Genomic DNA, 72,089 nt, shown 5'->3' on the forward strand with positions numbered 1-72,089 from the left:
GGTTGCTTTCAGATCTCAGTTGGTTTAATAATTACCAATAGCCGGACGGAGCCACTCCGCTGCTTAATTCATGAAGCGGTAAAGAAGGTTGCTACCTTTAAAGTTCACACAGAAACGGACTGCATCACGTCTCTCTGTGAAAACAGAAAACAACATGTCAGCGTGTGTCTTATTCTGTAAAAAGATTTTGCGCGCCCGTGTTGTGAAAGTTTGCATAGTCTTACTTATAATCCACTGTGCCAGTCATCTAATGGTGTCTCCTTCCCAGTTTCTCACTCAAAAATGCTTCAGGGTCACAGGAAGTTTAAAGAGTTACCTGGTCCCATTGCATTATGGCTAAGTGAGTTTGTGAAGTTATGAAATGTAAACTGTGCAACAAGCGAATCTTATCCAAACAAAGGATGGATCAGATATATCTTTTTCAAGGGTTGTGTGTACATTGGTATTAAAATGTATATCCATGTTTCCAAAGATTGTTTGAATTATGGTGCAAACAAGAAATTCAAAACCAGGACTGGAACTGTTTTAACATCTACCCATTTATGACAATTCATTCAGTCCTTTGGTGGTGCTGTTGAAATGAGCTATCATGTAGGCGTCTTTTCTTAACAGTGAAGCCTCAGTGTCACCCCCTCTTGGTGATGGTTTGATGACAGATAGCACAGTCCATTTAAACTCAAGTTCATGGTGATTGGAGTCAATGAAGTGGTTCACCATAGGTGCTGTTACAACTTTATTTTTTATCATTGATCGGTGCTGCGCTACGCGTTGACGAATCTCTTGTGTAGTTTTACCAATGTAAATTCTTGAACAGGGACAAATAATTGTGTTAATGACGTGTTTTGTCTCACAGTTGGAGAACTGTTTCCTTGTCCACTTAATATTGTTGTGTATAAAGTAGGTACCCACTATCGTGTTACTACAATGGTACCACAATTATGGTGGCCCGTCAACGGCTTCAAATTGAATTGTGTTCTAAGGTCTTTTTTTCTGTTGGACGGGGGTAAGTCTGTTCTTACAATTTTTTGTCCAATGCTCATATTCTTCTTCATAGCGAAGAGAGGGACATCAATCCCAAGGTCAGAATTCTGTATAAGGTGCCAATTCTTTCGTATAATTGACCGGAATGCATTTGTGTGTGGTCCATATGTCGAAACACACACCAGCTTCTCCATCTTGGGTTTTACTTTTTTAATGAGCAAAGACTCTCTTGGTGTACACCATGCCCGTTTGAATGCATGTTTCAACAGTTTTTTTGGAAACCCCTGTTCCTTCATCTGCTCGCAGAACGCCTCATCATGTATTTGGAAGTCATCATTGCGGGAACAGTTCCTTCAGATCCTGAGTAATTGCCCATAAGGAAGATTGACTGTGATATTCCTGGAGTGACAACTGCAATAGCACAGAATGGCATTTGTGTCTGTCACCTTTTTGTTCAGTGTAGTAGCCAGTTTGTTCTGATGGGGAAAGACCTCCACATCTAAAAAAGTTAGTATTGTTCAGCTCTTAGTTAAGGTGAATTGGATATCTGGATGTTTATGGTTGAGGCACTCATGGAAGTTGTTTAATTCTGACTCTGTACCACTCCAGAGGCACCAAACATCATCAATGTATCGATACCATTGGGCAAGGTCCTTCTTGAATAGGTTGTTGTTATAGATAAATGTGTCCTCGTACCTAGCCATATAAAGTACGGCCATATCTGGAGCAAAGTGACAACCCATGGCTGTCCCATTGATTTGGCAGTAGAGTGTCTACTCAAACCTGAAGACATTTTTCTTGAGTGCCACTTCAGCTAGTTGTAAGATGAAACTCGGGGGAACTCTGTATGGTCATGTTCTGGCTTCTAAAAAGAATTCCATTGCTTCTAGGGCTTCATCTTGCGGAATCTGGGTGCACAGTGAAACTACATCAAAGGAGACAAGTCATTGCTGCGATTGGTCATAAAGGGTATCTTTGACTTTGTTAATAAAGTCTGCGGTGTCCTGTAGATACAAAAGGACCTAGGTAAAAACTCTCTGAGGAATATGTCCATGTATTTAGAGATGGATTCCAGTATCGAGTCACACCCTGATACTATTGGTCTCCCTGGGAGTTCAGGTAATTGCTTATGGATTTTTGAGAGGAAGTAAATGACTGGAGTCCTTGAATGTTTCTTAATCAAAAATTCATACTCCTTTGTCCTGGCAATTCCATGCTCAAAGCCCACCTTTATTATTTGGCTTATTTGTTCCATAAGTTCACGTGAAGGACCCTCTTGGGTCGGTCTGTTGCAGGAAAGGTTTTTGACCTGCTTAAGGCCTCTGTTTAAATACATAGCTTTTGGCCACACAACCAGTGTTCCCCCTTTATCTGCCTGTTTAATGACTATAGAGTCATCTTCCTTCAAGGCTTGTATCGCTCTGTGTTGCGCACTGGTCAGGTTGTTTTTACTGCCAGATTTTTTCTTCTCAAGTTGTTGAATAGAAGAGAGGAGAACATGCTCAAATGTTAAAATTTCTTTTGGGAAGGAATGAGCTGGTGGCAAAAGCTGGACTTATTTGCCAAACCTGATGGTTCCGGAATAGGTGAAGTCTCCAAAGAGGAAAAGAATGCTTTAAGTCGAATTTTGTGGAAAAATTCCATTGCTTCCATCTTCAGCCTGGTGAAGTCTGAATGAGATGTTGGTACAAATTTCAACCCTAATTGGAGGACTTCTTCTTCTTTCGAAAGTTTTTTGTCCGACAGATTCACAATGATTGTATTGGTTATATTTTGTAAAATTGGCACGTGTGCGTATTTCCCAAGGCTGAGGTTTGCAGCAAACTTTCTTTTGAGGTTGGCCCTTCTCTAAAAAAGAATTTTGTGTGCAGGCACTGGGCGAATATAGTGCACTGTACTAGGGACTATATTACATATGCCAATTTTGGATAAGTCCAAGCTACCATGTTTGGAGTACAGAGAAAAGAGTATGTGCACTTTAGCACTGGTTAGCAGTAGTAAAGTGCCCAGAATTCTAAAGCCAACAAAAATGGAGTCATCAAAACAGAAGTAATTGAATGGAAAGTATGTCAGAAAGCATGTTTTGGGGCCCCCAGTAGTGCTCCTTGGCGTGTGGCCTCTGGTTGGGGGCTGAGGGGGCACTCCCGTTGATCCCTGCACCGTGTGGCAGGCACCTTGAGGTGCCTACCCCTGGGGTGCAGGTATGAACAATACCTACCATTTCTCAATGGGAGCTTGTGTTATGGCCAATATATGGCTGTAACATGAGCTCCCATTGTGAAATGGGAGTATGCGACTGAACAGTGTTCTGGGCCCATGTTACATTTGATTGCACTGGGCCTAGTGCTTGATTTCATTCAGTATTATTTTCAGCTGAGTAGCCTTTCGCAACAGAATATATAAAACAAAATCCAATTACCCCTCACCTCAATCTGTTGTAACAAACTTTCCTATCTTCTCAGCTTTGTTTTACAAGCTTCATCTGGAGAGACATCTCTTCACAGTTAGCAGCTCCGAGCATTGGAGTGGCCCTGTAGCACAGGGGATTGTCTCTCCTTTCCAATGGTACTCCTCCCCAAAAAAATGACTGCTTGGGGTTGCATTCACTGAGCAGAAATCATCCACTGGACACCCAGGAATATGTTTTGGGGGAAGGACAGTCCTCCTGGCATAGTGGCTTAAGGATTAGGTGCCAAACAGGCCACGGGCCCCTATCCACTCCTTCAAGGAAAGGAAAAGGTCCCATAGACACCAGAGAAAATGACAGCACCATATTTGTTTAATATGATCTACTGCAGGGCATAACGCCACCCCCATCGCAAAATGATCATAAAAAGAGGCAGCATTAGAAAGGGGATAGTCTCCCCTATCCAACGGTGTCCCTTTCCAAGGGATTTCTAATTAGGGATCGTGCTCACCCACCGATCCTCTTAAAGAAATCCTTCCACCAGGCTACTCAGAATTGTTTTTATTAGGGGGTGCCCTCATGGTTAATGTGAAACCCCTAGTGGTGATTAATGTTAGTCCTTTCCCTTTCCCTTGAGGGCCGATGAAGTTCCACCGTGCTTGATTTCCCTTATTCCTGCTGCCAAGCAGGAACGGCAGACTCAAAACTCTGCTCTATGGATAAAATTATCATATAGAGAAACACCCATTTTCTTCTCATGCCTCCCAGCCCAACAATGATGTGAGTGGCTATAATATGGTATTACTATGGAGTTCCTTGTGTCCCTGTTCTTGAATACATTGCTTTGACATGTGGCTGGACTGAAGGGTGTACCTTCATGGGCCTGTCCCTTAGCCCTGTGGAGGGAACATGTGAGATAGCAAATCATCAGGACCACTTGAATTATGCAGCAGGAGCTGACACGATTATGTGACAGAGTTGACTGAACTAAGCGGCCACAGAAGGCAACTTATGCAGCGTAATACAGCACATTTTGTTACAGTATTAATTCATTTTTTTGTCATCTTAACCCATGTTAGCACTGTCTTCCCAAAGGTTTGCTAAGGGCATCTGACTGCTGTTTGTGGGCACTTAAATACTCAAATAGAGAAATAAACTACAGAAAGATGACCAGTCAACCTTTGGGAAGGGCATTATACTGCATGGCAACACATGTTGCTGCATTTGTAGTAACTTTTGATCCGTTGGAGCTAGCTTCAATTTTTTTTGTCAAAATCTGCAAAGTAGGCATCAGTTGATGGATTATGTGGAAATGTGGCCAATCCATAATCATGGTGCCGCAGAATTGCATAATTCCAGTGGCCCTGAAAATCATCTTCCACTGCAATGGGCTAAACAGACCTATATTCCATGTGTGTAGAACAGCAGTTTACCCAAAATACCTGTCTAAATAAGTGTGCAGCACTGATTCTTTCCATCCTCTGTAAAGTTACTTTGCTACAGACTCTACTGTCAGTGCTCCCTAAATACCTTCTCCAAAGGCATCAGCTGTCATGCGAGAGACAGGGCTGGACTGAGGGTTGCGGGTATCTGGCATTTTCCCGGGATTATGTAAGGGTGGTGCCGGTGTGCAGCAGTGGGGGTTGGTTGTTCGTTACAGGGGGATGGTTTTGCGGCAGTGGTGCAATATAGGCCTCCAGTAACAAAAGCAGCAGTTACACCTGCGCCCCTCCCCACCCCACCACTCCCACTACCTCCTCCCCAGGGGGGCTGGTCCTACAAAATTACCAGGGCTGCTTTGGGTTCCCAATCCGGCTCTGGCGAGAGACCGTCCGGATTACATATCTTTCTGAAAAAATCTTGGTTATGTTTAAAAGATGCCTTATTTTAACATATCTTGTGGAATGGAATTCTATTAGACTTTATGTGTTTTGTAAATGCGGTTTACTTTTATTTTTTGCATTTCCTATCAAAGTTTTGTACCCCATCATGTAAAATTGAATGCATGAAACTGATTAGCAGGCCTGTTCAGTCCTGGATCTGTGTGACGTTAACACTGTTGTACAGCTAAGGAATTTGCAGGACAATGAAGGTGATCAGAAGCATTTGACAATCTTTTCGTGAAATATTGTGCTAATTATGGAAATTATGCAAGAGCAGCAACCCGGTTTTCAGAGCGTGATTGTGTATGTGAATTAGCCAAGGCTGAATCTCTGGTAGTGCCTTGAGTTCCTTCTAGCAGGGCAGTTGGTCAGCTGCATACGGGGATTAACTGTTCCCGCGCGACTGTCGCTGTGTAATTGGAGCCCAGAGAGATGCTTCCGCAGGGAGCGGGCCTGTGATTAGGCGCGGAGGAGGCCCCTTGATTGATGGTGTAATCTTTGTTTGTCTACCACCCTCCTGGACGCGATGACAATTCTGATTATCCCTTGCAAGTGAACGGAGATGGAGTTTGTCAGCCGCCCTGGTGTTGGAAAGTTCAGCAAGGTTAATGGAATAAGGGATTTGTGATTAACCTTGCAGCGTCTTCCGGCGCGTGCTTGAGGAAACAAGTAGAAACATGGTCATGAAATCATCAGGATGCACAGTTTCTGCCCTGGGATGAGCCAGGCTAAACATTTACTTGAAAAGAATGCGAAATGTATTATTTTGTGCCTTGTCTTTGTATCTGTCCATGTTGTAACCCTCATCAACAATCTGCTGATCACAATTTTCTAACGTTGTTTTGACTAAAGCACAGAAATCGCCTTTTGCCACGTCACTTGATTCTCTTCAAGCTAATTATTGCTGTTACATTTTCTAACCAGCATATTGAATAGATTCATAATGGGTCATGTGGCCAACAGCGGTTTTCAGTGAGAGGCTCAATATGATTGGGCCTGGAAATGGCCTCATAATCTCTCCAGGATCCCAGTGCTACCGTTTACATAGGCATTGGGTATTGGTAACAACAGCAAGAGAATTGCTCCCCAGTTAATGTTTTTGGGGACCACACCGCTTCCTTCTAAGTTTTGCCCATTGCTTCACCCTGACAGGTCAGCTGCTTGTGTCAGGTGAAGCTTTCGGATCAAAATCACTGGGTGCACAGTGTTCATGCTGGACTTGAAGGGGTTCTAAAGTCCAGTTGGGTTGGACTGGGTCAGAAAATAGGTCTAGGCAACACAATTTAAGTCGCCCACATTTGCTAACCGGGCAGTTTGAACACGCAAAGAAAAGCTCTGTAGCTTTACAAGGTATGGAAGACTGCTTGCATCTGTGTTTGTTGCAGGCAATGTTTGTGGTAATATCAGGGAAAATCAACAGTAAAAACCAGCACACCTGGCCCAGAAACATCCAAAAAAACTGGCACACACTGACCTGAATGACCAGCCCTTCTGGCAGTGGCTGAATATAGGGCCTTATTTATCAAACAGTAATGCACAATAGCTGTGCTGCACTGGGTTACAGGGAAAAGTAAGGATTGCACTATATTTATCACAATACGGTTCATTGTTGCCTTTTCCCCACGCTGGTGCATGGGTGCACGGGCGACTGCGTTGCAAGCAGGATAGTTTTTATGCAGGAAAGGGCACCTTCCTGCAAAAAAACAATCCCCTGAGGCTAGAAGATATTTCTCCTTGTTACTCCTCCCAGGAAAGGAGTAGCATTTCGGTGCATTCCCAGGTCTACCAGTAATGGTAAATCTTGGAATTTGTCAAAATCCATGGGTGTTGTGTGGGAACACCCATAATAACACCTAAGGAACATATCCATTGGGCAGAAAAACGCAACTATCATGCCTCTCAGGGCCACACAAGGGGACCATGCATGGCATGATAAATTGCATCATACGGTTTGCGTCACTTTTGCATCAAAGGTTGAGCAAAAGCGATGCAGCCCCTTTGTAATATGGCCCATAATGTATAAGTATAACGGGAAATAGCTATTATATACTTAGCAGTTTACCATCATACAGAACATCTACTTACTCGTGTGCACACATAATAGGAGAAGAATGATAAGGTGAGAATGTAAAGAAAGATTTCAGATACTATTTTAGGGAAGATAATTATTAAATCTAACGCATAGAAGTGTAGACCTGCTACATCACGTGGAAATATAAGCACTTTAAGCTTGAACATATTATGTAAATGTCTTCAATGAAAGAGATGGAAGGCAACAATGCATTGTTGTTAGACCTGGCACCTTGGCGTGGGTCTCCCTTGCATTCTTTGCTGTTGCCTCATGTGTTTTTGATGGTTATAGATGCTTTGGGCACTGTGCCACTGCTGTCCAGTGCCACAGTGCAAGTGCTCCCTATGGTAAATTGATGTATGGATTAGTGATTCCATGATTGGTTGGTTTGGTTTACTTGTCAGACCCTAGTACAGTGCACTGAGTGTGCCCATGACTTGTAAACCAAATGCTGCTGGTGGGCTTACAGCACTGGTTGCACCACCCACAGAAGCAGCCCGTAAAAGTGTGTCTCAGATCTGCCATTGCAGAGCCTGAGTGCAGTCTGGTACTGCCATGTTGACTGGGCAAGTGCACCCACTTGCCAGTCCCTAAAACTTCCCTTTTCTGCATATTAGTCACCCCTGTGGTAGGCCCAAGGGCAGGGTGCATTGTAGGTACAAGGTAGGACAAGCACTGAGGTGTGTGGCATGCCCTAATTGGGAATTCCAGCCATTTTCGTTTTTCACTATTGCAAGGCTACCTGTTCCCCATAGACCAGAATGGGCAGTTTGATTATTATATTTTATAATCTTAACTGACTCACGGAACTAGGTAGGAATTCAAGTTTAGTATTCCTGAACTCAGAATGATAAAATGCATCTTTTAGTGAAGTTGGTTTTAACATTCTGTGTTTGAAAATACCACTTTTAGAAAATAGGTATTTTCTTGTCTAACCATCCAAGCCTGCCTTTGCTAGATTGAGTATTCCTTGTCTGGAGTTTGAGTGACAGGGGCTGGGGGATTCCAGCAGACATGGTGAGTCAGCACAGGGCTGAATAGAGAGATCTGCATGCAGATGGGAGGGAGGAGTTTATAGTTTATAGTTTATTTGTAAAGCGCGAACTGTCGCTCCGGAAGGAGAATCCTGGCGCTAGGGAGAGTGAGCAGAAGAAAAGATGACGTATTAGATTGCTGCTAGGACTGATGCATCTGTTGCATTAAAAATCCACGTTTTCAGTGATTTTCTGAAATGGATTTCTGAGGATTGAAATTGAAGTACTTTGGGGAGGGCGTTCCAAGCCTTGGATGCTAGGACGCTGAGTGATTTTCCACCCTTGGTCTTATAGTTGAATTTTGGTATTTTAATTAGGTTTGATCCAGCCAATCTTAACGCTCTATTAGGAATGTAAGGTGTGAATTTTTTCGAAAGGTATTTAGGGCCAATACTATTTAGGACTCTAAAAGTGATTAAAATAATTCTAAAAAGAATCTTTTTGTGAAGAGGGAGCCAATGCAGTGTTCTGAGGGCAGCTGAGGCAGAAGATTTACGGGGAAGTTTTAAGACAAGTCGTGCTGCGGCATGTTGAACACTCTGAAGTTTTTTTAGCGTTTGTTTCTTTATTCCAGCCATCAAACTATTACAGTAATTGAGCCTTGAAAGTATAAGGGCAACTGTCCCCGACTTTCTAGAATTTACTGGGAGGAAGTCAAAAAATGTCTTTAAAGATTTTATGATGCTGAAGCAGCTTCCTGCTAAGCTCCTTGCGTGGTGATCAAAGGTGAGTGATGAGCCAAAGTGAACTCCGAGATTTCTTGCAACCTCTACTGTTTCCGGGGGAGGGGTAGTTCCCTCTGGCCACCAATCACTAGGAATGAATTTTGTGTTTTTGCCTATTGGCAGTATTTCGGTTTTACTCGAATTGCATTTTAAGTGGTTATCTTTCATCCACTGAAAGACATTAGACAGGCAGTTACGGAAATTCTGTTCTGCTTCTGAGGAGTTTTTTTCCAGACTTACAATCAATTGGGTATCATCGGCATAAGATGCAACCTCGATGCCGTATGACTCAATGAGTGAAATAAGAGGGGCCATATAAATATTAAAAAGCAGAGGGCTCAAGGTTGAGCCCTGGGGTACTCCAGAGGTGATTTTTTTGTCCGTGGAGATATAAGAACCAAGTGATATAGTTTGTGTGCATTCAGAGAGCAAGGACTTAATCCAGTTGAGAGCAGTGTCCGTTATCCCGCTATCTCTCAACCTTTCTATGGGGATGTTATGAGACATAGTCTCAAACGCCGCCGAGAGATCGAGTAAAATCAGGACGGCGTTTTTTCCCTTATCTTGTATAGTTTTAATAGAATCTGTGAGTTTTATAAATGCTGTTTCTGTGGAATGCTTTGGTCGAAAACCTGATTGTTGGTGGTGAAGGACATTATGTGTTTCCTCATATTTTGCTAGATCTAGATGCACCATTTGTTCTGTTATTTTTCCTAAAACTGGTAAAAAGGATATAGGCGAAGATTAGAAAGTTCAGTGGGGTCTCTATTTTGTTATTTCATTAAACGTTTCACTGAGGCTTTTTTTTTAGTTGCACCTGGGACCTGAATAGGGCTGTGCCGTCCATCCACAATGCTGGCTCCACCTCCTGTGGTGTGTCTGCTGTCCCTGGCCTGCACAGTGAAAGGAAAGAAGGAGTCTTGTCAATAAAGTGCTCAAGGACTGACCAAAACTGGTTTGGACTAGGCAAAGGCCTCTCTGCCTTCAGAGAACAAAGGGAAAATGAGTAAAAGAGAGGGGACCCGGACCCCAGAACTTTAGATCACTTTTGGGAAACAAGAAGAAACCTTTGCTGAGGAGAGGAACCAAAGGAACTGAGGAAGAGACTATCCCTAAGCGGAGTGCTGTCTGGAGGATTAGCCTGCAGTGGTTGCCTGACTGCCAATGAAAGGAGAAAGGACTTTGTGCTACTTTCATTCAACTTGTGAAGGATCTCCAAGGGCTTGAGATAGAGCTTGCCTCCTGCTGAAGTCTCAAGGACAACAAACTTCACCAACCTACTCCCCAAAAGTCGTTTGAAGTGCCTGCTGTTGTGTTGGGCTTTCTGAGGGACTGCGTGTCGCAAGAAGCTAGAATCATGACTCACGAAGAGAAGCATGTCGTCGCCGCAGCGGCTGTCGTCGCATCTCTGAAGAAGGGTGTCACCGCTCCCGCTGCCGCTGTTGCTTCACAACGCAGAAGCACCTCACATCGCCGGAGAAGAGGATCGACGTCGCATCAGACGCCGCTGCATCATCATAGAAGCGTGTCGCTGCCGCAGCCGCTATCGTTGCTTTGCTGGAGAAGGGTGTCATCACTGCAGCTGTCGCATCACTTCGTTGAAGCACCTCACATCACCGGAGAAGAGGACCAACGTCGCATCAGACGTCGCGGCATCACCGGAAAGCGTGTCGCAGGGCTTGTCACGGCTCAGAAGAATCATTGAATCGCCGCACGGCCGTTGGTCCGTGCACGCATCAGGTTGCATCAAGAAGAAGACGCCATTTTGTTCATTGCACTGGATCTTCATTGCATCACGGCTCTGCTGGTTGCATCGCCACAGAAGCACAGAAACCGACACATCACCTCCCCACGCCGAGAAGAACCGATGCATCCCCTACGCATCAGTAGGGACCCGACGCATCACCATTCTTGCATGTAAGGAACCGATGCATCACCTTCCCTGCAACACTTTCATTTTATAGTGTTACGCATCCAAAGGTACATTAAATTCAAAGTGTCACAATCTACATCTCAAGAGAACTGAGCTATTTCTACTCTTTTTGAAGTACAGTATTGTGAGTTTTTGTTGTTTGTGGTCTTGTGTTAAGTCTATATAAAAATATTTATTAATATACTACAACTTGTGTGGTGTCCATCTGTAGTGTTGTCACTGGGTTACTGTATGTGTTCACAAATGCTTTACCCACTGCCTCTGAGATAAGCCTGTCTGCTCATGCCAAGCTACCAAGGGGGTGAGCAGGGGTTATTTTAGGAGTGTACCCCCTTACCCTGACTAGACGCAAGGGTCCCTATTTGGTCAAAGGTAAACTACCTTTGCCAACTAAAGACCCCCAAATCTAACAATTGTGATTTCAGGATGGACAATCTCCTCTCCAAGTGTAGAGTTTAAGAACAAGTATGTAGGCATAAAATCACATCAGAATTGCAAGGGCACAGAAAATAGAGGGATAAACTTGGACACATTTAAAGAAAAAAAATTCAGTAGCTGGACTCCTGAAAGTGATATTTTAATTACAATACAGCGAAAGGCTGTCTTTCACTTTTTAAGAGGTTAATGAATGCTATATGTATAATCAATTAGAGGGGGGAGAGAGAGGTCGGATCCTTTCAGTCTCCATTCAGTTATTTTTAATCAATTTGGGGAAAGGATCACTAGTCCTGCGTGAACCAAGGTCTGCAGGTAGGTAACTGGGTGTCTCCCAATAAAAAGACCCTCATGCACGTGTTTTTTGATTTCTTGTAGCGGTATATGATGTGTCCCCGCTTCTTTTAACACGTGAGTGCGTAATCCTTGGGTCAGTTCTTTTGTGTGCACCCTCCGCCAGGAGGCTTTACCTTTGGTTAAGGCAGTAGTGATCGTGGAAAAGTGGAAAAGTGAGTGGGAAGGTGGTGATATATTAAAAATTGCCCGGACAGCCAGTAAATGGACTTTAATGAGTCTGGATTCGGACAATTATAAAAATTAATTCGTGCAGCTGTGGAATCGGTTATGGATTCTAGCGCACTTCAATAGTTTGATAAAAAGCGGTCGACATGTTTCAGCCTCAGTTGACAATTGGTCAGTAGGCTTTCTTCAGAACCAGTAAGTGGTAAAGTGACAATAGTGAAAGAATAGGTAAATTTATAACCTGATTCTTCGGGTGGTAGAAGGTCGCATTGTACCTGTAAGGAAAAAGAAATGTGCACACAACAACAGATTAGGGAGGGGGGGGGGGGGGGAAGGAAGACACACGATTATGTACAATTTGTACAATCTCAAAATCACTCGATTTTGAAAAGAAACTAAAAAATGGCGATACTTTGCGCATAATCACGTTCATTTCAGGCATCAACTCTCCCATTCTCATGCCGCAGCGACGGGAAGTGATTTTGCTATACTGTAGTGCAGTGCCCTTAGTTTTAGTATCATGGTGGTCTCCACAGTACTCATACATTGTGTAGTGACATGCTTGGTATCAATTAATTTTTATAATTGTCCGAATTCAGACTCAGTAAAGTCCATTTACTGGCTGTCCGGGCAATTTTTAATATATCACCACCTTCCCACTCACTTTTCCACTTTTCCACGATCATTACTGCCTTAACCAAAGGTAAAGCCTCCTGGCGGAGGGTGCACACAAAAGAACTGACCCAAGCATTACGCACTCAAGTGTTAAAAGAAGCGGGGACACATCATATACCGCTACGAGAAATCAAAAAACATGTGTATGAGGGTCTTTTTATTGGGAGACACCCAGTTACCTACCTGCAGACCTTGGTTCACGCAGGATTAGTGATCCTTTCCCCGAATTGATTAAAAATAATGGATGCTATAGCCATAACATTTTATACTGTACTAGCAGCCCGTCCCGACGTTGTCTGGGTATGAATTGCTGCCCGCCAGTGGTATATTGTTTTGTAGGATTTCGTTTTCATAGCATTTGTTATCTGTGACAGGCCTGTGAAACGCTCCGATTCACAGTGCACTGCTGATGCACTTAAGAGTGCGCGTTCAGTAGTGTGTGAACTCGAGTTTCCCTACTTTATTTTTCCTTGCAATATTAGATAGCGCAAACTCGACAACATGGCATGAGCACAATTTACATTACAGAAGAACACATTCATTTGTGGTAGGCACGGGGAGACAAAGCGATTTGCCTGGAATCACAGGATGTTGAGCTGATGCCGAGATTCAAACGTAGCTCCCCAGATCTAAAGTTCGCAATTCTAGAACTTGTGGTGGGAGGTGTGTCTAAAAGTGTATGTCGGTGCTGGTCATCAATGAGAGAGACCTGTGCATTTTTCAAATGGGTGGTGAAAAAATATGAGTATGTTGCTGGAGATGTGGGCCGCCGTGCCACCAATGTACTTACCGGGGTAGGGTAAACACCCATTATTCCGCAACTTTCTTTCCGCATACCATCACTCCGCATACTTTCATTACAAAAGTACCATGACTCCGCAATGCCATTATAACGCATGGCATTACATTTTATATGCTTTTACCACGCATACATTTACAACGAAATTCGTTGAAAATGCATGAATGGTAAAAGTATGTTTTTAAAAAAAATCTTTGGATAAGGTAAGTATGGGTATAGGGGTATATGTTTTGGGGTACTGAGGTATATGTTTTGGGGTGTTAGGGTATTTTAAGGGTTCAGATATAGTTTTGGGTAATGGGGTACAGGGGTAGTTTTAAGGTTTAGGGATAGGTATGGGTTTTGGGGTACAGGGGTATTTTTAGGGTTCAGGGCTAGGTTTGGGTTTTGGGGTATAGGGGTATTTTTAGGGTTCAGGGGTAGGTTTGGGTTTTGGGGTACAGGGGTATTTTAAGGGTTCAGGGCTAGGTTTGGGTTTTGGGGTACAGGGGTATTTTTAGGGTTCAGGGCTAGGTTTGGGTTTTGGGGTACAGGGGTATTTTAGGGTTCAGGGGTAGGTTTGGGTTTTGGGGTACAGGGTTATTTTTAGGGTTCAGGGCTAGGTTTGGGTTTTGGGGTACAGGGGTATTTTTAGGGTTCAGGGGTAGGTTTGGGTTTTGGGGTACAGGGGTATTTTAATGGTTCAGAGCTAGGTTTGGGTTTTGGGGTACAGGGGTAATTTTAGTGTTCAGGGGTAGGTTTGGGTTTTGAGGTGCAGGGGTATTTATAGGGTTCAAGGCTAGGTTTGGGTTTTGGGGTACATGGGTATTTTTAGGGTTTAGGGATAGGTTGGGTTTTGGGGTACAAAGTATATTTATAGTGTTAAGATGGGTTAGTGTTTAAGGGTGTTGGGGTATTTTAAGGAGTAAGGGTGGGTTATGATTATGGGGTGCAGGGGTATTTAAAGGGAGCAGGGAGGGATTAGCACACGTTATGAGACATGGCATGAAGGGCGGAATGTACCACATGCCCCCAGCGTTTGTCACGCCCCCAGCACAACGCAGACACGCCCTCAGGGACTACTTTGCTGGCACTGTTCTTTTGCCTTTTAAATGTATATGGTGGGCGCCTGCATAGCCTATGTCCTTCTGCTGCAACTGCCCTTTCCAACGCTGTATTGGGTGTTGTGATTGGTGCTGTGGTTCCTGAGATTACCCGCCTCAAAGGTTTGGGCTCTCTCTTTATTATATTAGTAAGTATAAGTATGAACTTGTAAATGGATATTTGGGCTGCAAAGAGATTTATGAGTGTGGCTCTTCTAATGCTTTTTGTAATGAATATGCTGTTTTAAAGCTTATTAGAACATGGTAATGTTAAGAACTCCATTGAAAACAATGGAGTAGCTCTGGGCTTCTAATGGCCAGTATAAGCCCTAAGCTCCAATATTCAAATGTTGTCTTCATGTTTGTCCATTTTTAATTTAGAACATTCTACCCTTGATGGGTGGAATGTTGTAATAGCTTTATAGCCCTTCTGCCTAGGCTATACCCGTTGTTAAAGGCCTGTGGCTCGGGCCTATAACCTGGGTTCAGGGCCTTCAACAATTGGTATAGCCCTCAGTAGCAGAATATAAGGCTATAATATTGTATGAATATTGACTTTTTGGAGGGCCTTCAACAACTGGTATAGCCCTCAGCAGCAGGCTATAAGGCTATAGATGTATGAATATTGACTTATTGAGCCCCTCTCGTAGTTAGTTCCAAATATCTACCTTCACTCCAACAATTAAAGGATGATGAAAGCCAGGTGTTTTATTTAAATGAATGTATGATTTAAAGTAGTCCAGTGTAGTATGCACTACATTTCATGTTCTAAATCTGTGGGTAGCAGTGAGTCTATTGTTTCTCTTTTTGTACCATGGATTTAGTGCCACTACAATGACTAGGTCCATACATTTAGCTCTGGTGTTAGCCAAACCTTTTCTTGTTTCCAAACAATGAAAAAAAACATGCATATACAAACATACATAAATGGGCTTTCAGTTAGCCCTCTTTATCTATTAATGTGTTTTAATGCCATTCACATTTTGGACACAGCATACAGCTTAGTAAGCGGGTCAACCCATTTCAGCCATTTTCTCTTCCTCCTGTGAGTGATAGCATTTTGCCTATGTCCAATATGCACCCCTGCCAGAAAAACAGTCCTGTTCAGGGTAGGGACTCGTTGGCCAATATGTCCTTAAAAAACATTGGGGCAGATTTATGTTAACTGGCGCATCCCCAGGGATGCGCCGGTTAACATGCGCCACAGTGCGCCACAGCTCCGCCAGCCATGGTGCGCCGCATTTATAATGCGGCGCACCATGGTGCAAAAACGGCACAGATGCGTGACAGCAAACTAATAATACATTACAGCAAACGAAACAAGCATTGGCAAGGCCAATATCTGTGCTGTCAAAACCATGCCTATTAATTTTACCAATACTTGGTACGTTCTGAAGGTAGCTTTATATGGCCTATGTGGGTAAAAACTGGATTTGATGAAGTTGTTGTTATGGAATGTAATTCGGACAATTTGGGGATTCATTTTTTGCATGGTCTCTTTTGGTGGCTATTGATGGCATTTAGGTCACAGTCACTTTATTGGCGTAGTGTGATTTCAGTGATGAAGTTCAAGTTTAGTATGCAGCTGCACCCTCCTCACTTGTGTTCCCTGCTTTTCCTTTTGCTGAGTCATGAGGCATCACAGAGAGTGAGTAAGCAGGATATGATTATGCCAGAGGAGTTTTCATCTGAGGTGGATGTCCAAAAAGGTAATTAGTGGATTTGAAGAGGGTAGTAGAGCAAGCAGGAGGTCTAGGACATCATTTTAATCCATGAGCATGCTTGAGGAATGTGTGTATCATAATAACTGTGATGGAGGTATTGTGTAAGGTGCAGGATTTGGAGACATTTAAGAAAGTCTATGGATCTATGGGTTGGTGTATATGGTTGCTACATGCACTTTTGGCTTGGTATGCGCCTACCCGGTCCCTGAGATCTTTGGGTCAAGCTCTTACGGTGATTCCCCGATACAGGTTGTGTCGGGTTGACGGCCGCTCTTTCCGGGTCAGAGCGGCCGACCTTTGGAATTCTCTTCCTGTTGAGATGCGGCTGCTCGCTGATCTTTTAGCTTTCCGTAAAGCTTTAAAAACTTTTCTGTTTGAATAAATTGCCTTTGTTTCCTTTTCTGTTATGTTCCCTGTAGGTGTTGCTTTTTACTTGCCATGCGCCAGGACGCCCCTTAGCTGGGGCAGCTGTGCGCAATACAAAAGCCCGTAACATAACATAACATAACACTCGTATAGTCTTTATGAGCCAGGCACTGCATGAAATTATGTTTAGCTTCTCTTGAGGGCGTAATGATTGTTCTTTGCATGGGTGAGTGCAGCCCTCAACTTGGTAAAGCACAAGTGATGGGTAGTAGGGCAATTATTTGCTATGTGTGGGCAGATGTTCTCTTTAGTGGTGTTGCCTGGAAAGTATTTGTGAGATGTGCATTAATATTATGTGTTGACCAGAGAGCTATGGCCTGTGCTTTTGTAAGAGGGCATATTGTGCGATCTGTAATTGTCCGCCTGTTGTGGAAGTGGGCTGGTTAACTTCTGTTCTGTGTTAGTAGTGGTGGTCATTGGAAAATATGCAGTAGGAGAAAACAAAATCATGCAGCAAACTGGCTAAATTATCCGACAAGGAAGGGAAAATTGTAATGGATGTTATGCGATGAAAGGCAATTTAAGTAACACATTATTGTCTAGTTATTTTCACGTTTATTACAAAGGAATTACAGTGCTAAAATTACAGAGGTTTGTTTATACATTAAACTATAAACATACTGCCAATCGTATTCAAAATTCTATTTACCAACAAGTATTACTTTTGTCTTACATGGAAGAAGTGGTACCCAGTTTTAGTTGCTAAAACTCCCAGAATAAACTAAAATAAACATATACAGAATGGCACTCAGCAGAAAAGCCTATATGTGCACCTTTTTTGTCATTAAAGCAGTCTCATTTTTTCAGTGAAACCCGGTTATATTCTAAAATGTGTCAAGTATACTCCGTGTTCCGATTGTAGGCCTTCTTAAAACACTTCTTTTAATAAGGATACAGCTGTAAGGAATAAGAGAGTTATGTGAACTCAGCGATTTTCTCTCTTTTCCATAGAAGTGGTTGCAAAAGCCGCTAAGGTTATGGAGAAACAGTCTATCGTGAATTGGGTGTCAGGATCCTCACTGGTGGAGGTCAAGGGGAGGACTTCCAGGTCATTAGTGGTGGCAGGGCTTTCTAAACTGTCCACTCCCCTTGGGAAGGGGCCTTACAACTTTTCCATGTTGTCTTGGCTCTTCCACTCTCTCTCACTTCGTTCACCATTATTGCCTCTCTCACTTATTTTTTGTTTCGTTCCCTTCCCCGACGTTCATTATTGGATTACAATTTGGTGTTGCAGTAACCTGAACTCCGACTTGCCTCTCGGATTACAGTTTGGTGTGCTTGCTGAACCTCAGTGCTGTCTTGCCTCTGAATTATATATTGGTATGGGTTGCTGTGCATGTTTATCCTCTTGCTCCCTGAATTCCAATTTCAATATCGATCCAGGTTTCCTATTTTGCTGTAATCAGCTGCCTTCGTTTGTGGCCCAGGTTCCCCCTGCATTATGAAGCCAGAAAGCATATTCTCCGATGCCTCTCAGGGTATTTCAATGTTTCGGCAACACAGTAAACCACCTTTGAAAACCCTATTGTGAATCCCCTGTAGTATAAGAGACTTGATGTTAACAAGACTGCATTATTCCAGCTGAAACATCTTTCTCTCACTCTCCTTCCACCTCCAGGATTTAGTTCTGCTGTTTGTACTTGCTCATGCATGGGTGGAGCTCTGTTCTGGGGAGAGGAGCAGATTGTTTCCCCCTCTGTTGAGCAAGTCTGACAAATCCTGACAATAACCATGAGGAAGAGTGTGATCATTTTCATCCATATTATGTGTGTGGCTCAGTGGGAGATAATTTAGGGTTTATGACAACTGCCTTAACTCCTTCCGTGCTCATGACGTGCCCCCGCCCCCCCACCCCCTAGCACAGCAAGGGAATTACCCTCGCTGCGAAGGGGTTAAAATTAATGCAGTTTGTTTGTCATTCTTTGAGAATATGAATGCCCTCTTGAAATAATTGCCTGTGTTGTGAAAATCTAATTCTCTGAACAGTGAAACAAATCATTTTCGTTACAAAAACAGTTATTATTTTCACACTGCTGCATTGCATTAAGTATATGCATCAACACATTTTCCCATAGACACAGAATTGGCAAAACCCTTTGATGCATCTGGCTCTTAATGTTTTTGTTTCCTGCTTACAAACTATATCTCCCCTGTCTGCTGGCTGAGAATGATACACCACCTGGCAAACTTGTCACCTCTTTGAATGTCTCATTAAGTAATCAACATCTAGAATGGGACCAGTTCTATTTTGCAACCTGTCTTTTGGGTGCCGTGACTTTACTAACTTTTGAAGTGTTTGTGCTAAAAAGTTATTTTGTAAAAATCTTCCAATGATGTAACAGATGGTGGATTTTGTGGTATTCAAGCAAATTCATGTTTCCGTGGAAAACGCTGCAGCCACAGACACAAAGTTTTTCCAGAGTCTCTGACTCTACGGAGGCAAGTGGTGCAGCTGATCGCAGAAAACCTGTTTGTTCTATTTAATGTTTTGTGTCACTGTGGGTCTGATTGTGTGTGCGTAGACTTTTTCCTCAGGGGTGTGTGCAATTGGTCAGTTCCTATTGTAATTTAATGGTAGTCTTGCTTTGCTGATCTGTGTAATATTTGAGTCTTTGTTTGAAGGTGAAAAGAAATCAGAGGTACACACGGGAGAAATCTGTGAGTCCTCTGCTTTTTCGAAAGAATGTGTTTGGTGATTGCTTAATGCTTGATTGCTGATGGGGTCAAGAAATTAGATTGCATTGTTAATAGTAGAATCTGCGTAGACTGTGTGGATTGATGTCTAATGTACACTATGCTTTTACACTTTACATATGACTTTATACAAAATGAAGTAGATTTCCTAATACTCCAATACTCCTAAGGCTCCATATGTTAATGCAGACGTTCAATGTATAGCAGTAGAAGAAAAATCTGCCCACACTTAAAAGTTGTTTCCTGACATTCTGGAAACATTTCTAATGGGGCTCCTCATGTCTTGAATTGTCTTATAATTCTTTTCTAGATTTATGTTAAAATGTTTATATTAATCACAAAAAAGGAAATGGGAGGGATGTTTGCAAACAGTTGAACCATTGGCAATTGCTTGGGGTAGAATTCCAAACCAGTTTTTCGACCACTGTACCATTCTAGACAAATCAGTACTGACCCTGCTCCTCATGGGCAGTGGCGTAGCTAGGCCTTAGGCCACCTGAGGCGGCCCCTGCGTTTGCCGCCCATGATAGATCGTAAAGCGGGGGGCAATGGCCGCAGGTAAGAGTGGAAGGGGTGGGGGGAGTCACTGCCAATTCTTGTGGCTGCTACGGCCGCAGGTAAGAGCGAGGAGAGGCGGGGTCTGCTGGTGCCGCCAAACCACATGCCGCCCAGGGTGGTCTGCCCCCCTAGCTATGCCACTGCTCATAGGAACAGTCCAAGCTGACCTCCCAGATAACACCCCCTTCAAAAAGGAACGCAAACAACCCCAGAGGAGTTTCAGCCTTGTTAGGCCTCATCAGTGAGGAGAAACTTAAATTCTAAGGAGCAGGGTTTTCGTGAAATGAAACCTGTTCGATTTAAACTCCCATAGTATGAAATCATTAATTGTGTGGTGTTCAAACTAAATGCGAAAAGGGCTATCATAAGGGAAAATGCTCAAGCGCAAACTAAAATGTTGGATTAGGCTGAAAATGCTTATGACTAATGGAAAATAAAAGGATTAATACTTCTTGATTATTCTATATTAATAAGTGTTGGAAATAACATTAATCTGGGATGCGCAAGGGTAAATGCAACACACAGGGTGGGTGCACTATGGTATAGCATTATAAGTGATTAATAATGAATGTGTTTGTTTTCCGTAGAAGTATGGTTATCTGCTCTGCAGAAAAGACCAGAGAGTCATTTTAGTAAATAAATGCAGGTTAATCTGAGAGAGAAAGGGAAGGTGGAAAACTGCTCGTCCTTCACGGGTCCTGTGTGTCTGCCAAAGTTTGCATGGAGAAACAAAATAATCTTCGGAAGTGGAACACTTCAATAGAGAGCGGCGCAATTGAACAATCAAGGTACAAAAGTTGCTTCATGACCGAGATGGAGGAAATGTTTATTATGACAGCAGCTCGAATTTGTATTTCCTGGGATGGAAGTCGATAAAATGAGTAAAGAGGACAGTGGACAGTCTTACAGAAGTGTCATGACAAGAGTGGTGTGACAGTACATCCCCTTCCTTAACCAATAGAATGAAGAGAAATTGTGTATTATGATACAATGTAGGTTGGTCTTTTGGGGTTTTGGACTATGATATTAGGTACCTGTGGGAGGGGTTTAGAGGTTGGGTGATTTTCTTCTTTGCTAGAGGAGAGGGCTGCGTTGCTGTCTCCTATTCCAATTTGCGCTGACTGTTTCTGTTTGCTAAATCATGACTTATTCTTTGCTCTTCAACTCTTCTTGAGGGGCCTTGCTGCTCTCATGGCCAGAGAGTGTTTTTACTAATTTCCTTTGTGAGTTAGTATAATATCTGAATTTGCATAATAATTTTGCAAATATCTTTTGTCTTTACGCCTATCCACTCACTCATTGTATTGATGTTGAGATGTTCTTCTGTCATTTTCATTTATTGTTTCTTGTGTGGTAAGCAATGATTCGAGCTGTTTTGTATTTGACGAGCAATCAGATTATTTAGATAAAGCATTATAAATACACAAATTAGTTTGTCTTTATTAGAGATATTGAATTTTGTTTAAAATGAGTATTTCTAGATTCAGGTATTAGTTTGCCAAACCCTGATTACATAGATCGCAACGCCATAAAATATATATGAGGATAATATACTAATTGGAAATTGGTAACTTTGGTATTCACACACCCAGCGTGAAGGGACTTGTAGGGTAATGAATTGGGCCCAGGTAATGGAAATTTGTTAGTCCAAGATCACTGGATCACGAGCAAGGGACCCAGGCCTGTGCATAACAATAGCTATTAAGGGTGTAATATCAATCACACAAAAGGAGATGGAAGGAATGCTTACGAAAAGCCTAACCTTTGGCATTAGTTTGGGGTAGCAGCACAACCCCTGGTTTTTCACCCAATGTGCCACTCAAGACAGAGGCCCACCATATGCAAATCAGTACCGATCCTGCTCCTCTTGGCAACAGTCCGTCCTAAACTGCCAGGTGAGGTACCCTCCATATGGAAACACAAGCAAATACAAACTAGTTTTGACCTTGTTAGGCCTCACCAGTGAGGTAGAGCTTGGATCCTATTGCAGATTGAGCAACGGTCCAATGTCTGAGCATACACTTTGTCCTAGGATGTAACATCAAGCTGCCCAACTAGGTCGAAACTGGACTTGAATTGCTTGTGATCCAGTTCATAGAGGACCTGGTTTGACATTTCAATCTAGACTGATTGGAGAATGACCAATAAGGCTTTGTTAGGTCTAATCTGAAGTAGCATAGTGGTATTTACCACTTTTCGTAAATGCCTCAAATCCAGAGGTCTTCAAACTTTTTGATGCCGAGACCCCCTTGTAAAACCTTTTTAGGCGTAAGGACCCCCTTCCGACAAAAGTTTCTAGAAACTGGTTCTCCTCATCATCAACAACTATCGACAACCATAAATGCGCCTGTTAGACCTCATCACATCCATCCATCCATCATTCATCCACCCACACTTTCACACATCCATCCATCCATCCTTCATCCATCCACCCTTTCATCCTTCTATCCATACATCCATCCTTCATCCAGCCACTCTTTCTTCCTTCCATCCATCTATCCTTCACCCGTTCATCCTTCCATACATACATCAATCCTTCATCCATCCACCCTTTCATCCTTCCATCCATACAGCCATCCTTCATCCACCCACCCTTTCATCTATCCATCCATCCACCCATCATTCATCCACCCACCTTTTCACACATCCATCCATCCATCATTCATCCATTCAACCTTTTATCCATCCATCCATCCATCCTTCATCCATCTACCCTTTCATCAATTCATCCATCCATCCATCCATCCTTCATTCATCCACCCTTTCATCCATCCTTCATCCATCCACCCTTTCATCCATCCATCCACTCATCATTCATCCACCCACCTTTTCACACATCCATCCATCCATCCTTCATACATGCAACCTTTTATCCAGCCATGCATCCATCTACCCTTTCATCCTTCCATCATACATACATCCTTCATTCATCCATCCATCCATCCACCCTTCATCCATCCACCCACCTTTTCACACACACACCCATCCATCCATCCTTCATCCATCCACCCTTTCATCCTTACATCCATCCATCCTTCATCCATCCACCCTTTCATCCTTCCATCCGCACATCCATACAGCCATCCACCCTACATTCATCCTTCAATCATCCACCCTTTCATCCATCCATCATTCATTCACCCACCTTTTCTGTGCATCTCTCATGGGGGGGGCGGGCAGTATCTCTCTGTGTCTTCTTCCTTCTTCTTCCTCTCTCATGGGAGGGCTTCTCTGTGCCTCCCTGCTGGGGGCGGGTGGTGGCGGGGTGGCAGACAGGCTGTAACAACATCTCGTCATGAAGAATAGACTTTCAGGCACATTTCTCCCGCACAGGCACCAGGTATGAGGGCTCGTGGGACTTGAACCAATGAGGACCTTTTACGTGCTTTACTGGCGGGACCCACAACTCCAGGGACGCAATGCCCATTGAACTCAAAGGGCTACAGCCTCCTCCCCCAGCCACCCCACCCCTCCCCTCCCCTCATGTATGTGAGCCCGGCTGAAACAGCTTCACTGGACACACACAAAACCACACCCAAGTACTTCACAGGTCTTTAACTTTTTAATGAGGCTTTGATGTTTTTCACCCCTCAATGTGAATTAGGCCTCAGCCATGAGCACTCTCAATCAGCCCGACGCCACTAAGGCAAACTGACAGAATCTGTTCTGTGACTCCTTTCCCAGGACTCCACGACCCCCCTGGGGGTCGCGCCCCACAGATTGAAGACCTCTGTTCTAATCTGAGTTTTGAGGAGGTAAATAAGGCATTACATGCAGAATCAATTTTTAACACTCCAAATTCTGCATGTTTTGCCTGTTTTATGGTCCTTTACCCCATAATTTCCGGCAGGTTTGACCTAACGGATTTTATCATGGGAAAAATATATGGCTGTATGATAGTTATCACACAACTCGAATTCTGATCCATGTGTAAGCACTAGCTTGCACAGGAAACAGAATTTAATCCCAAACTGGCAATGAAGGCCTAAGACTTCTAATTTACTCATTATATTTGCCAGAGTAGATCACACCCCCGCAGGGCTAGACCACAGCTTTCCATCCAAGATATTAATTGAATATTGGGTGATAAGACTCTCTGATTTATGGGGGTGGGGAGGGGTTTCATTTAAGGCAGTTGGTGTTTAGCCACCAGTGCACATCTCTCAGAACATGGGAGATGCTTTGAAGAACAATCTATTTGCTTACTAATGTCCAATAAAATCTGAGTATCCTTAAAACCAATACAACCCACGATAGAGTAAATCCCCACCCTTCAGAAAGTTGAATTTTGGAGTACATAAAACATTAGTATATGTAAACGTTAAAACTCACTATTTAGTCTCCAGGAATTCTGCATAAGTGCACTCCATATACTTACATGAGGAGACAGGGGTTGTTCCTTGTATGATCCACCGGTTGCTGTGCACTTAGATTAAATTTTCTTCCTCAGTGGCCCGGAGCTTCGTGTATGTCCCCACTCTTTCGTTTGCCACTTAGGCCTTGTGTGCATGTGTATCATGGGATAGGTTAAGTAAGGTTTACGAAAACTAGAACCCTCCAACTTACTCTTCTTCTCCATATTCTTCATATTTGTGGCTAAGTTAGACATTTGTTAAAGGAAATGAGGTTTAGTTGAGTCTACCCTGAGAAAGTTTAATAACAGTCCATCTCCTTCTTTGTTGGGCTTGGCTCTGTTTATATGTCGGAGTCCAGCGGGTCATGCTGAAGAAAAACAAATTCAACTTTTTAAAAAGCTTTCCAATCCTCTCTTTCATGTTCCCACAGAAAGGTGTATCCTGTAATCTTGGCTCAATAGGTTTCAATTATAACGCTGAGCGATGACAGAGAATTTCAACAAATAATTTTCGAAGATGAAAAATGGAAGGTCGGGCATGTCAGAAGGGCATACACAATCATTTAAAAACCTGGATTATCCTAAAGAGCAGGGAAATCCAGTGTTATCTGTAACCCCAGTTTGGGTTGTATCATGGGCATTGAAAGTCGCTGCTCTAGACATACCACAGAAGGAGCAACTTAATGCAGTGCATTAATAGAAGTAGTCCTCTGTTGTAGGCTGCTGGATGAACCTACTCACATTATTTTTGAAGTGCCAAAAATGGAAACTGTAAATCAGACCCCTGCCCCATCCCATGGGCGCAGCTAATTGTTTGATGGGAGACCTCCCGCATACACCTCTCCTGCTACACCAAGCCATCCAGACCATCTCATAATCACCAAACAGTTGGTGAACAAGGGCCAGGGAACAATGATTTGCCAGGGCGTGAATTAGACATATGATCTTACCCATTTTCTAAGGGACCAATATTCCAGAGTGGAAACACATACATTTTTGTAAAATTGTTTGTATTAAATGGTTGTCAATAATGTTTTAACTAAAAATAGTAGTCGTGGAGACGCGCGAGTGCGCGATACAAAATGGCCGCCGCCTAGGAAGCTCCGGCGCGACGGAGCCGATTTTCGGCATTTTTACGCCGAAATCCTGTCAAAAAAGCGGTGCAAATGTTCTTATTCATGTTTTAAAGGCCCTACCTTTTGAAATGGGTGCTTTTTGAAGACTTTTATGCAGAAAACAGCTTTTTTCCTCGTTCCTGCTCCTGCTGCCAGCTCTGCTCCCAAGATCAGCCAGGTCAGTCAGTCAGGGGGGCGGAGCAATCCTTCAAGAAAGGGCCTGGCTTGGGCCTAACCACACCCATAGCCTATTTTAGCTGCTGCACCTGCTTTACTGAGGATTTCTTATTGCTGCCTTATATTTCTACATATAATACTCATTTTCTCACTGGATTTTTTGACTTTCATTGCTTTAATACAATTGAAAACAAAAATTCTATACCTTCTAAAAGAAAGCAGCAAATGTCACCACCTCCAATTAAATCAAAGGCAGTTGAATCATCAGAACCTTCATTAGCTCTGATTTCAGAAGAAATTCAAGCTTTTCTCAGTAATACAGACTCTATTGCGTCAGAAATCAAAAATGTTCGCAAAGATATGGCAAGTTTATCAATGAAAATCTCTGATAATGCCATTAAAATTCAAGATAATAAGGCTAAGCTTGACTCTATTCACCCTCTTGTTGCCAAAATAACACCTATGTCTAAACAACTTCTAGACATGGAAAATCATAATAGGCAATACAATTTGCGCATTTTCAATTTGCCGGAAGAGGTTGAAGGTGATAACTGCAGAAAACTTGATTCCGGGCCTTTTACAAATTACATTTTCGGAAAAATTTGAGATTGACAAGGCCCATAGGATTCCCTCACATCGCAATCCGAGCTTTCTAAACCTCGTCAAATGATATTCAAAGTTCTGCGTCACCACCACCTTGTTTTGATACGCAAAGCTGCGAGAGAGATTCCTTCCTTGATGGTCAATGGGAACAACATTTTTATACACCAGGATTTTGCTAAAGAGACTGTGACTATTTGCAAGGAATTTTCTGCTATGCGTCCCAATTGAGAAGTCTTGGGTTTAAGTATGGTCTTTTTGACTCTTCTGCCATGCGCACCTGGAAAGACAATTTTTCAAAAACTTTTCAGCGTCCTGATGATTTACGCCACTTCTTAGATCAGCATTCGCACCATTCCATGGATACTCATGATTCAAATACTTGAGTTTAACCAACTTCTTATACCCTTTTTTTTTTTGTAATTTTAAAGGCATTTATATTGCACTTTTTTAAAAAAAAAATTATTTTAAAAAAAGCTTGAAAATAGACAACATTTACAACAAAAAAAGATTTCCAATCATGGCAGTGAAATACATTTTTACACACCGTAACACAAACCAAATTTAAACCATAATATCAAACAGTATCCTGGCGCGCGCCTACTGATTCTAAGAATCAGTAAGAGTAAACTGTTAATTATTCAACCACTGCTTGAATGGTGCCCATATTTTCCCACCCCTCTCTCGTCTCTTCCTGCCACTTCTCAAAAATACTGCTGATTCTAAATTATAGGTAGCTAAGATCCTTGCTCTCCAATTCGGGAAGGTGGGGGGGACCGGATTAATCCATTCAGAGGTTATACATAACCGTAGTAATGCCATTGCAATAGTAAGAAAAGCAGCTTCCCAAACTGACCTGGCACTTTGTGTCTCATAACCCGTTATTACCAGCTCTGCTGTAATGTCAACCGAAATTTTTAAGGAATTATTGATAAAGAATTGTACATCACGAATAAATTCATCCAATTTGGCGCATGAAAAAAACATATGTACATCAGTAGCTGCTGGCAAAGCACACCTCGGGCAACCCTGGGCACCTCCCCCTCCCCATTTAGATATTTTATTGGGGGTGTAATACAAATCGAGTAAGGCCACATAACTTTGGGAGCGAAGGCTGCCTGAAATTAAAGCTGAATTTGCAAGTTCCAAAGCCCAACCAATATCTGTACCAACTATTCCTAATTTAAGATCTATTTTCGTGCACTGGGAGGAAAGATCATCGGGGAGACCCGCCACAAGATTTTGATAGAGGGCCCCTATACGCGCTTTCCTCAGAATCAGATCCATAAGTGCATTTTTCATGAGTGCAGTCAGAGAAGTATGCAGAAGGCTTGATATGTAACTACGCAACTGTAAGTATTTAAAAAACTCATGCATGCCCAAACCAAACTTCTCTTTCAAGAGGGTAAATGAAGCCATATTGCCCTCATAAGCCAAATCCCCCAAAGTAAATATGCCATACGATCTCCACCGTATTGTGACTGCGTCCTGGAAAATAGAGGGCAACAACCTAGCAGCAGCCAGAGGTGTATAGAGGTTAATATTGGGGATTAACCACCTCCGTCGCACCTTCCTCCAAATTGAGTAAATTGCTTTGACCACCTTGAACTTAGTTTTTTTTATAGTAACTGGGCTCAAGGATTAGAGAGAGAATCCCCTTAGCCTCCTCCCCTAACCCAATCTCAAATATAGAAGGACTAAGTGACGGCGGGAGTGAAGATCGCTGACCAAATAATGGCTGACCCAAGTGTTGTAAAAACGCAGCCCAATAGTACAGCAGAAGACTGGGGACTGCCCACCCTCCCCTTTCCAATGGTAAACGCATCCATTTAGCAGCCCTTCTGGGCTGACGATAACTCCACAAAAATCTATTACAGCATATTTCTGCACTGTTAAGACTAGTCTGGGTGAATTCCAGCGGGATAGTCCTAATGATATATCGAAATTTTGGTAGGATGAGCATTTTGAGTACGTACCTCCTGCCAAAAAGCAAAAGGTGTAAATTGTCTAACCTGTGCAGAGTAGAGTTAACAGTGCTTATTATAGGTGATATGTTCATTTGTGGTATCTGCTCTACCGCAGCCGTAATTTTGACGCCCAGGTAAGTTGTGGATTGTACAATTGGTGCATCAGAAAGACCCATAGTAGAAGACTGTATTACCTGCGTTTTCTGGACATTAAGTTTGTATCCTGAGATACAGCCAAAACAATCCGCCTGTTCCTTAACCGCATGCGCGCTAGCGGAATTCCGCTAGCGCGCTGGGTTTTTCAAAATCACACTTTGCGTGATGAGCTGGGCTCGTCATCAGCGTGCGAGCGGGCTACGCCATGACGAGCCCAGCTCGTCATGAGCGTCGAAGGGGTTAATGTCTGGAAAGGCCGATAGGACATTACTAGTAAGAACAATAAGGTCATCGGCATACGCCAATACTTTATATTCAACTAGGTTTACCTTAACAGGAGGAATATTAAATGAGAGTTCCAGTTTATTGATAAATAAATCAATATAAAGTGCAAATAAAAGAGGCGAACAAGGACACCCTTGACGGGTGCCCCTGCTATTATCAAACGGTCTTGATTGTGAGCCAGATAAAGACAGGGTTGCACGAGGAGCAATATACAATGACTGTAATGCTACAATAAAGCGATGACAGAACCCCTTCCAATTAAGAACCCTCCACAGGAAGCCCCACGCAACCCTGTCAAACGCCTTTTCGGCGTCTAACAGGATTGCGCCGAGAGGAGTACGCATAGCCTGAGCCCAGTCCAGAAGGGCTATATCCCGACGCACATGGTCCGCTGTGTCTCTTCCCGGAATAATTCTGTGTTGCCGGATGGAGACTATGGGGGTGATTACTTTCACCAATCTTGTCGCTAGTATTTTAGAAAAAAGCTTACTATCAGCATTTATGAGCGAGATTGGGTGGAAAGAGGCAGGGTCCAGCTCCGGTTTGTCCTTTTTTTGCAGCAAGATAATTGTAGTAAACCGCCAAGAATCTGGAATCCTACCCTGCTGTGCATCCCTCAGAGTTGTTAAGAGATCATCCTTGATCTCCACCCTGAATATATTATAGAATTCCAGTGGGATAAGGTCAGGGCCAGCTGCCTTACCACTAGCTAACGAATTTACAGCTGACTCTACCTCCTTCCACTCAATAGGTGCTGCAATAATCTCATTTTGCTGTACCGATATTCTTGAAGTGCTGAGTTCCTCAATAAAAGGATCAAACCCTGATTCTATCGTACCTGCCCTGATTTCCTCAGTATACAAAGTATGATAAAATTTTGAGAAAACTGACAACACACCCTCCGGGGTATCTTAAATAGTTCCGTGTTCGTCCTGGATCTTATCTATGCTAAGGAGCCGCTTGGCCAGGACCCTGCCAGATCTTTCACCATACTCAAACATCATAGATCGAAACTGTAAGTATTTGGCTGCAAGGTCCTGGCCAAGAAACTCGAGCAGGGAGGCTTTAATGCATGCAACCTGTAACTGCAAATCTGATATGTCGAGTCCCCCGGTTATCGCCGCTGTAAGCTGGACCTCTGCATGATGCAGTTCGTCCATACGCAGCTTGATTGTTTCCCTAATTTGCTTCTGACGAAAGAGTGAAAAGCTTTTGGTTTCGCCCCGAACTGCGGCCTTCAACGAATCCCAGACTATATTACTTGGGGCAGAACCTCTATTAATATTCAAGAATTCAATAAGCCAAGATCTCATATGATCTAAATATGATGGTTCCACCAACAGCTTCCTTTCAAACGTCCAGGATCTGGGAACACTAGCAGACCCCGTGAAAGAGCAGTTGATAGTCAGTAAGTTATGATCCGATATAACTCTGGGAGACATAGAAATTGTAGTGGTTTCTGCCAATTGACTTGAAACAAAAAAGTAGTCGAGCCGGACCATTTTTTTATGGGGAGCTGAGAAATATGTAGAACCATCTAAGTACTCGCAGTGGTGAAACCAAAGGTCAATCATACGATGTTCTTGAACTAACCCTTGCAAAGCCCTGTGTACTCTGGGTTTTAATCCCGCATAACTCTGCCCCCTACAACATTTAAACTTGCAGGTAAATTAATATTTAAATCCCTGCAGAAGCATTTAGGCCGAGGTCACATGGCCAATTCAACATTGAGATACTCTAATACCGCAGGGTCATCCGAGTTAGAGCTATACACTGTGCAAATTGTCAGAGGCAAACCATTAACCAACAGCTGAGCTATTGCCCATCTCCCCCCGGGATCTTGACTAGATCTTACACTAGAGCCCAGTCCTAGTTTCGTTAAAATTGCAACACCTCATATCATGGAGGACTGCTGTAAGCATGCTATTAGTTCAAACCTGGGGATTTTAAGGCCTTCCCTCCTATTCCAGGGGACATGAGTCTCCTGCAGACACAACACTTCTAAATGCATTGCCTGAATTACCCTTGCAAAAAGAGCGTGCTTTTTCCCATTGTTTAGACCACATACGTTCCATGATGCTATGCTTACCCTAACTGACGCCATTAAAATTTTTCTTTTTTACCAGAAACATTAAATTTACAATTCGTCTTTGGTTTAATGCATCATTACAATGTCTGCCATAATAGAAAAAAAAAATTTCAAGCTTTTTATTTTTGCATGCGCCCCAACCCCAACCCCCACCCCCCGCTCCACTCCCCCTTCAACCCACACTCCCCCCCTCCCTTACACCTACCACACCCCACGCTAGGCAGGAACCGAGGTTCCAGTGATGAGGAGACTGGTATGAGCGCATCCCCCCCCAAGTGCTGCCGCCACCTGTGCACCAACCAAATTAACCAGCAAGAGCACATCTCTCTAGTAGCGCCATCTAAAAAACAACCTATTTTTTTTACTATTCAACTCAATAAGTGGCTATGGGCCCGATTCACAGAATGAACTTACTACTTTTGGCATTCACAGAATGCACTTACTACTTTTGGTATTCACAGAATGAACTTACTCATTTCTGTATTCCCAGAAGTTAGGACTACTAACTTTAGGACTCCTAAATGCCTTCTGTGAATACCGAAAGTTTTAAAATTAGGATTTTTCTCAATTTAGTAGTAGTAAAGTTAGGACTACTAACTTTAGGACGCCTAAATGCCTTCTGTGAATACCGAAAGTCTTAAAATTAGGATTTTTCTCAATTTAGTAGTAGTAAAGTTAGGACTACTAATTTTAGGACGCCTAAATGCCTTCTGTGAATACCGAAAGTCTTAAAATTAGGATTTTTCTCAATTTAGTAGTAGTAAAGTTAGGACTACTAACTTTAGGACGCCTAAATGCCTTCTGTGAATACCGAAAGTCTTAAAATTACGATTTTTCTCAATTAAGTAGTAGTAAAGTTAGGACTACTAACTTTAGGACGCCTAAATGCCTTCTGTGAATACCGAAAGTCTTAAAATTATGATTTTTCTCAATTTAGTAGTAGTAAAGTTAGGACTACTAACTTTAGGACGCCTAAATGCCTTCTCTGAATACCGAAAGTATTAAAATTACGATTTTTCTCAATTTAGTAGTAGTAAAGTTAGGAGTCCTAACTTTACTACTACTAAATTGAGAAAAATCCTAATTTTAAGACTTTCGGTATTCACAATGGGAAATTTAGGCATCCTAAAGTTAGTAGTCCTAACTTTACTACTACTAAATTGAGAAAAATCGTAATTTTAAGACTTTCGGTTTTCACAGAAGGCATTTAGGCGTCCTAAAGTTAGTAGTCCTAACTTTACTACTACTAAATTGAGAAAAATCCTAATTTTAAGACTTTCTGTATTCACAGAAGGCATTTAGGCGTCCTAAAGTTAGTAGTCCTAACTTTACTACTACTAAATTGAGAAAAATCCTAATTTTAAGACTTTCGGTATTCACAGAAGGCATTTAGGAGTCCTAAAGTTAGTAGTCCTAACTTCTGTGAATACCAAAATGAGTAAGTTCATTCTGTGAATACCAAAAGTAGTAAGTGCATTCTGTGAATGCCAAAAGTAGTAAGTTCATTCTGTGAATCGGGCCCTATGACCCTACTAATAACCTGAGGAGTAGCCCTACAAACAGTAACCAAAGCCCTAAACTAACTGCTTTATTTCAAAGTATCCAAATAGGCTTTGGCCTGAATCTCAGACTCAAAATACCTGGTCTGACCCTGGTAGACGATTTTAAGCTTGGATGGGAAAAGCAGAAATACCTGCGCCCCATTAGACTGAAAGGGATTAATCAGTTGACAGAGCTGCCACCTCCGTTCTACCGTGGCCGGACAGAAGTCCGGCCTTACAAAAAACTGACAGCCTTTCCCCGACCTTTGTCTATTGGGCCTGGCCAAATCATAAATTTTTTCTCTTGCTAGAAAGTTCTGCATGGATATCATAATAGCGCGAGGCCTATTCTCTGCTTGACCCGGGCTATGCTTTAATTTAAAAGGGAAACGATGGGCGCGTTGGATCTCCAGACCCCAGTCCCAATCCCTTACTTCAGGGAACGCTTCTGTAAACAAATCAACCACGAACTGGCGAATGTCTGACCCTTCTGCCCTCTTGGCAACCCCCAACTTCTTATACCCTGACAGGATTATTGTTTCATATATTTTGGGCGCCAACGGTTCCGGTCATACTTGTAGAGCGCATGTGCGTTTCTTTCTGGATATTAATGTGCTCTGTCTTTTCTCCCCTTTTTTTCTTTTCTTCCTGTTCTTTTTTAAATCTAGAGTTACTGTCTTTCCTCTATTTCTTAGTTACATTTTCTTCGCCTCATCTTGTTCCATTGCTTTTCTTCCTTTGCTTTTCCTTTCATTATGGCTAATGTTCATAATATTAAGGTTATTTCTCTAAATGTGAAAGGTTTGCGACACCCAGTTAAACGTACTAAAATTTTGGATTATTTAGGAAATTGTAAAGCAGATATTTGTTTTGTTCAAGAAACTCATATTGATGATAAGATTTTAAATTATATGAAAAAGAAATGGGTCGATACTATTGTTTCATCTCCTGCTAATGGTAAGAAAAATGGTGTTGCTATATTCTTTGCAAAAAGTTACATTGTCAAGTTCTTAGTAAAATTTCAGATACAAAGGGTAGATATATAATAGTTAAAATTAAAATTCATGATTCGATTTTATTTTTACTTAATATTAATGGTCCTACTGCTGATGACCCTATTTTTTTGTCTAATATTACAACAGAAGTCTTAAAATTAGGTAAGGTTCCGTTGATGGTAGGGGGCGATTTTAATGTTATTGTTGACCCATTATTAGATAGGTTGTCTAGTACAAAATTTCGTCCTCCTAAAGTTTTTCATGCCTTCAAATCCTTTATTCACACCACCAAACTAGCGGACATTTGGCGTTTACATTTCCCTACTGACAAATGTTTTACCTTTTTCTCCAACCCCCACAATTCACATTCCAGAATTGATTATTTTTTACTTTCTACTTCACTTATTCAATCTGCAACTAACTATATGATTGGTAATATTGACATATCTGGCATGCCTTGATTTCTTTTGTTTTAACTCTATCTTCCACTTTCACCAAACAAACCAGATGGCGTATGAATACTGATATTGTTCTTAATGCGCATAATAAGCCAAAATGGTTCAAAGCCATTCAAGATTATTTTTTATTTAATCCAGAGGACTCTACTTCTATGGTTAATAGATGGGATGCTTTAAAACATATATTAGAGGTGCTACAATTTCTATCATGGCTTACAAGAACAAATATTTTAATGCTAATATGAAACACCTAGAAAAGCAAATAGCAAAGGTTGAAAGGTTATTTATTACATCCAATGACCCTAAATATAGAATTGAGCTACAAAAGCTTTGTTATGAGTTCAACTCTATTCTCAGTAAAAGAGCCGGTGTTCAAATCTCTAAATCCAATGCCAGATTTCGTTTTAATGCCAATAGGTCTGGGAAACTCCTTGCAAATTATTTACGTATCAAAAAAGATAAGACACAGATTACCTCTATTCAAGCTCCTCAAGGCAAGATTGCGCTATCCCATAATGATATTGTCAAAGAATTTCTGGATTTTTACTTTAATTTATATAATAAACCAGTTTTTCATGATAGCTCATTAATTGAATCTTTTTTAAATACTTGTGATTTACCTAAAATTTCACAATCAGATAAACTCGGATTAGATTTACCCATTACTACTGATGAAATTTTAGCAGCCATAAAATCTCTTAAAAAAAAAAAAGTCCCCAGGCCCGATGGTATTCCAGCTGAATTTTATAAAGAATTCCAATCTTATCTTTTGCCATATTTATTTCAACTATTTACTTTTTTTGGTTCTTCTGGGTCTATCTCAGGATCATTTACTGATGCTTTAATTGTTGTACTTCCCAAGCCTGATAAAGATCCTACCCTTGTATCCAATTATCGCCCTATATCTTTCATTTATCAGGACTGTAAACGTTATGCTAAAATTCTTGCATCTAGATTAGCCCCTATACTTCATTCTATTATCCACCCAGATCAATCAGGATTCATGAAGAACAGATATTCTGCTAACAATACAAGAAGCTTACTGCACGTACTGCATGTACTTTACGTGCTCCCTCTGGAATTACGGCGTTACATGCAGGAAAAGCCTTTGATAAAATCCATTGGCAATTTTTATTCCAGACTTTATTATCATTTAATTTTGGTCCCTTGTTTGTTCGTATGATTTCTGCCTTGTATTCTACTCCTACTGCCCGGTTATTTATCAATGGCCAAATTTCTACTAAATTTTCCCTTTTTAGAGGAACACGGCAAGGCTGTCCCCTTTCTCCTCTTTTATTTCTGCTGGGAATTGAACCTTTTCTTAACCATATAAGAAAATGTGATGATATTAAGGGTATAACGATAAAAAACGTTACTATCAAAACCTTAGCTTATGCTGATGATGTATTGTTATTTATAAGTGATCCTATTTCCTCAATCCCATCCTTATTAGAAATTATTAACAAATATTCCACAGTCTCAGGTTACAAACTTAATATCAATAAAACAGAATTTTTCCCCTTAAATGTTTTTTGTACCCCTAATATGTTACCTATGGCAGATATTATTTGGCAAACAAATAAATTAAAATTTCTTGGTATTTTGTTCTCATCCTCCATCCCAGGTGCATTAACATTGAATAGCAATTTTATTCTTGATTATATTAAAAATAAAACGTCTAAATGGTCCTCACTTCATCTCACTTGGTGGGGAAGAATGGAATACATTAAAATGAACATTGCTCCTCAAATCTTTTATTCCGTTGCTATGAACCCTACTCAGTTTCCATTAAAATTGTATAAAGATGTTAATAAAATGTTATCCAAAATTCTCTAGAATAATAAATCACCTCGCATTTGTTATAAGACATTAAAAATACCCAAATGCAATGCAAGTTTTGGTCTTCCTGACTTTCTTTTCTATCATAAAGCATTCATATTGAAAGAAAGTTCTCTATGGTTTAATTCTTCTTCCATACTTAAGCGCCCTATTTGGTTTAATATAGAGAAAGCTCTTGTTAATCCATTTCCATTACCCACCTTGCTTACTATGTCTCATAAGTCAACAGTTATACACCGTTCAGTTATTATCAAATCTTCAAAACTAATATTTAATGATTTAGATTCAAATGTTGCTTCTCCTATAAATACTACTGCAGATTTATCATTGTGGCATAGCTCTGTTATAAAATTGAATAGAAATGTGAATTTTTGAACTTCCTTGATTAAGGCTGGTATTTTTTATCTTAAAGATTTATTTTGTGATAATGCCTTTATTCCTTTTGACATTTTAAAATCAAAGTTTCAGTTAACTAATACTGATTTTATTAAATATGAGTCTTTATGTAATTCAATTTTAGATTAAATCCCGCAGGGTATCCCATCTACTGCTACAACAGATTTGATAATTTATATTCAAACTGTATCCGCATCTTCCAATGCAGTCTCTATTTTATATAAAAAATTAGCTACTTCAATAGGTACCAATCTTAATATAATCTCCATATTTTGGAAGAATGAACTTTCCCTTTCTTTATCTATTGACTCTTGGAAACTCATTTGGCTTCAGAGTATTTCTGATTGGTTACCTGTGTCTCTCTACCAGACAAATGCCTATATTCTCTTCAATGCCTTATGGACCCCATTACGAATATTCTGTGCCTAATTAACACAGTCTGATATTTGTTGGCACTACAAATTACATCCTAGATCCTTACAACATATGCTATTTGATTGTTCCTTTATCTCAAAATTTTGGTCTGAGGTTTGGGATGTTATGCAAAAATATTACCTATTCAAGATGTCCTTTCATATTAGCTATTAATTTGTAAATCTGTTGCTCTTGTGCATTACCTCAGTGACTCAGAAGAGAGATTATTTAATTTCTTGATTTCAGCTGCTTTGAAATCAATCACTTTTTGTTGGAAAGATGCCTCATCTCTGTCTGTTTTTACAAGAAGAGGTGCACAATTATCCCAACGTGGGATTAATCATAACTCTCTTTCTTATCAATCCTTTTGGTTACCTATAGATACATATTTGTTAACATGAATGTACTTTTTCTATTTCTTATTCTGTTTGACATCATAATTTTGATTTATCTATATGTTATCAGTAACTCTTATTTATATATAAGATGATATAGTATGTACCCTTCCTCTCCCCCTTCTCCTCCCTATCCTTCTCCTATTTTTCTTTTCCCCTATTTATCGATCATCGATAATTGAACTTTATTTCTAATAGATTTTGATATTGATTTGTATTCATCAACTGTATTGGTATTATTGCTCTTCTTAACAATTTTTTGTGTTGTCTATTTATGTAATCTTTTCTGAAAGTTTCATAAAAATATTTTGAACACAAAAAAATAGTAGTCGTGATAGTAGTCGTGGGGAGAGGATGTGGCCTTATGGCTAGAGAGGTCGACCACGAAGCTGGGGAACCAAGTTCGAGTCTCGGCAACGACGCTCAGCATCCTGTGATTCTGGGCAAATCACTTAATCTCTCTTTGCCTAACAAAAATGAATGTGTCCATCTGTAATGAAACTGGTGCTCATGTAAAGCGCTCTGATAACTGATATCTTCAGGTCGCCTTCGGGCTATACAAAACAAAAACGAACTCTAGTCACTCAGTTAAAATAGTTACCATGGTCTCAAGTCAAGCATCGTGCAGAACAAACTATGCTAAATTCGCTCTGCATCTCTTTGTCTTATTTGCAAATTCTACAGGTTCACAATCTCATCATAACCTTCAGGAATTATTTCTGTTGCATTATGCGTTTCTTCCGCTGTTTAGTTTTTTTTTTTTGCCTATGATTTTCAACGTTACCCACAAGAAATTACAAACCAGTAAACGACATGAATGCACTCTATTAGGCTTTATATCTTCAAGTTTTGCACAAAGGGCAGGCCGAGGGATGGCAACATACCCCCTGCGAACACATGGCATGTACTCCTATAGCCCTACCCAAAGAGCCAGCTAGGGCTCCAGTCCTAAAAAACAGAAGTGGGATGACTCACCAAGTTAGGAAGAATGGGTGTGACAACACTGCGCCTGATGTCACCGGAAGTGACCTCAATGCATGTGACATCACAGGAAGTGACATTAGATCTCGGAAGACCTCACATATGTTTTGCAGGTCTATCATGAGTATACTTGAGCACCTTACAATATTTAACAAATTAGATTTTGCTTTGGGGTTGTGCCAAAATATTGACACAGCCTGATGCAAAATCTAGACCTCAATTTAAACATTTGTTTTTAAACACAGCTACAAAGAAATTGCCAACAAGGAGAAAGGTAGAAGTAAATCTGTTCTGCTTAATTGGTTGTAATGCCTGTTTTTTTAAATATTGTATGGGGTTAAGGCACCTGCCGCAGAGATCTTTGTGTACCAGCTAAATCACAGGGAATAATAATAATGGTAAGATAAATCTGGAGGATAATGTATTTGCTGGATAGATCTGTGTTTTGCCTAGTCCTAGTTTTGAATCAAAGTAGCATATAGGGTAAATATGTATCCCGCAAAGCACATATTGTAACATGTAGATGACAGATTTTTATTGGGTAGGCAGTTTTCTGCTTTTAAGACAGAGATCGTTTTGTTACTTGCAGTTCATGAATTGTAATCTTTCTACTATAGCACAGTGAGGTATGAAGGACATGTGGCTCCTACCCCTATTAACGCTCACTGTCTTAGTTAACACATCCTTTATATTGATGTGCACACATATAATTTATTGTCAATGTATAATCTGTACGTGTGATGTAAAGCACTCTGGCACCCTGCATTGGGATGAGTAGTGGCATTACTTATCCTAATGCAGGGTGTCAGAGAGCTTTACACCACACGTACACAAATAACAATTTAATTTCCACTATTTTGTTTTATTTCTGTTATAGGGCTTTAGCACTACTGTAGTGTTAAAGCGCTATAAAAGAAATAAAACAGAATAGTGCCATTTAAATATTTGTGTAAATACCGGGCCAACACATATGCCGTTCTTACACTGTATGCATATCTTTTATTCACAGGGACTGAATAAAGTCAAAAACATTTCTCTTTTAAGTACCTATAAAGTGATAAGATGTGAGCCTTTGTTTCCCCTCCATTGCATCTAGGTGTGAGGCTCCCGATAGCTCCCAACCAGGACACTCCAATAAAAAGAGGCCTGATGGCCCTTTTGTTATGGGTGAAGCTGGCATCTGATAAGCCTCTTCCCTGCCTACACGTTGCTATTCAGAACAAAATCAGACAACGTGCAGGTGCTGCAAAAAGTATTCCAGTATCAGAAAATTACACCGGGACAAGTTCAGCATATTTTTGTGAATTCCAGGAGAATTGGAGAGGAACATGGCACTCTGTTGAAAAGGGGCAGCTTTGGAGCAGGCTGTACTATGCATGAGTGCTTGGTTGAAAGAGTGCTGAATGGTAGAGTGACCTGCATGGGAAAGTTGTTGGTGCTGTGCATGATTGGAGTGGCTGTCTCAGCCTGACATAGGGTGCAGCACCTAGTGAGCAATGAAGAGAACCGGCATGTGAGTAACTTACATGCATCCACTGGATCCAGGCTGGATAAAGGCTGTCACAGAGAATTATTCAAGGGGCCCAGCACGGAGTAAACATGGAGAAATCCATTGGTATGCACTGGTTATAGGCAGCCAGGGTAAAATTCTCTGTAGGGTCCACCCAGGAGTTGATTGTACGAACCTATTGACAACCAAAATATTTGGAAGGCAAGGTGTAGTATAAACTTACTATACTTAACTCCACATATATGTCTTAGTTATATATATCTTCATGATTGCTGTTATTCTGGCTATGATATTTAGGAAGTTATTTTTATACTTGATATTCTGAGATTTAACTCCCATGAGTCCCAGCAACCCTGTGACACGCCTTAGATACAGGCAATATGGTAAACAATATATAGAGTCCAACCAGGAGCAACAATATTTACAGAATGCAGAGTAAATTCCATTTCAATATGATGACACAGAAGTGACACAGGAGAAATCCACATGCACCTACTGGTTATTGGCACACAGTAAATAATCTAAAGGATGCTCTCAACAATGAATGTTTAGAAACTCAAACACATGCACAGGAGAACCTCTGATGAAATGAGACAGGCAAATGCATTAACTCACAAGTCCAGGAAGTGCTAGGTGGACATCAGCATGTGCATGCTTTGGTAGATGCTCTATACATTCCACCTAGCAATGGCAGAGGAGTAGGTTATGACATGCCCAGGTTATTAGCAGCCAGGGTAAAATGCTTTAATGGACAGCTCCAAAGAAACAAAAGAGCAGTCCATGGTATGTACTGTTTACAAGTTACCAGGATAAATTAACCAGAGTTATTCCAAATGTAATGGAGGTGAAATGCACAATTCTGGTAAGGTAAATATTCATTAGAGACTGCCCGGACATGCTCTGTGTATATGACAAACCCCACCTACATCAAGTCCACTATATTGTGAGATACAAAGATATATGTATATATGAGTTGAGTATGCAAACAAGCTTTACGAGGTACAATGAGCAGCTAAAAGATTGGCATAAGCATTGTTTACTTACATCTAAAGAATGTTTATTTCTATGAATTAACAAACCAGTACTTTCAGTCTTTTATCTAATAACAAAAGTGCATAAGAGCCTTGAAAACCCTCCAGGGCGCCCTATCATCTCGGCCATAGGAGGAGCATTTGAGAACACCTCCAAATTTGTAGATTCCTTTTTGTGTCCTATAGTTAAAACACTCCCTTCCTACATACAGGATACTGGGGATTTTAAAAAAAAAAACATATGATCTACCCTGGGAGGATGAACTGTTGTTGGTAACAATTGATGTGAACACCTTATACACCAGCATTAAGCATGAGGATGGCTTAAAAGCCATCAAGCATTTCCTCAGCAATCGACCCATTAAATTATGGGCACATACACAGATGTTATTGAGTATGTTATTGAGTATGGTCTCAGTATGTCTCAAGAATAACTATTTCATTTTTAATGACAAGCTATTTCATCAGACCTGTGGGACAGCGATGGGCACCTGCTTCGCCCCTAGCTATACGAATCTGCATATGGGCTGGTGGGAGGAGCAGGTGGTCTGGGTCGCTTAAGATATTGAGTGGGAAGAAAATGTGTTACACTGGAGTCGATTCATCGACAATTTGTTTGTTGTCTGGAAAGCGTTTTAGGAGTCAGTGAAGTACTTTTAAAAAAATTGCAAGTGAACAATTTAAATCTGAAGTTCACAAGTACTATCAGCAATACATCAGTTAACTTCTTAGATCTAACTATTTATGTAAAAGGTTCCATACTCCAGACTAAAGTATACAGAAAGCCCACAGCGGGAAATACGCTGCTTCATGCAGCTAGCTTCCACCCCAGAATCTGATCAAAAGCATTCCGTATGGTGAATGTTTACAGACCATGCAGAATTGCAGGGAGATGGCAGTTGTAGATGAAGAACTGGTCAAGTTAAACTCCAGTTTTTTATCTAGAGGTTATTCTGAGACTAATATACAGGCAGCAACTGATAAAGACAAGAAAAGGACAAGAGAGGAATTCTTTTTAATCCCAGTTGAAGTAAAACTAAACGGGCCAATGTCGGTGCCAATCAGACAAGGAAGATCACCACATATTATCGGCAACATGGCCAAATCTGGAGCATCCTCGCTAAACACTGGCACCTGATCCGGAACGACCCAGTTCTTGGCAAAACAGTACAGAAAAGACCTGCCATTACATTCAGAAGGGCACAATCTTTTAGACAAATGTTGGTTAGTAATATGGTCACCAAAAAACAAGTTGGCAAGCAAAACAGTAGTTGGCTCAAATTAAAAGAAGCGTTCATCAGATGCACGAAGTGCAAAGTGTGCGGTTTTGGAAAAAACACCCAGACGTAGACTTTGGGTCTGTCCAGACGAGTAAAAAAGATCAAGGGCTATTTTACATGCAAGACAGATTTTGCTGTCTACGTCCTTCAGTGCCCTTGTGGCCTGAGATACGTAGGCAGCACAATCCTCCCTGTCCACAAGAGAGTGTTACAACACCTCAGGGTGATTTGTAATGGGGATATATCATACCCTGTTGCGCGTCATTTTTAGTCACACCATAACAAAGATACACAAGACCTTGTGTATTTTGTGATAGATTGTGTTCCAGCAACTATGCGAGGTGGTAACAGGGAGAAAAAGTTGTGAAAACTGGAATCCTGATACATCCTGGAATTAAATACTCGATTCCCTTCAGGTTTGAATATTGAAGAGAATCTATTAACACATCTAGAATAATTTGAATATAGTTGAGCCTTAAGTCAAAATGGGCTGTAGTGTTGGCGAATTCTCAGCACCGTTTTTAACTTTTCATGTATATTGTTTTCACAGGAATTATTGGGTTGGGTACCAAGAGAATAGAAGTAGGTATCTCCGGTTAAAAACCCACTTGGGTCGAATGAGTGTGCATGTCAACGATTTGGGTAATGATTATAATCTTGAAGAAATATGCCAACCCACTTGGGTTTAATCCAGTATATTTTGAAATGCATTTACTGGGTATTGTAGAGCCCTTTTATATGCTAGTCATTTGATGAACTCTGGGTAGCTCGTAATCTGAAGGCTGAGATGAGTGTACATTGCTAGTCGGGACTATGAGTTTATTAGAAACACTGCTTTTTATCATGAAAGTTGTTTTTGAATAATGTAACCCTTTAATAATGTTGACATTATTTTTGGGTAAAGTTTTTAAGCGCAAATGAAATTGCGTTACTTGGAGGCAAAACTACCAGTCTTTTCTCTAATGCACTGTTTTTGTAGTTCAGTCATGTGACACATCGTAAACTCTGTATGTAAAATGGTTAATTGAAACGGGCAAGCCGTTGGTGAACAAGCCTGCTGGACAGGCGAAACATGTCCTACCAGCCAACTTCAATAAAGTTTTTGTTGACCAGAACACGGAGTCGTCATCCTTGTTTTACAAGGAGCTTGGTATTGTTTACGGACCTTGCTGTGGTGGTCCGCTTCGACGACGCACCCTCTGTTCAGGAGTGCGGTGGCAGTTACCTGAGCTTGGAGGAAGAAAAAAAAAAAATATATATATATATATGTGCAGCAACAGCAGTTTTACAAAGGCTCCTCTAGAAGTCGATCCAGGAAATCCACACGAATCCAGCAAGTAGGTAAAGGCACAAGGTTTATTTAAAGCTTCAGTCCAACAGAATCTGACGCGTTTCGGGCATCCGCCCTTGCTCACATATATATATATATATATATATATATATATATATCGAGCAATTCCTCAGACCTCCACGGAGCGTGGCGAAAGAAGAGACGGACACCACGGCTTCAGGCAAGATGTTTTTTAATTTTTACCTTCCAACTGACGCGTTTCGAGTATCAAGTACTCTTGTTCACACACCTGATTGCCGTGTCAGCTTGCTTTTTTAATGCTGTGTTTCCCTGACCCCTCCTATGGGCCACACCTCCTATGGTGAATCCCATGATCAGGTTCATGGACATAGAAACGGTACATAATACATATGGGATTCAGGAAACGACATGTCGCATTCTCCAAATTTTACAAGCTTGCCTGTAAAATATATACATCTCATAAAACAAATCACATTGTTTTTTCTGTGTATAATAGTCCCATAATTTCATAATGTTATAAAATCACATTAAAAAATAATAATTTAATAATTGCACAAATTTCATTTTAAACAAATATCTATATATATATATATATATCCTTTCACTCGGTTTTTGCGATTCCTTACTCTTGAAGCAAGCATTTGCAATGCAATAGGTCTCACATTAGGAAAATTGAGCTATTGGTCTTGTAAATGACCATTTTTTTTATTTATGTGTTGTTTTTGAAAATAGCTAAATTAATAGCTTTGTCATTTACAATGCCAATAGTTATAACTTTCGCAAATGTGACACCTATAGCATTTGTAATGCAACATGTTTCCTATTTACGTGACTTAGATGTATTGATATTACAAATTACAATGGCTTTTAATTTTTTAAAATAATTAATAAATAAAAGTGATTTTAATTTATAATGGCAATAGCTTAAACTTTTGTAAATAACTTTTGTGAAGATTATGTTCCAGACTCAAGACAAAGACCTTCTGGGAGTAAGCCACCAAAAACAGCCTACTCTATCTTTAGCATCATTTCAAGATTATTATAAACGGAATGCACAGCAGGGAGGTACTTAAAAACATTTGTTCTAAGGGGAGACAATGAAAAAGAAAAGAAAGTAGAATGATGGAGTTTATTTCATTTGTGGTAGTGTAGGTTTTTATAACAGAACATGACAGAAAAATGCTAATGTGATCATTGTTGCCATGTTTGCTACTATTCTATGCACCTACAAAAAAGGGTTAATTGACACAATATATACTGCTATTCCAAGCACATTGAAAAAAGAGAATAAGCATCATGCTGTAGAGTACTGTAGTGATAGTTGAACTAGACTATAAATAAGCCAGCTAACAACCCAAGAATGGCCATGTCAGAGACTACAATTATAGGACAAAACAGTTTGTGACATTTGTCTTCCCTTTGTCCAGCTGTATTACATGAATGGATGGCACATGTAAAAACAAGCCTCATTTTTAAAATTTACGGTTGTTAAATATTGTGCTAGTAAGCCTGTGCATTGAATAAAATAAAGAGAATCTGTTTCCCAACCGTCTAGAGCCACCACCTTCTAGCCTTTGGGCAGAGGTATGGTTATCGCCATAGGTAGTCTTTTTTTCAGTCAAGATCAGCAAAAGAAATAGGGCAATGAGATATAGCCAGTATTGCCTGCTTGTAATAAATGCCTGAAATATCAAACAGAAGGGAAAATCACTTTAAAGCTTAGTAGAAACATCTAAACTATTGCTGCATTTTTATTAAGACAGACGCATAACTGGTAAGTTAAAAAATTACATGATATTTTAGAAGTCACAGTTGCAAAGTACCAGTTCTTGGGTCAGATTTTCAAAGCATCACCATAGGTGCAGTAGTTCTCTGGGCGAAAGGTGGCAAATTCCCACTAAATGCCCCAAATGTTTGTGGGCTGGTATTGTTCGAGGAGTGGCCTATGAGACCTGGTTCGAATAAATAACACAGCTTGCGAAAGGAGACGCGGAAAGATTACTACTTTTACGTGACTGACAGAGGTGGCTCATTACAAGCAACTATGACAATCCAAAGTACGAAAATAAATTAAATATCCTGAAATAAAGTTAGTTTGCATACACATGCTACCTTCTGTTTTTTACTGTCATTGCGGTGGTGAAACATGAAAGCGAGCATGTATTTAAAAGGCACGCATCTTTAAATTGAAATAAATACACTAGATAAAATCTGTCGGACTCCAAAAGTATGCACACTACCATCTGGAGAAAATTAAAATATGAGTGATTTGTCTGAGGATACTACTTAGCAGAATGATAAAATCGGAGCTTTACAGAACAAACATGCCTGCGCTCCCTTTAAGGGTATTAGTGCAAATTATGGTGAACACGCCGGCAGGATCATTTGATAACATCTGAGCTTTACAGACCAAACCAGCGTGCGCTCCCTTTAAGGGTATTAGTGTAATTTATGGTGAACACGCCGGCAGGATCATCTGATAACATCTGAGCTTTACAGACCAAACCAGCGTGCGCTCCCTTTAAGGGTATTAGTGTAATATATGGTGAACACGCCAGCCGCCTCCACGATCCAGAAATGGAGGGGCCGAATGCAGACAACTGTGTTGCGAGTAAGGCACGGTGGCACTCGAAGTCAAAGGAGCAAAGTGTGAAAATTAATGAAAACAAGTCTGCTTCCACCTCAACGTCAGCCCCAGGAAACACCTAGGCCCCGCCCAAGCAAGCGCCCTGGTCGTACTTACGTCAGCGTCGTAGTAGACCAGAAGAAGAAACAAGCGTGAGGGAAGCCCCGCGTATGGTAATGCAGCGAAGCAAACACCAGCGCAGCGAGGCGACGCAACAAAGAGCCCGGTGAGTGGAGGGGGGATATGTGTGTGTGTCTGTGTGCATGTGTGTGTGTCTGTGTGCGTGTGTGTGCGTGTGTGTGTGTGTGTGTGTGTGTGCGCGTGAGCCCGTGACGGGGGCAAGGGGGGAAATGCGTGCGTGGCTGTGTTTGTGCGCGTGAGCCCGTGGGCGGGGTGTGCGCTTGTATGTGCCTGCGTGTGTTGTGCCTGTGTGTGTGCCTGCCTGCGTGTATGTGTGTTGTGTCTGTGTGCTGACTTGCTGGGAATCTGAGGCAGGGGATGTGCACGGCGCCGGGCTGGGCGTGCGTGCCCACGAGGTGAAGGCGACGCTCGTGCCCGACCCCTGTCACAGATTCCCAGGAGACGGGCGGCTATAGTTGTCGAGCTGGACTCCAGCATGCTTCACATTCTTTCTCCAGCTCGACCTAAAAAACGAGCACAGACCATAGCGCTGTGCAAAAATATTTATTGTTGCTCCAGGACCTCTACAGCCATGACGCTATTCAGCCCTCCTCGGGGCCTTGATCACATGACACGCTCTGTCAGGTGAGCCATTTTTTTATACCATTTTTTTCTTCTTTTTTTGTTACCCTTTAATCAAACAGTGTTTGAAGTGACACGTTCAACTTTATAAATAACGTTAAAGCAACAGATCACATTTGTAATTGGATGGAACTTGAGGAAATCTGAAATGAAATAAATATATTCATATCATTGATACAATAAAACAACACCATGGCATTTCCTTAAACGTTACGATGATAAAATATATCGTTCAACTTTATTCCATCATTTGTACTTGTTATTGAAATTGCTTATAAATAATTTCAAAAACGGGGAACATGACTATAAAAACATCTAAAATCATGTAAAAAGAACATTTCAGTATGAATACCGTTTATTTACTTGTAAAGCCCTGAATTGCTTTTTCAAAATTCGCTGTTGCAGTACAGTACTTCTGTGATTTTATGTAAACGTTTTAAAGTGCAAGTGCTGTGCAAAATTGCAGAGTGCAATTACTAATAGCCATAAAACCCAATTTAAAATCTTACTATAAGACCCTAATGACTCACCCTAATGCCAGTAGGTAGTTATAGTTAGAAAGTTGTTTTCATAGGAAGAGCATTTTTTTGCCAATAACTTTGGCCATGTTTGACGAATTCTCACAAAATGTTAAAAATTAGTTGTGAATTGGTGTAAATCTGTTCTGTAGTTTTTGAGATATTAAAATAAATTCAGATTCGATATATAGGCTTTCAGATCCTCCGAGGATCTGACAGTTCCCGTGCTGAGATCTGATCGGCTTCCAACACATCAACCACTTCAGCCACACATACCACCCTCCTTCTAGAAGCCCAGGGGACCACTATTTCCTGGGGCCAAAGTAATAGTTTACACATGGAGGAGGGCTACATGACTCTACTCCCATTAAATATACGGCCCCATGGACCACCTTCTCCCCTGGGCCAGCCCATGCAGATCATAGGAAGAGGGTTGCATTGCCCCCTCCTGGAGCCATATAGCCCTGGGGACCACAACCCCCCATGGCCGGCTCCTGCTAGGTCCAGGGGTGCCCACCGCCGGACATCACTGTTTGCTTTGGCTCGGCGGGAGCTGTGATAGCTCTCATCAAGCTAAAGCAAACACTCCGGTTCCAATGGGCAGGAGCTGCAAAAGTGCTCCCGCCTGCTGAAAGTGGAGGTTTCACCTCTTTCTCTGCCCACAAACATGAGGGCAGGGAAAGAGATGAAACAGATTGCTCCTGCACAGAGGGAGGTGCCTTACCAGCCCCACCCTCCATGATGCAGCAACGCCGGCCTCCACAGGAGGCAGGGAACTGGCTAGGATTCCAGGGGCCTTGGAAAGGAAATGAAAGAGGCAAAATAAACAACAGAAATGAGTCGAAAGAGCAAGAATAACACTCAGAAATGAGCAGACAGGCAAAATAGAGATCAGAAACTAGAAGAAAAAGGCAAAATAAAGGTCAGAAACATGCAGAAGAGGCAAACTAAAGGTCGGAAAGAGGCAGAATAAAGGTCAGAAAAGAGCAAAAAGAGGTAGAATAAAGGTGAGCAACAAGCAAGAAGAGGCAGGATAAAGGTGGGAAATGGGTAGAAAGAGGCAAAATAAGGTGAGAAACAAGTAGAAAGATGCAAAATAAATGCCAGAAATGAGCAGAAAGAGGCAAACTAGAGAAAGGAAGAAACAAAATAAAGGTCTGAAATGAGCAGAAAGAGGCAGAATAAAGATCAGAAATAAGCAGAAAGGCAAAATAGAGCTAGGAAATGAGCAGCAAAAGGCATAATAAAGGACAGCAACGAGCAGAAAGAGGCAAAATAGAGATTAGAAATTAGCAGAAAGAGGGAAAAGAAAGGTCAGAAACATGCAGAAAGAGGCAAAATAGAGATCAGAAATAAGCAGAAAGAAACAAAATGAAGGTCAGAAATGAGCAGAAAGAGGCAAACTTAAGGTCATCAATGTGCAGAAAGAGGCTTGATAGACATCAGAAACAAACAGAAAGAAGCTAAATAAAGGTTGGTAACGAGCAAAAAGATGCAAAATAGATTTCAGAATGAGCAGAAATAGGCAAAATAGAGGTCAGAAACAAGCAGAAAGAGGCTAAATAAAGGTCAGAAATGAGCAGAAAGAGAAAGAATAAAGGTCAGCAATGCGCAGAAAAAAGGCAAAATATGGGTCATAAGTGCACAGAACAACTCAGACACTCACACACCCTCTCAGACACTCATGCACCCAGACTCGCTCAGACACTCACATACCCATTTAGACACTCACGTACTCACTCACATATCCACTGTGACATTCATGCACTCACTCACACACTCACTTTCAAAGGTTACAGGTTAGAGTAAGGAAATAAAATTTTAAAAAACTTTGAAATTTACTGAAAAAATCAAAAGGTACAGGAACATTTAGGGGCCCATTAGGATCGCGGACGGACTTGCGTCCGTCCGCGACCCCAGAGTAGGAGGGAACCTCCGCATGGCCTGCGGAGTTCCCTCCTGTGAAATTAGGATGTGACCGCCAACCTGGCGGTCACATCCTCTATTTTTACCATTGCGGCGGATGCAACTACAAGCTGCACCCACCGCAATGGTAAAAATGCATACATTGCATTTGTATTCAGAAAGCGGCAGGCACCGTGCGGTGCCTGCCGATTTCTGCATACAAATGCAGGGGGGTACCATAGGTACCCCCCACCCCCTCATCACCCAGGGGGCCCGCAACGGGCCCCTGCAGTGAAGTTCCACATGCTTTTCCACGGCGGAAAACCTGCAGCGGAAAAGCATTTTTTAAAACCCATCCTAATATGGCTGGCGGTGTTTGAGAGACACCGCCACCATATTAGTGCTTTTCCGCCGCGGTTGTAAGCAAACCGCGGCGGAAAAGAAGCGGACTGAAACCAGGACCCACCAGCCATCCTAATGTGGCGGTGGGTCTTTGGTGGGTCCGCAGCGGATTTTCCGCATCCTCCGGGCCGGTGGTGGCTTCTGCCGGCCCAGAGGATGCGGAAAATCCGCTATCCTAATGAGCACCTTAGTTTGGGAAGAGAATTAAAAAAACCTTACACCTTAACTGAAAAAGCCAAAGGTTACTGGGACGTTATAGTTAGGAAATAGAATTTAAAGGAAAACCTTAGAAAGTCACACAAAATTGATGAAAGTGACCATGTCATGAGTAATATAATATGTGAGGTCATAAGCAGTGCATTGCGGCGGCGTAAGTTATAGTTAACTCTGGTAACTATAACTGCTGAATTTCTCTCTTTTTGTACAATTGAAATCTGAGCTTAACTATAATGTTCCTGTAACTTTTGTTTTTTTAATGGTGTATATATATCCCACAGCCAAGCGTGCAAAGCAATGCGTTCTGGATAGAGGTGTCAGCGTTGGAACTGATTAATATCTATCTATCTATCTATCTATCTATCTATCTATCTATCTATCTATCTATCTATCTATCTATCTATCTATCTATCTATCTATCTATCTATCTATCTATCTATCTATCTATCTATCTATCTATCTATCTATCTATCTATCTATCTATCTCTCTCTCTATCTATCTATCTATCTATCTATCTATCTATCTATCTATCTATCTATCTATCTATCTATCTATCTATCTATCTATCTATCTATCTATCTATCTATCTATCTATCTATCTATCTATCTATCTATCTATCTATCTATCTGTCTGTCTATCTATCTATCTATCTATCTATCTATCTATTTATCTATCCATCTATCTATCTGTCTATCTATGTATATATATATATATATGTGTGGGTGTGTGCATGTGTGTGTATTACCTAGTGGTGTTGCCAGTAGGTAGTTATAGTTAGGATCCAGTTTCCATAGGAAAACCATTTTTTAACTTGGCTATAACTTTGGCGTCATTTGACCAATCTTCTTAAAACGTTCCTAAAAAAGTGTCAAAGTAGGTTCTGTGTGTCATGGAAAGTTTGGGAGTGATCTGTGCAGTTGAGACCGAGAAATAAGGGCACAAACAAATGGTGCATTTGTAATGTACATTCCTGTAAGAACGTTTGTTGAACCTACAACCCGAACCACTGTATGGAATTACACCAAATTTGGTAGAATGGTATATGTTGTTATGCATATTGTGCTTTTGTTATTTGGTGTCAATTCGCTCAGTTGTTTTTGAGAAATATAAGCTGAAAATAATAGATAAATCTCTGGCTGCAGATATTTTGCTATGAATCATGAATGCACCTGCCAATGGGAATGCCCTGATTGGCTGAACGCAATCTGATCAGAAAGTTCTGGCCACCATTTTATCATACGCAAATGATTCCTGGGGCTGAAAAAATGTGTGTGAAAGCTAACATGTGGGGGCAAGGTGCAGATAGTTTGAGAAATGGGTGTGTTAGTGACACAATTTATGTCCAGAACAGATTTTTTTAATCAAGTGTAATATTCGCAACAACGCTGTGAATGCCAGCACAGCCCCCCCCCCCATGTATCATCGTGGGGGCATTGCGGTGATCATGATGTGATTGTGAATATTGGTGGAAATTTTAAAAAAGAATCTGTGAATTATGAATACACATTGTTATAGAGATATTGAGAGTTATTTGGATAGTGAGTTTTCTAGTGTACTGGTTAGAGTTTTTAATATAGTTATTATTATTTAATGTGGTGCTGGCTATTGAATTCCAGCTTTTTTTTCCACTTTTGCGCCATTTCGCGAAATCGGAAAATAGGTTTTGTAGATGAAGAATAAGTAGTTCCCGAGCACAAATAGATTTCTTATAGTCTTAAGAGAAAAGATGTCCACTATTGAATCAATATTCTTTCAAGAGTCCAATGAGTTAATTCTTTTATTTTCTTTATCTTTTCTCGTCATACATCTGAGAATTCTTCGTCAGTCTTCAAATATTCATCAAATTCACATAAAACGTAGCCAATAGAGAAACCAATGCCAACACATGTTTCGTCATGGGACACAGTCACCCAAATGACTTCTTCAGGGCATAAAAGTAAAACGTCTCAACATTATATACGCCAATTCCAGAAATCAGTATTTTCTCAAGTAACGAATATGAACTCTATCCATTCCTTATTGTAGAGTTCTTCATGTGGATAGGTATATAGGTGATATTCTCTATCCATTCCTTATTGTAGAGTTCTTCATGTGGATAGGTATATAGGTGATATTCTTGGAGAGTACTCCCTAACACCATCAAGTGCAATCCATATTGTAGATGGTTGTTCTAGAAATATACTTGAAAAACATGAGTTTGAAGTGTACTGTAATAAACATCTAGGGGGTCATTAGGATGTAGGGTGGATCACCACCGCCTGCATGGCGGTGGTGATACGCCCGACATTCCCTCCCACCCGCATGCCATTATCCCCCCACCATAATACTATGGCGGGGGGACCCCGGCGGATGGAAAAACCAGCTGCCGAAGAGTCGACCGGGAGGAAAAGGTTTTAATATGGTGGCGTTGTCTGTTAGACACCGCCATCCATATTAGGACACATGCAGGGATATGCCTTTCATTGCCACCACGGAAAGGCAAGCAGTTTTTCACATTGGGGGCCCATAGCAGGCCCCCAGGTATTTTGGGGGGAGGGGGTGCATATGGGGGGTACTTATGGTACCCCCTGCATTTGCATGTACAATGTGGAAGGCACTGCAAGGTGCCTGTCACATTGTGCATTCAATTGCACAACTTGCATTTTTGTCACTGCGGTGGGCGGTGCTTTCAGCACCGCCCGCCACAATGTTAAAAATGCAGGAAGGGCCTGCCAGTGTGGGGGGCGCAATCTAATTGTATGTGCGGGACAGCGGCATGCATTGTGGGCGGTCCCATTTCCCGGGGCTATGGCGGTCGGACTAAGTCTGCCCGCCATGCTAATGATGCCCCTAGTGTGTAAAATACTGTAATGTTTGTGCATATATATGTTCTGCACTTTATGAAAAAGGCACGATCGTCGCGGTTAACGTCGTCTTCGCTACTCCCTGAATAACCGCAAAAACGGATAATAGGTCATAAAGAAGGATTTTAAACAAATTTTGTACAAAAACGTGAGTTTAAACATGTTTTTAAAGAAGCATTTCTATAGTAACATGTATAGCGCAATGTTTAGAATGGATTTTCTTCAATAATATTTTTGGATGTGCTGGTGGCGGTTGAATATCTGCTTTTGTTTTGCAATTTTGATACTTATTTGTGACCATTGCGATGTCATCGCAAAGATTCCTAAAAAACTTTTAAAAAAGGATCTCTATAAAAAAAATAATACTATTTCAGGTACTAGGGTGGCTCTGACAAGAGCCTTTGTCTTGATTGTGTGTATATTACAGCTACACATAATACCAGATGCAGAGTTTCAGGTTCCTTAAAAACACCCTGTTGCCTTTATTTGTGAACTGCACTCCATCATTTCTATAAATTCTTTGCATATCAAAATGCAGATTGTTGTTACAGATACAGCCCATGTGATGGTCTCTGAGGAATGCAGAAGTAGTTTTATTAACATGTTTCCTGGCTTTGTTAACTGTGGACAGAATTGATTTGACCACTTCCATTTCTGTTGTCGGCATATATTAGAGTACACCAAGACAGTGTAAGGGAAAAGTGACATCAGTTCTGCAAAGGTTTCTTTCATTATGATTTCCAGCCCTACCCATCAATGTGCCTAGGTGATTGCCACCACAGTGCACAATCATAAGGTGAGGAGCCCGGAATCCACAATGGATTCAACCAAAGCTAGCAACTGATGAAACTTTAACCCTCTCTGGCCAAACTAAATGAGCTCCACATTTGGCAAACCCAAGTCCCTGTCAAAACCTCTCTTTTTGAAGCCTCTTTAACCCGATAGACATACCTGTGGCCCACAATCGACACTAAGCATTTTCAACTGAAGAAGCATAAGCCTTCAGACAAGGCTGGAGCTGAATGAAGTAGGTTTCCAAATGCAAAGCAGTTCAAATGAAGGTGTTTTTTAAAAGATATATTTCATTGGATGCTGTCAGCATGAAAGTAAATAAAATTAGGTAGTGAGTTGGATGCCTTACCAAGAAGTCCTATTATTGGCTGTTGTTTAAAAAAAGAAATGTAATACAGACATGGATATGCTTTTAAATCTGTGGAGTAAACCACACCGGCTGTATCTCATTTGGAAGTAGCATGTTCCTTCTAGAATGTACTGTGAACTTTTGACCTACTGGTTCCACTGGGTTACTAGGTACCCTGAGCTAACAATGTATTGGGGGAATGGTGTTGCAGAGACAGAACATTTTTTTTTAAAGTTGAGGAGTTATGACACAATTTAAGTAATGTCAAACTTTAATTGCACACTCAGGGCTATGTAAAAAACTGTTGTGCAGTATTTAAATGTTAAAAAACTGAACCTAAATATCGGTTTGGACTCTCATTTTTTGGGGCGATTACTACACTATCATCGCGAAAACATCGCAAACAGGCAGATACAGGAACCTTGTTTTGAAATAGTGGGAAAGGGTTAACAGATGCTAACCATTCACAAGTGGAGTTAAAGTAGGCTAAAATGAAAGACTTTATTTAATTTTCCTCCTTTCTCATTATCATAGAGTGGAAAGTTGAAGAGGTTGCCTTTTCATAGTCGCTTTCTATAAAAGTGGTGTACCATTCTTGTGCTTAGTATTTACACATTTTTACAGTGTCAAAAATATCCAGAAAGAACTTAAACAACATTATAATCTAAGAACTCAATTCACTGGTTAATTATTTAAAAAATATACATTAGAAACGAAGATGTATATGGGAGTTTGATTAAAAGGAGTATCACAGTTATGTGGAAAAATATATCAGGCGAACTGTATCTGATGGAGGGTATGTGTTTAAGATGTTAGTACTGTTGAAAGTTAACATGATTAATTCCTTTAAAAGCGACAATGTTTTAAATGTTTAAGCATCATGTGCAGTACAGAAGGATCTATGTTATTTGCATTGTGGAAACTGTAGTACTTTTAGTTTACGGCTGCCTTTTCGTGCTGGAAACACCGGCACGAAAAGGCAGTGAAAAACTGCCGTCGTACTCCCTCAGTCGTAAAGATGCGACCGGGGGAGTACTGAAGGATTTACGGATGGCAGACGGGCTCTCCGAACCCGTCGTAAGCCATCTAGAAATCTGAGTCAGATTCCATTCCTACCAAGGAAATCAGAATGGCTCAGTCAAAATGGAATCCGGCCGGCACATACCGATGCGGTCAGAAGGGCTCCCAACATGGTTCCGACCGGAATCAGAAACGGCCCCAGAGTGTTGACTTCTATATAAAAAGTAAATGATGATAACTGGGAAAACTTAGCTGTGTATTTATTTGTAGGGATATGCTTTGACTTGTTCATATGGCAAGTTATATGTAAGTAGTATTACACTAAATTAGAAGATAATAAAATCAATACCACATGCATTTTAGATACCCATTTTGTAAGATAATAAAATGCCTGCTAATGTAGAAAAAGTATGACGACCAAAAATAAAAAAAATCAACATTTATGATTCTTTGCAGCATTCAAGAGGAGAACTGTTATGGACTGCTCTCCAGCACTCACTACAACTCCACAATCCATGCAGGATGATGCCATCTGGGAAAACTGTGGAGCCAACTCCACAGTTGAGATTGGACCTCTGAAGGGACTCTCTGCCCTGGTGTTTTTGCGGTTGCTATTGAAGTTGAGGGTCGTTCTGCCTTCTTGCTGCTTTAACACTATTGCTATGGTTTGTTTGTTTTAGATGGTAAAGCATTGAATTAGTCTCACAAGAATGTATTTGTATTTGTACCCCTTGACAATGTCTTGTGACATATTGTGCATTGTGCAAATCTGCTCACTATGAAGTCCTCTTAAAGGATGTTCAAGATAGATAAAAGGGCGTGTTCTTATTATTTTAGTTGAAAAGTGTATTATCCAATGATATTCCTTTATTTCTCGGTGACATGATTTTCTGTTGTATTTTTGTGCTTCTGTAAATTTTTTTAGAAAGGTTCTTTAACAAAACTGGTAACTGGAACAGGAGGAATTCAAAAAATGTGCACTGAGAAATGTGCAAAAATATAAAAGGGGAGGCAATATTAGCATGTATGATTTTTTGCAGCATTGTGAATAGCTGTAAAACACTTATAACAATACTACAGTCCATGCAATACATGGCAATTCTTGAAAACTTTGGAGCCATATCTGTTATAGTAGTGTGCACCTCTGAAGATACTTTCTCACTGGGTACCGTTGCAACTGATGTAGATGGTCCTCCAGCTTCCCTCTAGAAGTTGGAGACAGTTTATATGATAGGTTTTAAGATAACATAAGAAGGACATCGTTCCACATGAATATTTTTTGTTCATCCCTCTAGAGAGGGTCTTGTCACACATTATGCATTGCACTAGTTTTGCAGCAGTTTTTGATTCCCCATAAGTGTGGGTAACAATGGATGGTTTGATGTTGTGTGGTAGTTATGTGTAAAATATGTCTATATATCTGTTTTACACTTTGTCATTTGTGTTCGTGACTACAGATGTCATTGCGACCTCCAGTGTTACTGTGAAGAAGGAACATTTATTTTTGATGTAGTTATTTTGACATATTAATACAAACAGGAAAGTTAAATTAGTATCTTACTAAATAGCTACACTGAACCTTTATGTAAAACATGTCTATATACGTGTTTTACACTTTGTCAAAAACACATGGTATTCACAGTGTGTCCTTGGCAATTGCACTCATAGATTCATACAGGCACTACCTGTGCAATCATCAAGGACCTCCTTTCTCCACCACTCTGAAAACGTGCCTCCTAGCACACTACTAGTTGTGGGATGAAGTCCCCTTGACTATTGAGGGCCGTTGGGTGCCAACTACCCCTCCTCTTACCTACAGCAAGTCCCACACAGTGAATTTTCTAAGTGGTCTACTGAGGCCATGCCCCCTTTCCCCACCACTCTGCAAACATATCTCCTGGCATACTACAGGTTGGGGAATGAAGTTCTCTTGGATGCTAAGGGACCTTGGGGACCAGGAAGCCCTACTGGTACTTACTGTAAGTCCTACACAGCGGGATTGCTGAGAACTAGTCAGAGACTAAACCCTTTTCCCCACCACTCTACAAACACCATTGCTACCTAAAAAAACATTGAAATTCACTGAGAAAACCAAAGGTTACAGGGTTGTTATAGTTAGGAAATATAATTGAAAAACCCTAGAAATTCCCTGAAAAAAACAAAGGTTAAAGAGATGTTTTAGTTAAGCTCACATTTCCCTTGTACAAAACCAGAGAAATTCAGCAGTTATAGTTAGCTGAGCTAACTTTCACTTGCGCCCCCACAATGCACTGCTTATGACCTCACATATTACATCAATCATGACATGGTCAGTAACATCACTGATGACATCACTGATGACATCTCAAATTACATCACTGATGAAATCAGCCACAGAATCTCAGATGTCCCCACTCACACCCAGATATAACCATTCATACACCCGACTGGCTAGCAGGTGTTTTTTGCTGGGGTGGCAGGGTGGGGCCCAGGTTCACTGCAGAGGGGACAATTTTATTGCTGGTGAGCTGCAGGTGCTTCCAAATGAAAATGCAAAACAAATAGCTTTAAAGCCTACTTTTTAAAACATTTCTTTTGCATTATTTATTAAGGAAAGCCCAGTAGCCAGTCCGGCCCTGCATACACCCATTCCAACTTTCACAGTACCATTCTCAAATCCATTCACACACCAGTACCAGTTTTTACATAGCTAGTCACTGATTCATTGATTAACATGCTCATCCACTCACTTACCCATACAGGCACTTACACACCAACTCACTCACTAATACAGCCACTGACATATCCACTCATACAGCCACTCACAAACTGAGTCAGTCACCCATAGAGTTAGTCACACAGCCACTTACTCACCCATAAAGCTACACACACTCTCACCCATTTACTCACACAGTCACTAACAAATACTCAATCACCTATGCAGACACTGACACAATTGCATACTCACCTATACAGCCACTCACACATTAACTCACTCATCCATACAGTCACTTACATACCCCATTACTCACTTATTCTGCCCATATACCACTCACCCATATACCACTGAAACATGCACTCACTCACCAACACAGCCATACACACAGTCACTCACCCATACAGTCCTTCACACTTACTAACCCATAAAGTCACTGACTCATCCACTTACTCATCCATACAGGCAGTCACACATCTCCTCACCCATCCACACAGACAGTCATGCACCCATACAGGTACTCAGAAAACCAATCACTCATCCATGCAGAAACTCACGTACCCACTCACACACTCATTCAGCCACTTAGACACCAACTGACAGACTGATACAGACATTCACACAACCTAGTCACTCACCCATATATTCACTGAAACACCAAATCACTCGCTTATACAGTCAGTCATGCACCCACTGAAACATCCATATAGTACCTCAGCCACACACTGTTCACCAATACACCTTGGTATATATATATTTGACACATATAACCTTTTAAAAACACACAGTCACTGGAAGATGGCATCAGTGATGTCATCAGTGATGTCATTTGAGGTGTCATCGGTGATGTCATCAGTGATGCCACTGACCATGTTATGAGTAATGTAATATGTGAGGTCATAAGCAGTGCATTGCGGGGGGCATGAGCTATAGTTATCTCAGCTAACTATAACTGCTGAATTTCACTGGTTTTGTTTGAGTCAAATCTGTCCCTAAATATAATGTCCCTGTAACCTTTGTTTTTTTCCGTGAATTTCTAAGGTTTTTTAAATGCTACTTACTAACGTTAAAATCCCTGTAACCTTTGGTTTTTTCAGTGAATTTCTATGTTTTTTTAAGTAGTAGTCATGTTTGCATAGTGGTGGAGAAAGGGGGTGGACCTCCAACCAGCTCTCTGGAATCCTGCTCTGTAGGACTTACAGGAGATATAAGAGGGGCTCTTGGCCCCAAAGGTCCCTCAGTGGTAAAGTGGACCTCATCGCCCAACCAGTAGTGAGCCAGGAGGCACATTTGCAGAGTGGTGGAGAAAGGGTGGTGGTGGCCTCCCAAGACCTCTTAACCCCTTCCAGGCTGATGACGAGCTGGGCTCGTCAATGCGTAGCCTCCTCGCACACTGATGACGAGCCCAGCTCGTCACTTAACATGCGTTTTCGCAAATCTCAGCGTGCGAGCGGAATTCCGCTAGCGCGCATGAGGTTAAAAATCCCGCTGAGTGGGACTTTTAACAGGAAGGGGACAAGCCTCAGCAAACTGCAATGTCCCAGAAGTGGGAACCCTGGGACATTGCTGAAACCTGCCCTGGGGGGATGGCGGAACCAAGGAATATCTAGGGCTCCAGGAGGGAGGCTGACGGGAGGTGATGGTCCCCGGGGCTGCGGGAGGGGTGTCCTTCAAATCTGGTCACCCTTTCTGCAGATCTTGTGTCTTTTACTTGGAGAGGTCCAGTTGAAAGACCAGAAAGAAATGAGGAATAGCCAGGAGAATAGAGACTGGTGTATCGATTCCCCCAAAATGTATCATTTCTATGGGTACAATCCAGCTGTGGTTTCGTCACTTGGCCGGGGAAGCGTTACCCCCACCCGTCCACTGCAAACCTTGCAGGAAAAACAAAATGGCAATGAAAAGATTTCATTGCCATTTTATTTTTTCAACATATGCACTCACCGTACTACAGTAGCCTGAGCCCAGAGACATGTGGGGCGTGTCCTCAGACAGCAGCAGTGGTTGGCTGGAAGCTCCAACGTGTGCATGTTACTTTGGTTGGCTGTCTTGTGCCGGCCAATGTGAAGTTCTCAACCTAGTTGTCTTAGACAGCTGGGTGAAGACCAAGCACAGGCCTACAGGGCCTGACAGAGCGTCCATCCAGCTCTCTCTATCCCATCCTGGTGCTGCTCTCACAGCCTGAGAGCTGTGCCAGGATTGGTTATGGGAGTTGGCTGGGCCCAAGCTGGAGTGGAGAAAAAGATTGGGAAGAGGGATGAGGTGCAAGCCAGGTATGTGATTTATAGTTTGTGTGCACATAGCCCATGTGTTTCTGAGTCTGTACAACCTTGAGCATGAGTTCATGTGAGCTCCTATAGCTGAGTGTTTATCTTTTTGTGCATGCATGCATCTATGTTTATAGTTATTTATGCATGTGTGTTTCTCTGTATCTGTGTATATTCCTAAGTGTGCCTGAGAATGCTCACCAGGGCTTGTGACTCTGAGTACCTGTGCATGTATGCATGGCATGCTTGCAAGTGCATGCGTGTCCATGTCTGTGCCAGTGGATTAATCTTTCTTCTTACCCTTCTTTGTGCGTTTGCCGGCACGTACATGCATGTGTGTGTGTCTATGTCTATGTGTTTGGGTGTGACCGGCTTCACTATTGTGTTTGTGTGCACCTGTGTGTGTGTATGTCCACTTGTGTGTGTGTGTTTACGTCTGTATATGCGCCCTAGTTTGTTATTGTGTGTGTAATGTATGTCAAGCGGCGGTATGTCCGCCCCCCAGTCCCCATAGCTGACAGCCGCTACTAGAACCATCAGGGTTCCACTTAAAATCGAGCACCAATTACCCAGCAGAGATTCTGTTATTCCTGGTATCAGTAACTCCTGTGGTGGTGTGCGTGAGTGTTACCAGCTGTTTACTGTGGCACTCACAATGAGACTCTAACATCCTCATTACGAGCTGACCTATAAAATGGAGTGGCGATACTTGTTTCAGTGTTACCAATACCAGGTGGTATTACCACCAGGCACGCAACACCCATTGGGCTCACGGGGCTTCAGTCCCCCTCCCCCCCCTCCCCCACCCTTCCCCGTTGTGTGTGTCAGCCCCGGCTGACACAGCTTTGCGTGCTGGCGACCATCTAATTGCAGCCGCACCCGAGTACTTAACAGGTCTTTAAAAGACCATTTACTTGTAAATTAGGCTTTTGTTGTGTTTTCACCCTTTCTTACTGTCACCCTGTCTATGGTTGGAAGAATTAGCCCCCCCCCCCGAAATATTTTCCAGCCCCCCCGACTCCCCCCCCCCCCCCAAATTCTGGCTCTAGTTGCCCGCCTGATTACTACCGCATTTATCAAACATTACAAGTTTGAAGCCCAGAATGAGGAATAAGTTGCACACCGGAAATTAGTAGGCCATTTATTACACCTTTTCCAAAGGCTGCTCCCTTTTTCGGTCACATTTTCCATCAGCAGGTGAAAAATCTGAGCTAAAAAGCAGGGAATATTGATGGGTGCAACTCTGCACCTGCTAAAATGTGTAATCGTCAGGGTAGTAATTCCACAGAACACCTGCAGAAGTACCACGACCTGACGACGGCCTATAAGCGCAGACAGCAAATCACCCAATGGTGGTCGAATTCTGCCCTCCATTTACAACTAGTCAGTGGCGGCTCGTAATGTCGACGATTAGTGGGGCGGGCCGTGGGAACGCACAAGCACAGTCCCATCCTCCCGTCCCTCACAAGCACACACATACTCACTCCCACCCATCCATTCACAAGCGCACACATAAACCCATCATTCGCTAGCACATACCCATGCACACACCCATTCAAAGCACACAGCACTAATTCACATACATTTTTCTTGCGCCCACCACAACTTATAGTATGGGGCATCGGATCAGCCCCCTTTGAGCCAGTGTCTCGAATTTTCGCGAGTTACGGCATTCTTGCTTGCGATCCATGTGCACATTTGCCATAAAATTAGCACCCTTCAGTGTTACGGCTGGTAAACCACTGCGCTGTTTACATTTTAAAAAAAAAACAACATTTTTATGAACGTTTAGTTTACCTCCTTTTCAGTATACTGCAAGGGAACAAGAGATGAATGGATCTCAAAATACAATGAATATAAATGAAAAAACTTACCTTGGCTTAATGGCTTCGTTCCCGCGCTGACTCCGTCCCGAGACTGCTCCCGCCTTCGTCCTGGATTTGAATGTGGGCTCTCGTCATTGAAGGCTGCTGCAGGCAGCCTCCCTCCCCTCCATGGCAGCCGGCGCTGATTGGTTCGGCCGGCTGCCCTAAATACGTCATTGCTCACAGTCTGCATCCTGCAGAACAGAGAGTGGGAGGAGGCTTGGGGGAGCGGCTTGCCCACTGTTGCTAATACTGTCTGTTTGAACAGCCTCTCAGGCTGTCCAAACAGTACGTATTCACAACAGTGGGCAAGCCACTCCCCCAAGCCACTCCCCACTGCCCTGAGGCTCTAGAAACCAGGAAGTTCGGAATCGGCTGACGGCTGACTGCTTTCTCGCCGTGCGAGAAGGGCAGGCAGAAACAAATGGTAGTTATTAATAAATAACTACCATTTGTTTCTGCCTTCTTCTCGCACGGCGAGAAAACAGGTGGGGCGGCGCCCAAACGCCCCCATGGGAGAACCGCCACTGCAACTAGTCAGTGATAAAAAGAAGAGCAAACGCGGCTAACAATTAAGGGGAAATGGACTCTTTCTGAATCATTGTGTAAAGTAAACTCCAAACTCTAAATTGGACACAAAAATTCGGGGAGGACTTAAGCCGGGAATATTTGTTTTAGAACTCTTCTCTACATGGCCCCCTTTCACTTTTTTTCTATTGCCCTCAGGGGCACATGCTCTTGCTCCGCATAAGCACACTGAGGACAGACATCATTTTAGATCTGCGCCGTTGCTCATCGTTCCATGCTGATGTCATTGAGCAGGAGCAGCAAGATGGAGGCGGCGCCATGCACTGCACGATGCGCGGACACTGACAATAAAACCAGGCCCGCCAGCACAAGAGGCCTTGTGTTCGGCCATGAATGGCTGGTCTGTGCAGTGCAGCTGCACATGAAGGCCACTCTCTCTGCACTTTAGCCACTTGGTGCATTTCAATCTGTTGCTGTTTTCTCCTGCTACAGGGGATGGGGATGAGGACAATAACATTCTGTCTGTGATAAACCCAAACACTTATTTGCAAGATTTTCTCTTCCAGAATGCATTATTAGATTCTATCGTTTATATGTGTAATTGGTGGTACTTCGTAATATTATATTTCATCTTAAGGTGAGACAAATGACCATTACATATCAAAGAGGAGTGGAGCATATTAATTTAGCATCGCAGTGGAGTGCAGTCTGTACGGGGGAGTGATGAATCAAAATCAATGGCTAATTTGTGCCGGTGGTTGCAGGCACTTTTTAGGGGGAATAGTACTTTTTTCATCATCAAAATTGATGACAGCAAGAGAAAGGAATAACAATGAGAAAGGAAGAGAATCAAAAAGACAGGAAAACAGTGTTAAAGGGAGTAAGTGACGCTGAAAAGAACCTGCAAGAGAAGGATTAAAGGGAGTAAGTGACGCTGAAAAGAACCTGCAAGAGAAGGATGAAGACAGAAGTAGTGTAGGGGTGGCTGGCAGGAAGAGGCACTAGGTGGAATCAAAAGTAGGCATTTTTGTTGTTTGTAAATCCTGGCACTTGACAGCGTCAGTGGCAGAAAACATTACGGCCTCTTGTACATACTTTTTTTTAACAAATTTGAACATCAGGACCAGATTTATAATTCTTTCCCGCAAGGACCATGGTACAAGGGTGTCTGCATTGCAGGCATGATTATTTTTGTGCAGCAACACCTTTCTGCACAAAACCAATACTACAAGGCTTTTTCCTCTTTCTGTGCGTGCTGCAAACTTAGAAAGAGGAAACAAGGAGGCACAATAAATACATTTCCCATTTTTACACCTCATCTGTGTAGGTGTAGCATTTTGACACATTCCTAGGTTTACGAGAATTTTTTAATCTGGGAACGCCTTGCCAGAGCAAAGTGATACAACGCAGTGATTTGCCCTGCCTTGCATTACTCCAGAATTACCAAGCAGCGCAGTGCCACACAAAGTAGGCTTGCATAGCTTGGTAAATCTAACTTAGGTATTGGGTTGCCCTTGCGACACCATGCGTGATAAAAGGGCAATGCAATACCATGATAAATTTGCCCCAAATAATTAAAATAAAATGTAAAAAGCATGTATCTATGTTAGAAATCCCACCCATCGGTTTTCCACCTCTATTTTCACTCATGGTAATGCGCATGATGTATGAGGTGTAGAAAGAGTTACATAAACCCTCTCACCTCATTAACTTAATCTTTACTGGGGACAAATGTGGCCTTGTTTATATAGTGCTAAGCAAACAAATTGGACTGAATGCTGAATAAATCATACATTTACCCCGAGTCAAGAGTTCTGGGTTAAATCCATCGTTCTTTTTCTCACCATGCCACCCCAGTTTAGACCCAGCCATATGCAAATCAGTCTTGACCCTGTGCCTCATGGGAACAATCCAGACCACACTGCCAAGCCAGGTTCTCCCTGGACCAGAAACAAGCATCCTGGGATCGGTTTCTGGGTATTACCCATCATCAACCAGGCTAGCTTGAATCCAGGGGCACAGTGAGCAAGGGACCCACGTCTGGGTGTACCCATCCCACTTAGGGTGAAAAGTGCTACGCAAGCAAATGCTGGACGGAATACTGAATAAATCAAACATTCACCCCCAATCAAGAGTTCTGGGTTAAATCCATCGTTTTTTTGCTCACCATGCCGCCATAGTTTAGACCCAGCCATATGCAAATCAGTCTTGACCCTGTGCCTCATGGGAACAGTCCAGACCGAACTGCCAAGCCAGGTTCTTCCTGGACTGGAAGCAAGCATCCGGGGACCGGTTTCTGGGTATTACCCTTCATCATCCAGGCTAGCTTGAATCCAATGGCACAGTGAGCAAGGGACCCACGTCTGGGCATACCCATCCCACTTAGGGTGAAAAGTGCTACGCAAACAAATGATGGACGGAATGCTGAATAAATCATACATTCAACCCCAGTCAAGATAAAATGATGGATTTAGGCCCGGATCTCTGTACTGGGGTGAATGTATGACATTGTTCTCCATTCTATCCATCAATTGCTCTTTTTGCATTTGTCACCCCGAGTGGGACGGGTATGCCCAGACGTGGGGCCCGTACTCTCCATGTCACCTGGCTGATGAGGGCTGAAAGCCCGAAACCAGTCCTAGGATGCTTGTTTCCAGTCCAGGGAGGACCTGGCCAGGCAGTTCAGGTTGGACTAGCAGACAGGTTGACCAAGACCATAGGGCATTTATCCTTTTGACCAAGACCATAGGGCATTTATCCTTCTGATAAAGCTTGAGGAAGCTTAATCGGAAGGATGGTTAACTGCCAATGAAGCACAATATCTGCGGATTGCCAATACCATAATTCCATACTTCTATGTGCTGCCTAAGGTACATAAAGCTCAAAGACCCCCCAGGACGCCAAATAATGTAGTGTATTTTGTAAATGTAGTGTATTTTGTAAAGCGCACAGCTGCCCCAACGGGGCGTCCCGGCGCTGTATAACCCTGTGGAACCCTTCCTGGCTCTCCCTGTGAGATGCCCCTCCTGGGCACCCCCAAGGTGAAGCCAGGCATCCCAGTGTTGTAGGGGCTGTTATGGAGATTAAGCAAGCTATTGCCCAGAGTTGCAGCTGGGGACCCATGATTAAAGTAGGCGCTGAGGCGAGAATTAACGAGTCCGCGGACATTGACCCCGTCGGGACTTGAACCCTGGTCCCGGGCCTGATCTCTGCTTCAGAGTCTGCTGCTCTAACCAGTGAGCCACACTTCTCCACAATAATATCTGGGAATGGGTCCCTCTTGGAACCACTATCAACATTTGTGGATGTATTCTTACGACCTATAGTCAAGGAGATGCCTACCTATCTCCAGGATACAAAAGATGTTCTCTGTATCCTTCCTGACATAGAATTCGACGTCTTGACCGACACTTTGGTGTCATTCGACGTCAAATCCCTCTATACATCTATCCCTCAGGATGACACTCTACAAGTGATTGAGAACCTTCTTCTGGAGAGAGAGTGAGAATCTATTACTCCAAAACATTTAATCATGAATCTGGCTAACATAGCTATGAAAGAGAATTTCTTTCGCTTTGAGGACCAGTATGCGCAGTGTTTTCACTCCGAGTTTAGCTAACTTGTATGTTCACAAGTTTGAACAAGACCACATTTTGACAGTAAAAAACCCATACCACGCATCCTTGCGGGTATGGCGTCGATATATTGATGATATCTTGGTCGTGTGGAGAGGCACATGTGAAGAGTTATTACAATTCCACCAAATAACATCCAAAAGATCATAAAGAAACACTTGTAATTCTTAATACAGGCTCAGAGCAGCTACCACCTCCACTCTTTGCCTTTAAACATGGCTCTAATCTGAGAGATAGACTGGTGCACGCTAGACCGAATACCAAAGCTGCACGTCCTGTAGGTACTCTATGGGATATGCCAGCTGTTGAGGGACATTACCCTGTGGTAGTTGTCCAGCATGTCCGCAAACCTCCAAATCAACTAGTATTGATATTGGCAGTAATCGTCCCTGGCAGCAGCGGCGATTCACAAACTGCAATAGTCAAAATGTCATCTATTTGATTACTTGTCCGTGTCAGATAAAATACGTGGGTATGACCACCAGAAAAATCAGGGTTCGCATATCGGAACATAAAAGCACCATCGGGTGCAAGAAGCAAGCAACCCGGTTAACTAACCACTTTCTGGAAGTTGATCATGGCCCCACCGATTTCATGTGGACAGTTATTGAGCAACCGGCCATCCCGGCTCATATTGTAGATACCAGTAAATATCTTTTTAATAAGGAACAAAAATGGGTTTACAAACTCAATACTGATACGGCAGGTCTGAATGAAGACATCCCTTGGATGTCCCTGTGATTGGAGACACTTTTATATACCTGTACATATACTTGTATATATATCAGGATCAGTGTACAATGTGAGGAATCTTGGACAAGGTACAGAGTGATTTACCTTCTCGCTGTGTCTCAAGTGCCGTTATCAGCATAAACGTGATTTTACCTGTCATAAAAACATACAGGGATATAAAATGAAATATTTAGAAAAATCAAATATACCCTATCCTGCATAGGTCTTTCCCCCCCCCCCCGGCTGGTTGTGGAATAATAACTAGATGGACCTTCAGTATATATGACTATTTTGATTTTAGGTATACAATACTAAAATTACAACTATGAAAAAATCTCTTTCACTCCGGCTTTTAGCTGGACACTCAGTGGTTAATACTATCTATTTGAGGGCAGATATGTGTGTGCTTAAACTCAACTACAAACTCCCAGTGTGCTGTGCACAGACTGTCACGGTGCGCGGGAGTATGACGAATGATGATCGACAAGGTCGTCATGCTCTGAAAAACATCTATGAGTTATATCATGTACTCACCAAGCTATGTCGAAGCATAGAAATAGACCGCATACCTAACAACATTCCTGAGCGAGTGTAATAAGAGTATGCTATGAAGTTTCATAGACAAACAATAGCAGAGAACTACATTTCCCAATATGCTTTGGAGTTATGTGCCCTGGGCTACAGTGAGCGGAATGACGTCATCGACATAGAATACAAAGATGGTTTCCACCTCTGCCGCGGTACCTCCCCGAGACGGCCCAGAGGACGCCTTGAGTACCGACGGAGAGGTGAGCGTTTGCGAGAAGTGAGGCGCCGAGCACTGGGCTGTTAATAATATCATAAACATGCTGCAATACGGTTACTGCCTTTGAATCTTGATTACGAAAAGGATTTTCCGTTTTGAGCGCCACACCACTTGCATCCAGTGGTTTCCCCGACCGCTTGTAACTCGTCAATACGTGCTCAAGGTGCCCTTTGTTTGATTTTGGGCGTAGACTCTGAATACGGGGTAACGACAATTTAGAGGTGACCGTTCAGGTCACTCGGCTTTCTAATCAGTACGTGATAGTGCCTATTAAGCATGCTTCTTTGGAATCAGGCGCTATAAGGTCTCTTATACTGATGTAAATATGCAGCCATGAATGTACATTTGAAGCATGTTTCATAAGACACCATGATGGTATTGATATTACTTAAATACTGCATTACAAAACTCAAGGGGTTTAGTAATAAGGCATCTTCTATCCATCTACAAACCCTTTGGTTTCTGTACTTTATATGCACTGAATAAGACTAACATATCCCTTCTACCATTGTGGTCTTTTTTTAATACTCTTTGCATTAGTAACATTATGTTGTCAATTCTATGTGACCGACACTGTGTGTGGTGTGTTTATGTGCATTCATTTGTTTTTGTCACTTGTAGCGCGGTGCTCCACCCACCTCAGCCGCAACCAGGGGAGGCGCAGCGTGTGCCTCCTACCTATAAGGTAAGCAGGGGTTGGCCTAAATAGGAACCTAAGATGCATATATAACAACATCAGTGGGGATATGTAATCAACATACCCGCCTCTTGGTCGAACCAAATTGTGTATCTGGCCTGATTTGTTTTGTTTTGTTTGTTGTCTGTGCCTGTTGTCTCCATTCTCTTTTAGTAAGGAGGACCAGTACCTGTCAAGGGATAACCGGTTCACTTGCAAGACACGTAAAGTACAAAAACAAAAAATATTTTTAAATACCATACCTCCATTTGGAGGCACAAGCAGTAGCGAGATGTGGTCCTGATGAAAGCAGCAGGACACCTGGGTGGGTCCATAGTCTGCAGAAACATGTTGACCGTTTAAGATCAAGAATAGTAGTTATTTGTTCTTCTACTATATCTCAGCACTCATTTTTAACTTTGGAAACATAGGAGATACCTAATAAAGCTTTTCTCTCCTAGATCTCCAATTTTACATTCCCTCACTATTTTTCACACCTATACTAGTTTCTCACGCACTGTTTTTTCAGTTACCACGGTTATCTGCCTTACACTGTAAAACACATCAGGGCAACCACTTTTCTAATATCAAGTGGTTGCAGGATTCCTCTCCTCGATGTGAGGAGTCCCAAATGATGATAAGAGCGGAACCAATCAATAACTGATGGGTACTTTTACAAATGTGGAAGTATCCTGTGGCACTGGATTCACTCTGGTCCTTTATGTTCTTTTGTAGCTCCAGGCATTGTTCAACAGTCATCACTCATAGACCCACAGTCACTCTTTTGTGTTTATACGGGTTGGACTGTTCCCATTAGGCACTGGGTAAGAGAGATTTACATATGGCTGGGTCCAAACTAGAATGGCATGGTGAGCAAAAAAACGATGGATTTAGGCTAAGATCTCTGTACTGGGGTGAATGTATGACATTGTTCTACATTCTATCTATGAATTGCTCTTTTTGCAATTGTTTATATAGTGGCATCCTATTGAGAATTGTGCACTTGCATTTGTTGGGGCCTCTGTTTTTGTACCTTTTATCATATGGCTCAGTGGCGTTTTCATCCAGTACTATACAAGGGTTGGTTTTCTTGCATGTTGCATACAGACAGATGTTAATGCATGTGTGTGTACTAAGCATGGGCGAATTTTGCGAATCTCGCGTTCGCGAATTTTGCGGATTTGCGAACTCGCAATCCGCAAAATCCGCGAATTCTCGCGAATTTGCGGATTTTTTTTTTTTGTGTGTTTGCGCGGGTTTCTGCCAGTTCGCGAGGGTTTTGTACAATTTCGCAAATTGCGAACTTACCTGTCGGGTCGCAAGTTTCGCGAACTTGTTGTTTCTACGTGTCCAGCCTGTTTGGGACACTCTTCTTCATCACTGCCACTCTCTGTCACCACTGCCACTCTCTGACTACTCATGCCACCCTCTGGCCCACCCATGCCACCCTCTGTTTCATCACAGCACCCTCTGGTTGTCCAGGCAGTGTACATTATTGTGGCAACGCAAGCACACCTTCCCTGCCTCAAGTGACCTGAATTAATTTGGGGCTGATTAATGTGTCACAGAATATTTTTTTAGCTGGCACCTGCTTCCTTAGTGCTTCCTGATTAGTGATCTTTTGCACTTGCTAAGTGCTTTCATTGTTGCAAAATTAGTTACAACACCTGCCCTGCCCCAACTGACAATAATGAATTAGGGGCTGATTAATGGATTTGAACTTCCAGCCTGGCTCCTGCTTGTCTCACTTAGCTGTAATTCAGGACCTTTGTGGCATATGTGTAACTATTCTGAGGTTCAGAGCAGGGTCACATAATAGTTGCAACTGGCAACTGAACTCTGGAGGGGCCCCTCAGGAAGCACTACAGGAAATGGCTACTAATGATGAGCCTGAACTTTTGAACCTGGTAAGTAGTTTCAGTTTTGCTAAGATCGTATTTCTGCAATTTTGCACTTATTCGCGGGGCGCGAAGTTGTACTGGGAAGCCGCGAACTCACGCGAACAGTGCGAGCAGAGCGAGCAAAATCCGCTGCTCGCGGATTTGCGGATTTTGCGGGAGATTCGCGAATCTCGCGGATTGCGAATTTACCGAAAATCCGCAAAATCCGCGAGCGAAACGGATTTTCCGCCCATGCTTAGTGTGTACGCTTTTCTATGTGCATTCATGTTTGCCCGCATGTGTGTGTTTATGTGTGCATGCATGCTTTGCTGCATGTGTGTGATTATTTCTGAAAGCAAGCACATGTGTGTGTGTGGGCTCAAGCTACCAAAGGGCCACGCTATCAGGAAAGATGTGGTCGGTATCTCTTGTTCAAAGTTATGACCTGTAGCCAGACCCTCCATCTCATCTGCCCTTACTTTTGTCAGATAGCCAGGGTGAAAAATGTAGGTTTAGGGAGTTCTTGAGCGCACTTTAGCAGACCATACACCTTTCTTCCTTAGTAAGACAGAGAGGGGCGGCTCCTCCATTAGAGCGGAGAAGCGTTGCCCCGCCAACTAAAATGTCCCCAAGAGCCCCAGAGATGAAAAATAAAACGGCAATAAAGTTAAATTATTACCATTTTATTTGTTGTTGTTTTTGTAAAGCCATTTCAGTGTGCTTATAAACAGTGCTTATAAACTGTGGTCAAAAATGTGACATGCGTTAGGTCACGTTTTTTAGAGAATCACAAATAAATGCCTTAAAATGTCTTCCCCAATTTCACCCATAAGGAGCCTTGTACATATGAACTAAGGAATAGATGTATCTAGATTTTGTGTCTGGGTTGTGTCACTTTTGTGGCGCAAAATCTTTTTTAATATTTACTAAGCCATGCACAGCCATTTTGTGAGGCTTTGCTCTGTTTAGTAAATACAAAGTGTGCAAGGTAGCACATAGCCCTGTTTTGCTTTACTTTGCACTGGAAGGCGTTCCGTGGTTGTAGCATAGGTGTTCTCGTGTATGCACCATGGATATTGGCACATTCCCAGATTGACTGAAGCTAGTAAACCTCAGATGTATAAAAAAGCAACACCTCCCCGAAGCAGGTGTACCAAGGAGAAATATCTTTATTTCTCCTTGTTACTTCTTCTTTCTATGCCTGAGGCATTCTGCAGCACAAATCAAGGAATATGCCTCTAAGGATTGCTGTTGTGCATGCAGGTGTCTCTTCCCGCACACAAACACACTTACCTATAAATGAGATGCCCTTGCAGCATGTTACTAGATAGTACTCAGTCTGCCAACACTAAAATACAGCAGAAATGCACCATATCATAGTAGATATGGCACCTTTCTGGTGTCCTCCTTTCACGTAACGCAGCACAGCAACGTTGCTTGCTGCCCTGCATTGCGTGAAATGTAAGTAAATATGCCCCAAGTCTCTAGTTGCCTTATTTACTGGGAATGCACTATATTGAGGTTGAAATGCAGTACACTCCTTGATTGTGCTCTACATTTCTGAATATTATTACATTAATGTAGATCTGGTTGATATACAGCAGCAGACTGCAGCCTGAAAGCATTTGTGATTTTCATGTTGGTAGGGGTGTCCTGCTGAAGAATGCCAAGTGTGGTGTTCCTCTTTTCTTTCATTTGGGAGTTAAAGTAGAGGCAGGGACTTTGCCATCATGCTTCTGCTAAATAATTCACCCAGCACCTCTCCTGCCTTATATGTGCACTCCATTGTAAAGAAAATGTACAATTCTTCTTCTTACAAGCTAAGAACATGGACAGGGAACTCAGTTACAGAGGACTCAGTCTTAATACTTTTCAGCCTTTCTACCTTTCTAAAAAAAATTATATTGAGCACTAAAATTGATACCCTTGCTATCTTGCGAACAACGTTAACCACAACCATTCCACACATTTCTTACCTACATTTACCATTTCAAACAACTTTTCACTGCATTTTCAAAATTTCTTACCACCAAAGGCCTACATTTACTGTCCGCATGCAACAAAACCCTGTTTGAAAAACTAGAGCGCTGCATTGTGCAAAGGGCAAAAAACAGTGCAGCAGCTGATTCAGCAAAAGTTGCCATTGACAACATAATTGGCAATACTTGCACAAAAAAATACTTTTCTGAGCGCAAAAGCACACCAGCTGAGAGTAGCATAAAATGTATTCTGTATGAATACATTCCACTACAAATTCCTACATGTGGATCAGATGTATAAGTCTGTACTTTGGTATAAAACGCACTTCCTACATTTTTGTGTATCAGTCGATAGGCCGCGGGACCCCTTGCTTGTGCCTGGTCAGACTTTAGATTTGGAACATAGCAAGATTGTGCTACTTTAGTAGATATGGCATTGCGACAAAACCTGTGGCTTTTGTGATGTTCCAACTGAGAAACAATCCCTTTGCATAAATCAATGGGGGTAAACCTTCAGTACAAAACAGATTTTGTTTGTGAAAATTGGTCCGTTACTGCTATTTGCAGCATTTTGTGAAGTTTCACGTTGAGCCAATGCCAGAACAAACCCTCAGATGATCTGTGTCTAAATGTTAGAATCAAGATTTGTATGCAAATGTGTTATCCGCCAGTCATATGCTGTGTATTGAGGGTTGTATGAAGATGTGCTGTAGGTTAGGCAGGTTTCAAATAGTAAAACCAAAGGAGA

Source organism: Lissotriton vulgaris, chromosome 4_1, assembly GCF_964263255.1.
Source record: "Lissotriton vulgaris chromosome 4_1, aLisVul1.2, whole genome shotgun sequence".
Taxonomy (NCBI): Eukaryota; Metazoa; Chordata; class Amphibia; order Caudata; family Salamandridae; genus Lissotriton; species Lissotriton vulgaris.